Genomic DNA, 71,452 nt, shown 5'->3' with positions numbered 1-71,452 from the left:
TCCTAAAAGATGATGCTGTGAAAGTGCTGCACTCAATATGCCAGCAAATTTGGAAAACTCAGCAGTGGCCACAGGACTGGAAAGGTCAGTTTTCATTCCAATCCCAAAGAAAGGCAATGCCAAAGAATGCTCAAACTACCGCACAAATGCACTCATCTCACATGCTAGCAACGTAAGGCTCAAAATTTTCCAAATCTGGTTTCAACAGAACATGAACCGTGAACTTCCAGATGTTCAAGTTGGATTTAGAAAAGGCAGAGGAATCAGAGATCAAATTGCCAACATCCGCTGGATCGTGGAAAAAGCAAGAGAGCTCCAGAAAAACGTTTATTTCTGCTTTATTGACTATGCCAAAGCCTTTGACTGTGTGGATCACAATAAACTGTGGAAAATTATTCAAGAGATGGGAATACCAGACCATCTGATCTGCCTTCTGAGAAATCTGTGTGCAGGTGAAGAAGCAACAGGTAGAACCAGACATAGAACAACAGACTGGTTCCAATTTGGGAAAGGAGTACATCAAGGCTGTATATTGTCACTCTGCTTATTTGACTTATATGCAGAGTACATTATGGGAAATGCTGGGCTGGATGAAGCACAAGCTGGAATCAAGATTGCTGGGAGAAATATCAATAACCTCAGATATGCAGATGACACCACCCTTAGGGCAGAAAGCGAAGAACTAAAGAGCTTCTTGATGAAATTGAAAGAGGAGAGTGAAAAAGTTGGCTTAAAGCTCAACATTCAGAAAACTAAGATCATGGCATCTGGTCCCATCACTTCATGGCAAATAAGATGGGGAAACAGTGGAAACAGTGACCGACTTTATTTTGGGGGGCTCCAAAATCACTGCAGATGGTAACTGCAGCCATGAAATTAACAGATGCTTGCTTCTTGGAAGAAAAGTTATGACTAACCTAGATATCTTATTAAAAAGCAGAGACATTACTTTGCTAACAAAGGTCCTTCTAGTCAAAGCTATGGTTTTTCCAGTAGTCATGTATGGATGTGAGTTGGATAATAAAGAAAGCTGAGCACCAAAGAATTGATGCTTTTGAACTGTGGTGTTGGAGGAGACTCTTGAGAGTCCCTTGGACTGCAAAGTGATCCAACCAGTCCATCCTAAAGGAAATCAGTCCTGAATATTCATTGGAAGGAGTGATGCTGAAGCTGAAACTCCAGTACTTTGGCCAACTGATGGGAAGAACTGACTCATTTGAAAAGACCCTGATGCTGGGAAAGATTGAAGGCAGGAGGAGAAGGGGATGGCAGAGGATGAAATGGTTGGATGGTGTCACTGACTCAATGGACATGAGTTTGAGAAAATTCCAGGAGTTGGTGATGGACAGGAGGCCTGGTGTACTGCATTCCTTCGGGTCCCAAAGAGTTGGACATGATTGAGCAACTGAACTGAACTGAACTGATACATATACACATACACACACACAGATGTGTATATAGACACACAATGGAATGTACTCAGCCATAAAAATGAATAATGAAAATTTGCCATTTGAAACAACCTGATTCCGCCTGGAGGTTATTATGCTTAGGTGAAGTAAATCAGAGAAGGGCAAATACCATATGTTTTCACTTATATGTGGAATCTAAAAAATAAATAAATGAATGAATATAACAAAAGTAAAAGAGAGAGAGAAATGAACAAGATGTTGCTTCTGATCCTGCTGGGGTTTATTTGGCTAAAGGAGAGTTTAGGCCCTATACCCATTTTACTCAACTCAAAGGAGGCTTGGAAAACGAGGCTTAAAAACGCAGGAATGCGCTGGTCATCGTGTAAAGACTCATCATAAAAATGCCAGGCAGGTTGAGGAGTGGTAGAAAGTATTGCTAAAAGTCACTGTATTCATTTCCTAATGTTGCCATCAAAAAGTACCAAAAGCTGGGTGGTAGAAAACATCAGGCTCTCCATCTTTTATAGCTCTGGAGGCCCAAAGTCCCAAATCACGGCGTCGGTAGGAGGCTCCTTCTCGGGGTCCGGAGGCTGTACCTGCTCCTGTTCCTCTCCCAGCTCCCAGGGTTGCCCACATCCCTTGGCATGCCCGGGACTGCAGCTGCATGACTCTAATCTCTGCCTCCGCGGGCACACGTCTACGCTCCCTCTGTGCGTGTCCATCTCTGGGCACAGTGCTATTTTAGTCTTTAATCTCAAAAATGTGTGCCGTTAATTTTGAGGAGAAATGGAAAAAGATGAACTGGTCAACGAGATCCACTCTTACTCATGGGAAAAAACAACTGGGGCGCATGTATTTTGGGTGAAGCATCGGGAGTCATCATGAAGGTCAGCCATACCAGTGGGTTAGCTCCTCTCCCTGTGGGAAGCTAGCAGTTTTTGTTATTCTTGTATTACTGTGGGCAAAATTATAGGGCTTCCCTGGAGACTCAGTGGTAAAGAGCCTGCCTGCAATGCGGGAGTCACAGGTTCCATCCGTGGATCAGGAAGGTCCCCTGTGGAGGGATGGCAACCCACTCCAGTGCTCTTGCCTGGGAGATCCCACGGACAGAGGAGCCTGGTGGCCTACAGTCCATGGGGTCAGAAAGAGTCCGACACGACCGAGCGACTAAACAACAATAATAACTCCAAAATCTCAGTGACTCAACACTGTGAAATTCGGTGTGTCTGTCCTGTGACAGCTCTCACTGCATCTCAGCTACAGGCCAGCAGGAGGACATGACTTAACAGGGTCCCTCAGAGCGAGGCAGACAGAGGCGCCATCGCAGCACAGAGTTCAGAGGTGACCGCAGCGGAGACTGGAAACCAGTGAAACCTCGGCCGCTGGCCTCCCGTTCGTGTCTCCTTAGCTCAGTGCAGTCACGGGGCCAGAAAGAACCAGAACCTGGGGGAGAAGTTCAGGCCCGGGCGCCTGGACGGAGGGTGGTTGGACTATTTGTCATCCGCCCCAGGGTCGACCACACTGAGATGTGGATTTCTTCAGCCTCAGTTACTACCCACTGGTATTACCGTTCTTCTCAGTTTGGGAGAGGGAGAGTTCTCCTCTGCAGGGTGGAACTTGGGCCAAACCGCTGAATACAGTGCTGAGCAAATCGTCAGAACATGACCATTTATAATTGATTATTCGATAATTTTCTACAACATGTATTTATCACTCTATGATATATAATCTATGTATATGACCTGTATATTATAGGGTAATGCTGTTTATGCACAAAGACTTAGAACAGGAAGATAAAGGATGTGTGGTCACCCTTTGAATAGTCTTATGATCGGTATTCAGTAATTTAGACGCCCAAGTGTGCTAGCTAATACAGAGTTTATAAAAATCATCTGTTTACATAAGCTTGCTATTTATCTAGCTTACCTATCTAGGCTTTATTAGAAACTTGGCCAAGGGTGGCCGAGTAACACAGTTAACATGAACGTCACTTAAGATGATCACATTTCTCCCATGCGGGCATTTTTGAGTCTAGTTCTAACTTTGGCTAGAGAGACCCTATAGAAGAGACTTGTCTATGCTATAAATTCCTATTTCTGCAGCTTCTGGTCTCTTTTTGCTTTTTTTCTCTGAGAGAAAACAGGAGGGTTCCAACATTTTCCTTTCCTTCAGAGGAAGGTGTTCGGTCAATTAGGATGATGCTAAAGCTTGATCTCTAATCAAGTTATGTTTTAATGGCGCCTCAGGGTTTACTGATGAACTCAAAACAGTGAGGATGGCACTGAAATGGAATAAAAGAAAAACAGGCTCTAGCCTTCCATTTCAATAAGTCAAGCAATGGTGCCTTTTTTTTTTTCAAAATAAAAGGATTGCACTGGAGCAATTTCCACTCTTGCTCTCCTACCTCTGCAACAAAAGAACCGGTCTGAGTCATGAGCAGCCCACCTTCACAGTGGGGAGCTAAGCTGCGAGAGGCTCTGGCTAATCACACATGGAATAATGAGAAACAGGAGCGGGAGCTGACCTCCCAGTCGGATGTATTATTACTCACCTCACCTGCTCCCTGGCACAGTGGGCGCCGTCACGGAGGCGGTGACTAGAAACCCCGATCAAGACGTCTCTGCCAAGCCCCATAAACAATCTGTTCGCCCATCGTGCCTGAGGAGTCATGGCATATGCTTAGGTCCGGGTGGGAGTGTGGGTGCGGTAAGTGGCTTGGAGTTGACAGAGAATCTGTGCCTGCCTTGTAGGGAAGCGACACACTGTAAGCGTGGCAGGGTCCGTGTCCTCTGGAAACAGCCTCCTGCTCCTTTGAGGGGAGTTCACTGAGCTGTGCGAGGTCTCTGATAATGAAGAGTCCTCGCCAGAGACATTCACTTATAAACTCTTCATGTCACAGTGAAACACACACTTTTGGTGCTTTCCAGGTGGCTCAGTGGTAAGGAATCGCCCGCCAAGCAGGAGACTTGGGTTCGATCTCTAGGTTGGGAAGATCCCCTGGAGGAGGAAATGACAACCCACTCGAGTATTCTTGCCTGGGAAATCCCATCGACAGAGGAGCCTGACAGGCTACAGTCTACAGGATCGCAAGAGTCAGGCACAGCTCAGTGACTTAACGGCGCTCAGACTTCCGGGACAGAGCGTAGGACTGAACGTAACGGCCGAGGACTCCCTTTCTCAGGTGGCTCTCGTCAGCTGTCCTCAGCTGGTTTTACTGCCCACCGTGAAGGCCAGCCTTCAGCTCTCCAGGGCTTCAGGTAGACGGGACGTGAACAATCAACGGTGAAGGACACGTGGTGTGCAGAGCTCCTCACATGTCATAGCTCCCAAGGGGGCCAATGGCATCGACACGTGGGGTGAAAGTTTTGCACATGGCTCTGTGTCCTTTTCTGGTTTTAGATTCCTGCTTTGCTGATGTTTTCCATGTGATAATTTGCAAGAAAGCACCAGGCACTGCCTGCATACAGTAGGTGCTCGATAATTGGCTGTTTCCTTCCCCCTCCCTTTGATTTGGCTCAGAAGCAGTGTCGTCCCTGGGAGCGTGCTGACAAGGCCCTGAGTCCCCTCTTGGGTGTAATTAATATTCAACCTCAGGTAATGCCCTGCACTTAAGAATCTCATCTCACACCGACCATCATATAGTCCAATAGCTGAAGTCCCAGTCATGGGCAAATGTAAAAATTTGAGGCTGATGAGGCCAGTCCTGGAGGTAGGCCCTGGGCCAGACAGACACTGCCCCCCAGGAGGCTAGTGAAGACTGGCGCTTAGGATGAGTGAATGTCACCGCATATGGGCCTGGCAGGGAACCACAGAGGACTGCATCCGTTTCCTGGGGCAGCAGGGGGATGTCAAGTACAGGAGACAGAAGGAAACCCCGCAGCCTGCTCTTTGAAGGTTAATTCTTTCACTTTGCACTGCAGCTCTTCACCTGCCGCCACCCCAAGGGGGCATTCGCTGGCACGGTCCGTGTGCTCCACGTTGCAGCCTCGTGTGGGGCCCCTCTTTGGACGCTGGCTTTTGGCCCACGCTGCCCGAGGGCCAATGGGCACTGAGTGCCGTTGTCAGCAGCCCCAGCCTCTCCCCTTTGTCTGTAATCTCTCTGCACCGCCCACATGCATGGGGTCACCTGAATGGAGGAGGCTCTTCTCAACCATCTGGTGATTCCGCCCCCGTGCCTGGAACCCTGAGCGCTGCCCGAAGGTCGCCAAGTCGGCGAGGGGGCCTGCTGCCGCCTGCGACCTGCCAGACAGCGGGGCGTCTCCAGAGCCCGCTCCACATGCTCGAGCATGTGCAAAGGCTGAGTGGATATGAAACCAAATCCCACAAGATGAGCACACTACTCATTAATTAGTACATTACCTGTGTGTGGATGTGTTTCCAGCCAAAGTGACAGGGACACGTAAGGGGTCATGCTGAGTTATTTTTTGTGTTAAAATAGATCTTTGAGAAAACATAGTTGTCCCTGGTGGTCCAGCGGTTAAGACTGTGCCTCCAACGCAGGGGGCCCGAGTTCCATCCTGGTCGAGGAACTAAGATGCCGCATGCTGCAGCACGGCCAAAAAATAAGTGAAATAGGAATAATAAGGTGATTTAAAAATGTATTTATATAAGGTCTGTATTAGCTTCCTAGGGCAGCCAAGGCAAATGATCACAAATTGGGTGGTTTAAAACAACAGAAAAAACATATTCTTCCACGGCTCTGGAGCTACAAGTCTGAAACGAGGGTGTGGGCAGGCTTGGCGCCCTCTGGAGGGAGATGTGTCCCGGCCTCTCTCCTAGCTGTCGGTGGGCGCTGGCGATGCTTAACCCTCTGTGGCTTGTAGATGAACCTCTTACCTCGTCTGTCTCTACGCCACAGAGTAGATGATGCGCTGTTTCCCTCTCTGCGCTGTTTCTGCGTCCAGATTTCTCTCTTCTTATAAAGACACCGACCCTTGGACGAGGATTCACCCTAATCCAGTGTGACCTCATCTCCGCTTGATATCTGTAAACAAAGACTCTATTTCCAAAATAGGCCACTTTCACAGGGACTGGGAGTTAGGACCTGAACATCTCTGTGGCAGACACAATTCAACTCACAACAAAGACGCTGCAGCGGGACTTTCCTGGTGGTCTAGCGGTGAGACTCTGCCTTGCAGTGCAGAGGACACAGATTTGATACGTGGTCGGAGAACTACGATCCCACGTGCCCCGGAGCAACTAAGCCCACGTGGTGCACCTCCTGAGCCCTCCAGTCACAGTGAAGATCTCCCGTGGTGCAACGAAGATCCTGAACGCTGCAGCTAGACCCAACACAGCCAGATAAACAAATAAAAAGATGATGTGGTAAAAAATGGATAGCCTTTTTCAATAAATGGTACTGGAACAACTGGACATCCACGTGCCGAAAAAAAGAGAGTGTCAGCTCATATCTAGGATCTACAAAGATAAAAACCAAATGAATTATAGACCTAGTGTAAAACCCAGAACCACAAAATTTCCAGAAAAAAAAATTAGAGAAAATATCTGTGACCTTGGGAAGACAAAATATTTTTTTAGAAATGATACCAAAAGCACAATCTGTAAGAGAATGAATTGATGAATTGGATTTCATGGGGAAAAGAAAAAAAACAACTCCCACCCTTCAGAAGGCATTGTTAAGAGAATAAAAAGGCCGCAGACTGAGAGAAAAATCTTTGCAAAGTGTATGCCCGATAAAGGACTCATAAGCAGGAAATAAAAAGAAATCTCAAGTCAACAACATGGGGACAAATAACTCAGTTAAAATGGGGAAAATACCTCTGGGTACTCCACCAAAGAAGACAAGTGGATAGCAAATAAGCACATGAAAAGATGCTCAACATTACTAGTCATTAGGGTATTGCAAACTAAAACCACAGTGAGATACTACTGTACAACCTTCCTATTAAAATGACTAAAATGAAAAACTGACCACACCAAGTGTTGATGAAGATGAGGAGGAAATGGAACCCTCACAGACTGCTGGTAGGAATGGGAAATGGTAAAAAGACTTCGGAAAATAGTTCAGCAGTTTAGAAAAAGCAAAACTAGAACTGAAAACATAATACTTATCATATGGTTCCAGCCATTGCACTCCTAATCATTCACTCAAGAGAAAACAAAAATAAATGGCTATACAAAGATTCACATGCAAACGCTCTTAGCAGCTTTTAACTTGTAACACCCAAAAACTGCAAATAATCAAAATGTCCATCAACGTACGAATTGTTATGGACTGAATTGTGTCCCCTCCACGGAGGCTTCCCTGGGGGCTCAGATGGTAAAGAATCTGCCTGCAATGTGGGAGACCTGGGTTCGATCCCTGGGTTGGGAAGACCCCCTGAAGGGAATGGCAACCCACTCCAGCATTCTTGCCTGGAGAATCCCATGGACAGAGGAGCCTGGTGGGCTACAGTTCATGAGGTCACAGAGTTGGGACACGACAGAGCAGCTAATACTTTCACTTTCTGTGCCCCAAATTCATACATTGAGGCCCTAAACTCTTTAATGTGACTGTATGTGGAGGAAGGAGGTAAATAAGGTTAAATGAGGATACATGGTTGGGGCCCTAATCTGATGTGATTAGTGCAGTTATAGGAAGAGACACCAGAGGCACTTGTCCCTGCCACCACGTGAGTGCCCAACTAGAAGGTGGACATTTGAGAGCCAGGAAGAGTCCTCACTGGAATCCAACCATGCTGGCACCTTGGTTTTGGACCTCAAGCTTCCAGAAATAACAGAAAATAAATTTGTTATTTAAGCCACCCAATTTATGGCCTTTTATTTTGGCAGCGTGAGGAGACTAACACGTGAATGAACAAAGTGTGTTGTATCTACACAACGGTATGCTGCTTATCATCAAAAAGCAATGAACTATTGGTGCACGGTAACATTAATGAATCTCAAAATAATAATACTGAGTGAAAGAAGCCTGCCCCCCTGCCCCCATCTTCTACATGAAAAAAGGAGCACACAGTGTATGATGACATTTATATACAACTCTAGAAGATATAAGCAAATCCATGGTGACAGGCAGCATAGCAGTGTTGGCTTGCATTTGGGGAGGGGTAGGTGGCAGGGATGGGAAAGAGGTATTACAATCGGGTATGAGGGATCTTTGAGGGTAACATATACTTACTGTCTTGTTCAAGGTGATGGCTTCATGGGTATGTACATATTTTAAAACTTGTTAAATTGTATACCTTACCTGTAGTTGACTGTATATGAATTATACCTCGATAAAAATATACTGTATGCCTGCTATAATCAGATATTTTGCTAAGCATTTTCATGAAATATTTATTTCTGACAGTACTGTATGGTAGGGATAAAACTGAATTTCGGAGAGTGTTATCCCTATATAACAAAAATTTTTTTTATAGAGAGGAGAGGGATGGAAGAGAGAGAAGACATGGTGACATGAAATCCAAAGTGATTCTTGGAATAGAGGAAAGAGGCAAAGTGGAACAAGGGGTGAGACAATATGACTGACTGCATGTTCCAGTTAACGGGCACATTGCTTTTTCTTACAATGTATCTTGACCCTTTTTCCATTGAGGGGTGCAGTCTATGTTCCCTCTTCCTCATTATGGAGAAGCTTGTGATCACTCTAGAAGCGGTGTTATGTGACTTCTGAAATTATAAAAAGGGATTCAGCTTCTGCCTAGTTTTCTTGTGATGCTCACTCTTGGAACCTACCCCCATGATGTGAGGACGCCCAAGCAGCTCGAAGGAAGTCTTGCTGACAGCTCCACCTGAGGTCTTCATTGATAGCCACACCAACCACCAGACATGGAGGGCAGTGAGCGTTTAGATGAGTTGAGTCCTAGCTATGGAGTCGCCTCAGCTAAGGTCCTGATGTGCAGAAGAGGTGTCACTAATATAGCCTTCCAGAATTCCCAACTGACCCACACAATCTGCGGGCACAGTAATTGCTGTTTTATGCCACCTAGTGTCTTCTCATGCAGCAATGGCAGCAAAACAGGTGCATGAAGAAGAGAAGTGGGAATAATGAAAGCTAGGACCCGATCCTCCTGAGAAGCAAGAGAAGACTCACAGGTAGTTTCAACAGCGTTGCAAAGTGGGGCCTTTCAGTGAAGTGCCCTAAAGTTTTTTGGAATGGAAAGTAGCCCTTATCATCGTAGGTACCAGGAAGGTGACCACAGCAATTAAAAGCCTGGAGTGTAAGAAACAGCCTCATCATCAGTTATCTGGCAGTCCTTACAAATATAGAGTATGGACCAAACACATAGGGTAGGATTTGCAAGCTTCCTTTCCCAGGAGGAAAGATTTAAGAAAAATTGTGGTTTTCGTTGATGTTGTACTAGGCACAAGTGACAGATACATCTCATTAGTAGATCATTTTACAAAGAAGATTCCTTGATTTAATTTTGTTCACTCCCTATACCAGAACCTTGACCCTTAGGGTCAAGAAGAAGTCTCCCAAATCAAGGTATTTACACATAAAAGTATCTTGAAAGTTATTTAATTGTTATGAAGATGACAAATGGATTTGAGAGTGAGTCCATCTGCAAAAAGAACTACCTGTAAAGTGTATCCAAGGCTCATGTAGTTCAGGCACTAGAGAGGAAATGCTGAAGACTCTGACAGCAAGCTCCAGTTCTGGCTCTCCAGCAGACTAGTAACCCCTTAGTCAGTGTGCCTATTCCGATTTCGGCTTGTCTGAGTTTTGTTTTCAGGGTTTATAGATTCTTTTCTGTGTAAACTACTCCCTTCTTTGTCTTTGTTATCTGCCGTGTTGGGATATTCTGCTTTTTCTTTCTATTTTGTATTGGGCTACAGCCGATAAACAATGTTGTGAGTTTCACCTGAACAGCAAAGGGACTCAGCATTACATATACAGGTATCTATTCTTCCCTAGACTCCCCTCCCATCCAGGTTTCCATATAATATTGAGCAGAGTTCCATGAGCTATATAGAGGGTCCTTGTCGTTCTGCTTTTTAGAAATATCTTTTCATTTCCGTATTTATTCCTTTGGCCGCACGAGGTCTCAGCTGCAGCCTATGGGATCTTTTGTTCTGGTGCACAGACTCTCTGGTGGCGGCACGCAGGCTTAGTTGCTCTGTGACATGTGGGATCTTAGTTCTCCAACCAGGGATCCACCTGGCATCCCCTGCATTGCAAGGTGGATTCTTAACCAATGGACCACCAGGGAAATCCCTATTCTGCTTTTCTGATTCAGAAAATTCATTGCTAAATTTGATCTTTGCTGTGTGCTTGTTCAGAATACAGTTCCAGACAGAGTCTTATCAACTGATTTCCATAGGTGCTCCTTTTCCCTCTAGCATGTAAATTAAAGGCCAGCTGCTTTACCTGTTAACAGAGAACTGGCTGGATCACTTTCCAGCTCTCCTGCTTAAGCCGATGACACGGCATGCTGCCGGTTGTGATGGTGTTTTGAGAGGAGCCAGCATTTGTGGTAAACTGCGGCAGTGGAAAGGGAACTCCAAAACTCATTTGGAGGGAAGAGTCTCTTTCAGCTTAGAGTGTGAGCTGAAACGGATCTCCTATCCTGTGCTCCTCTAACACTTCCTGTGCTGCTGCTGCTGCTGAGTCGCTTCAGTCGTGTCCGACTCTGTGCGACCCCATAGACGGCAGCCCACCAGGCTCCCCTGTCCCTGGGATTCTCCAGGCAAGAACACTGGAGTGGGTTGCCATTTCCTTCTCCAATGCATGAAAGTGAAAGTGAAAGTGAATTTGCTCAGTCGTGTCCGACTCCTAGCGACTCCATGGACTGCAGCCCACCAGGCTCCCCCGTCCATGGGATTCTCCAGGCAAGAGTACTGGAGTGGGGTGGCATTGCCTTCTCCGAGACACTTCCTATATCATACCATTAAACATCCTCCCAGGAACCAGAAGCTCCAGGAGCTTCTGCTGAATCACTTCGTGCCCAGTATCATGGTGGACCACATTTGCAGGATGTGGGGCATGAAAACCCCCTGTGGTTAGACAGCTGTTCTCAGTTTTTAAAACACTTGTGAGATGGTCAAAAAATTATCCTCAGGGCTAGCAATAGAAAAGAATGTTATAGGGGTTAATTTGCCCATATTCACATAACTGGTATGTTGCAAAGCCTCGTTTGGACTCAAGGTCTTGCTTTTTCTTTGCTAAGTTTGTTTATTTTTACATCACACTTTACCCTCAGAGAGGACGTGTAAGACCTGCCCTTCAGGGAGGAAAGGGCCAGTACGCTGAAGGCTGGCATGAGGATGTGCCTTGGTGGTGGTGTGCAGGTGCCAAGGCAGGTCTACCTCTTCGTGGCCCCGTGGACTGTGGCATGTCAGGATCCTCTGTCCTCCACCAGCGCCCATAGTTTGCTCAGACTCACGTCTACTGAGTCGGTGATGCCAACACTGTCTTAGTGCACCACATAGCAAAGAGCGAAGCACAGCCTGGACCACACGGCTCTACTGACGGTGTGGGCCCCGGTACAAGTGGACTGACAATCTGATCTTCATCATATATTTGAGAAAGAGAGACCATGCACCAGATGCTCTCAAAGTGGGGTCCCTGCCTGGACCAGCAGCACCAGTGTGACTTGGGGAGCTTATGACAAAAGCAAATTGCGGGGCTTCCCTGGCGGGCCAGTGGTGAAGACTCAGTGCTTCTATTGCAGGGGACACCGGTTCAATCCCCGGTAGGGGAACTAAGATCCTGCATGCCATGTGGCCACAAATAGATAGCTTAAAAAACGCAAATTTCCCCAGATCTACTGAAAGAGAAACTCTGTGGGCAAAGACCCAACAAGCTACAGTTTAACAAGTGATTATGTTCCAAATGACCCTGACACACATCAAAAGTTGAGAATGTAGAACCAAGACACTCAGAAAACTATTTTCATTCACAATTTGCTCCCTGTGGTGAGGATAATTGTGTAAAATATCCTTGAATGACAGGACGTCAAAGAAACAGATCCCTTTCATCATGTACCCATTAAGCACTTACTATGTACCCCTTGTTAGGAAACATATATAAATATGGTTCCAGCCGTATTTGAGCCCATCCAGTATCGACAAGATGTACATATTTGTTATGTATTTTTGGTAGATATTTGATTTGCCAACAAAACAGAGATGAAAATAGCATGTCTGGTGGCTACCTGCAGTACCCTCTCAGGAGATGAAAAAATGTGGGCTAAACTCCTTACTGTGCTGTTGCTGTTATCAAACCATCCCTCGGTCTTTTAAGAGATGGGGAAATGAAGACAATTCATGAACATCTTAACAGGGTCACAGTTTAAAGCATACATTCATTTGATCAATGACCAAAACAGAATGCACAGCCTCATACTACGGTGCTTCAGCCTTTGCCTTATGAATCAGCTCCAGCTGCAAGAACCTCAGACTAGGTCAGGATCACAAAACCATCTCTTACCTGCTCAGCAATTAAATGTGCAACAGACTTTCCCTTCTATTTAACTTTTATTAAAAGAAGTGCTAAAGGTACTGAGATACAGTACATCATATTTATTACCAAAATTATTAACAAATATACAAAACTTATACATGTAATTTTCTTACATCCATTTCCTCTCTATAATACTGATTTGTGTTCAAGTAGGTTATCTACAGTATGTAAACATCCCTGTGATTGACCTCACACAGATTAGGAAAGCCCGCTAACCCATGCTTTTATCAGACACTTCTTTTTATTTGGCTTTCATTTCGTAGCATCTAATCGTCACATTTGGCACATGGAAGAGACATCTACGGTGCAAAAGGGGCAGATTTTCTGGTTTCCTTCCCAACAGTTTTTCAGGGGCACAGTTAAAGAGCTGAGGGAACAAGAGCGCTCTAACTCGACGGAGGTGGATTGGCTGTGATGCCAACAACTCTTGGTTCAGCCGTTCAACTTGAGCTTAAAGTCAATGCCTCTTCCTTCTCCCACCCCCCATCCCCCCCATGCAATGCCAGTTAGGCCTTAACCTGGTCTTAAAAGGACGGAAAGAGATTCCATCCAGCCCAGACCAAGCGAGGTTAATCTCACCGAGCAATCATTCCGTGTTCTGTGTGGGTTGGTTTGTGCAGTGCGATGCGCCTGCCAAATCCATACATGGAGAGAATAGAATATAACTTTAAAAAAAAGCCCCCAAACAGGAGATTAGAACAGTTTTCAACGGCCACCTCTGCACTGAAAAGCTCAGCCTCTCTGAGGTGGCAACGAAGACAAACGCCTTCGTGAGTGGCGGAGACAAGCCAAGCCCGCCATGCGTAAGGAACCTCAGACTGCACACCTTGGGATACAGGATCACAAAAATTTAAAAATAAAATAAAATAAAGGTCGTTGGCGGTTCTGCCCCCCTCTGCCTGTGTTTCCTTTTGAGGATGTAGCTTAATCTCACCGAGTAAAGCTGATCCAGGGAGAGCTCCGCGCGCCCCCGGCCGCGCTCGCCCGCTCGCCCGCCCTCGCGCCCGTGGACCGGGCGCCTCTTCCGCGAAGCCCGCCCAGAACGGCCAGTCTTGGCCGCGCGCCCGCCTCCCGGCCTCCGTCACCACAGGGGCGCGGGCCCCTCCGACGCCCCGTAGAGCTCCGCCAGCTTCCGGAAGCGGGGCCCCCAGTCCGTGAGGAAGTCGAAGCTCTGCTCCGAGTCCGACGTGGCCGACTGCAGGGAGCTGAGCGAGCCGGCGAGCGAGCCGTCGCCCTCGAACATGTAGGTCTGCAGGGAGTCGAAGGGCGGGGCCCACAGGTCCATGTCGGCCTCGTAGAGCTTGGCCAGCACGTAGCTGTGCACGGTGCTGCCGACGGCGCACGTCTGGGGCACGTGGCGCGAGAGGCTCTCGATCTCGGGCAGCATGTCCTGCCGCGTCTTGGGTGCGCCGGCCGCCTGCGCCTCGCGGGGGTTCCACATGGCCGCGATGTCGAAGGCCTCGGTGTCCTCCTCGCCGCCGCCCTCGTCGTCGTAGCGCACGATGTTCTCGTGAATGTTCTCCTCGTCGTCGAGGATGTAGGGCTGCTTCCGGTGCCTCCGCAGGGACAGCATGAGCAGCACCAGCACTGCGGGCACAGAGGGGCCGGGTGGGCGCGGGGGCCGCGCGGGCCCTGGGAGCGGGGAGGGCGGGCAGGTGTAGGGGGGAGGCTCGGGGCGGGAGTCGGGGGCCAGGCGGGGTTTGGGCGTCACCTCACGGGCACCCCGGTCTCACTCTGCCTGCCGCGTAAGCGGAGCGCTTGCTGCGCCTTACCTGATGTGTAATTCCTGGTTCTAGTAGTCTCAGTCATGTGCAACCCCTGCTACCCCGTGGACTGAAGCCCCTCAGGCCCCTTTGTCCACGGGATTCTCCAGGCCAAGGATGCTGGAGTGGGGTGCCCTTCCCTTCTCCAGGGGATCTTCTCCACCCAGGGATTGAACCTGCATCTCCTGCGTTGGCAGGTGGGTTCTTTACCACCGGCAGCCCCTGGTCTCTGCCTTACTTTATCGCAGTGAAATGCGTGTGGGTGTCTACACCCAACCACCCAAGTGTAACGTCTCATTAACCAGGCACAAAGCCCAGTGGCCCGCCATGGAGGATATGCTTAAGGATTGGGTGATGTCTTCTGACTAGGTAAGGATGCATGCGTATTGCTCTTATTGCAATGTGAAAACCTTACTCTGTAGGTGAAATCCTGCCTTTTTTTAAATATTGGTGTCTCTATAGGATTCTACTCTAAATATACTGTTGACCCTTGAGCAACATGGATTTGAACTACTGGAGTCCACTTCATTGTGGATTTTTTTTTTTTTTATGGTGAGTACATGGTACAGGACTTGGGCTTGGTTGCCGCAGATGCTGAAAGGTGGATATTGTGGGCCAGCTGTTAAGCTGTACACAGGCAGGGCTGCACCCCTCACCCCACCCCACCGTTGTCCAGGGGCCAGCTGCGATCCTGTAGTGATGCAAATGCATATAGACACATGTGCTAAATATGAGCCAGAGTCTTTGTCTTTTCATGTTTTCTCCAAAAAATAAGAGCGCATGAATGACTGCCATTGTCCAGTTAACTCAGATCCCTCAAGAAAGCCTCCTTTAGAGAGATGGTCGTGGCTTTCTGGATCCAAGGGTGTTCACGGAAGAGAGGGAGTGAGCAGTGGCATTTTATATAATTCATATGTTATCAAAGAAGCGCCACACTGTTAGATGTGCCCTTGCAGGTTTGGATAAAATTTTATCCCAACAAATGTTTCTTTTTTTCCTCCAGGGTATGTGTTCAGTGGGGTTTAAAGGAGAGATAGAGATAAGCGCATTGAACTGTTTATCTCTGTGACTGAAAATGTTTTCCAGGAAGTGTCTTGAGGTTTTGGCTGTAGAACCGCTATTGATTTTTTAAATTTTTTTCTGGTGTGCTTTGTTACAGCTGGTGAACGTGACAGCTTGACAACCCTGCACAGTAAGACCCGGGTTTATCCAAGGAAGGGAAATGGAGTACAGTCATATGCCCGTTAAGATTATGGGCTAACCTAAAGAAATCATAGTAGCGGTTTTTAAAACCTGAATGTGGAATGTGAGTTGCAGTTAATAACGTTAATACATGGTGTTTCCCTGTATAGCTTGGGTGACACCATGCACGCACAGGAAACAGATATAAACTCTTGTGTGTTGTCTCTGTGTTGTAACCCAGCCTACAGAACCGTGGGATTTTGGAGAAGTGGGCTAATCGGACTTAAAGGAAGTGGTGGCTTGAAGTGGGCTGTGGTGGTTGGGGTGTGATTTGGATGGATGGATGCAGGTTTGCAAAATGGGACTGTAGGTGAACTTGCTGTGTTTGTGGGATTCAGGGAACAGTTACTAAACTGCAGTATTTGGAGGAGTTATCTGAAGCAAAGGGGAAACAAAGTTGAATATGACATGATTTCTTTTTTTATAGGCTGGCGATCTAAGGAGATGATAGATGTTAATGATTGATATCAATCAGGCAGTGATAAGGACTATCATAGAGCTATAAGAGCTTCACAGAGATCACAGAAGCAGGACCAGTTCCTTCTTCCTGGCACACTGGGAAGACCTCCCCACCAGTGACGCTGGAGTGATGGGTGTGGGATTTCAGAAAATGCTGGGAAGCAAATTAGAAAAATCTCTTAAGTTTCTACTGGGAAGAATTCTGGTATTGCCAGAATTTTTGCCAGTAGAAATTTCCAGTAGAGAATTAGGGACTTTATAGAGCTCTTAAAAAAATAAAGATTGCTGCATGGCTTATTTTTTAGGTAATCTGGTTTAAATGGCTCAGAAGGTAAAGAATGCACCTGTAATGCAGGAGACCCGGGTTTGATCCCTGGGTCAGGAAAATCCCCTGGAGTCGGGAATGGCAGCCCACTCCAGAATTCTTGCCTGGAGAATCCCTTGGACAGAGAAGCTTGGCAGGCTACACACCATGAGGTCACAGAAAGTCGGACAGGACTGAGTGACTAACACTGTCACTGATTTAAGTAATAAGTATTATATAACCCCCTTAAAAAATCAAATTTTGGGGAAAATGACCCTATTCCACTGAAAGGCTTCCCTGACAGAAGAAAATTGGTTCTAGGGATGCTTATTATTTAGGATCTGTAGGCTCAATGCCTATGAGATAGGGCCTATGAGATTTTCTGGGAGCTAGATACACATTTGAGATGTGAAAAAAATACATAGTTAAAATTAATATGCTTATATACTTGTCCACAAAATATTTTTTTGACAAATCAACTGCAATTCAATCTTACTCAGTTTTCTGAATTATATTTAATGTGAAATGTGCACTTTTAGAAAAAAGCACCTAAGAGTGTAAGGATTTTAGGACAACTTTGCTAAGTTGAGGTACTGAAAACTGTCTGTTCATCACATACAATTCAAAAGACAAGACATAATGGGTTTGGGAGCCACAGGATAAATTGCCCCGTGCACACCACTTCTGGCCTAGGCGCCTCTGTGCCAGTCTCTCAGTCAGTCTCTCTGTAATGGTGGTTCCTTCTACTATTTGTGGGATAGAGTGAATCTATCATGTAGACATTTCCTAAAGACAGAAGTAAGGGCAGCCAGACTGGAAATTTCTCCTAGGAGCAAGTTTCTTCAAAGGCCTCTTGCAGGGTATCCTGTTATGCACTCAAGGACCCCCAGTGCCACCTTCTGGACACTCAGGGAACTGCAGGAGGGTTTTATTTGTCAGTGTAGAAAGGGACCAGAAACCTAAGTCCTCTCTGATCCAGGGATTCAAGGACTTAGAAAGGCAACTTCTTTATACTGTTATCTCCCTTCCCTTAGCACTGAGCTGAGACAACAATAGTGATCCACGTGGTGTACTTGAAAATGGTTTTTGAGAAGCATATTCAGCAGGCCTACTAGAATTGCAGTCAAGCACTGACATTCTGCAGTCGGGCCTTTCTTTGGTGTGACTCAGTCTCTTGGTGTGGAGGTAAACTTCAGATCAGGGCTTAAATTCTGATTGTCCCCACTGCTTTACTCTTTCCCCTTGTAGAATTCTAGGGTTTCTTCCATGTTGAGTAATAATACTGTTTACGAAGTCCGCTTTTCTCTAAGCAAACTATCTATGCTCTGAATCACCTCAGTCAGCAGAGGTGGGAGCTGTGCACAGACATTTTCTTGGTTTCAGGGATTGGTTTAGGTGTTTCACTGTTTGCTTTTGAGTGTGGATGTTGAGAATGACGGCACGAATGGCCTTAGGTACCAGGGGGGCTGGGTGGCTGCCTGGCAGGCAGTGTGGCTCTAGACGAGCAAGACCCCCTGTCCCAGCAGCGCCCTCCCACTGGCCTGTCCTCACGCCTCTCTGCTTCACCAGCGGAGGCCCCCGGCCCTGGCAGGAGGCCCACGGCCCTGGGCCGTGTGCTTAGGCCCCACACAGCCTACCCTCCCAGCTCCCCATGTGGCTCAGTCTGAAACTTCTTTCAGCTCTCTGCTCAGAGATGCTCTTACCAGTGAGGTCTTCCCTGACTGCCCACTTAAATGACGCCCAGCTCTGTCTCCTCTGCTCTCGGGACTCCATGTCCCTCCTTCCTTCTCTGTAACACTTACCACCTCCGGGAGCTGGGGGTGAACATTCGGGAGCAGGGCCGCACTGCTCAGATGCAGGGATGTGCAGAGTGGGGCCTGCCTGCCTTTCAGTCCTGGCTCTGCTCCTGAGGTTTTGCTTGGGCCTGTCGCTGCCTGTTTGTGATTTGTAATAGCTGTTCCATATCTGAGAGGGGGGCGTTAGGAAAGGGGATCATCACATCCTGTCCAAAATTACCATGTAGGTTCTGTGATGTCAGAATGACTTGCTTTGTTTCAAAGTAAGCTCTGTGAAGGCTGGGACATTTCTCTCTTACTAATCCCAGGATCTATTAATCCCAGCCTGGCTCTAATAAATGCTTGATAAACGTGTGCTTTGATCTGGCCTTGAAGGAAGGGACAGTCTTCCCTCTCTTTCCTTTTTCCCAGCATTGCTCCGCCACCCTTGCAGTCAGCCCGGTGTGGAAAACCAGTCCTGGCCGGCTGAGTTAGGACGCCGACAGGATGCTGTCTAGGGCAGCATGTGCAGGGCCCCCCAGTGTGGGGAGGAGCCGGTCACTCACCTAGGAGGCCCCCCCAGCATGGGGAGGAGCCGCTCACTCACCCAGCAGGACGAAGACGCAGGCCAGGATGGCAATGAGCGCGCCGCGGCTGAGGCTCACCGGGAGCATGTAGGCCTCGGGGCTGCAGGACAGCACGTGGCCCTCGTCGTCACAGCCGCACACCTGGATGGTCAGCGTGCCCGTGCTGCTGAGCGCCGGCGGCCCGCCGTCCGAGATCAGGATGGGCAGGTAGAAGACACTCTGTTCCTGCTGCCGGAAGCCGGACCTCCTGGTCAGAATGCGGGCGGTGTTGTCTGGAGCGGACAGGGATTCCAGGATTGGAAAGGGAAGAGGGAAAAAGGGAAGGGAGTGGAAAGGAAGAAGCACGGAGAGAGTTAATTTCGGGGATCGGGGAAAGCAAGGGGCAGGAACTCGGTGGGGAAGGCGGGAGAAGGGACAGCATTCCCTGGAGGGGGTTGGCTGCTGCCGCTCAGATTTGTCAGGATCAGCAGTTGGGTTCAGAAAAAAAGATTTTTGCTTGCTTCTAGGCAAAACCCTGAGGCCCAGGAGAGAAACCCTTTTTGAGAGCCTGTTTTCGCCTTTGTGACATAAAGTGCCCAGGGCGAACTGTCAGGCTTCAGATCTAACTGAATTGTCCCTGGGAACGCTTGGCGGAAGTGAACAATCACTGGTGGCTTGTGGCCCCTGTTTGTTCTCACTCAGCAGCTTTCCAAGGCCCCACTGCTGCTTTTGTGCCTCCAGGAAGAGAATGCGGAGGAGCCCGTGTGGCTCTGGCAGACTGCTGCTTTTTGCCACTGTGGCTGGATTCCTGTCTTTGGCTATTTTCTTTTATGCCTTTGAAATGCAGTCACCAGTTCCTGGGCTTTCTGATGAACTTGCTCATTTAGCAGAAGCTTATTTGAAATCCCCTAATCATATGACACACCCTGTTATTTCCCACTACTTGGTGGTCTGAATTTAAGCAGTTCATAGGAATTTGGTGAAAATTCACTACTGGTTTCCCCCCTAGTTTTAAAGAGGATTAGCCAGCTTGTTTGGTATGTTTTTACAAAGCTGGTGTGTGTGTATATTTACATTTGCTTAATGTAATGTTTTGGGATCTTTTATTTTTCAATCTGTTCTCAAGTTTTCTTGAGGGGGTTTTTGCAAAGCTGGTGTCTTTTTCAGCAGAGGAAAAGTTTGAGATCTGGAAGGACATATAAGCAGTGACTCTCAAAGCCAGCATTAGCAATATGGAAGGTTCTCTGGATGCATTTCATGTTTTACAGGGAGGAGTCTAGAACGTCATAAAAAATTCTGAGAGCCTAATCAAAGGAAACGTTACTAATATCAGTATCAGTATTTCTTACATAATAAAGGATTATACTTTTCCACACTCTTGACTTTGGATATTTGTATACGGTTTGCTTTTGATGATGTAAATGAGCAAAGGGGATCCGCGTCACTTCCGGGCAGCAGCGTGTAGCAGCCGGTGTGATTCTGGCGCTCTTGCCTCGGTGTAGTGTGTGCGAGCGCGCCAGATGGAGAGCCCGGCAGCCTGGGCCACCTGCACACGGACACCTGTCCTGCATCGCCAGACCCGTGGTCGGCTTGCGTGAGCAAGAAGTTAACTTTAGTTGAGTTAAGCCTCTGAGACTTTGGCGCCTTTTGTTTCCAGAGCCTAGACAGCCTATTCTAACATGTTCTTCCTTATTAATTTCCCACCTCTTCCTCCCGCCGTGTTTTCACGAGAGTAGTTGATTCTTGAGTGCTTATATGCACGGTGTTTAGACTTCGCATGCAGCAGCTCGCTTTCTCTTTAGCACCACTTGGGGAAATAATGGTGGTCTCACCCTGTCACACGGGAGAGTTAAGCCCTGGAGAGGTCATGTAATGGGGTCCAGGTCACTGGTTTACTAACAGAGCTGGGATTTGAACTCTGGTCTCTGACTCCAAACACATACCCCTTCCATTGAGTTATGTAACCAGTTAGTTTTGTAACAATGTTGAAAATTATTTAGCTAATTGAAATCTCTATCTGCTTTTTACAGGCCTTCTTTCTTTCCTTTTCTTCTCAGTGGAAAAATATAGTTGGTTGCCAGCCTGAAGATTATATTTGTATTTTCACCTGCCACGCAGTCTACCTAATCTCTGTTTTGTAAATTTAATAGCTAAGAACTATTAATTTTGCTTCACAGTTTTAATTTTTTTTCCAGAAATCATATTTTTCTCAAACAGAAATCTTTTTCATTTTCATCAAGGACAGCTCATCAGAGTTTTAGAAAGCTGGAGAGGAGCTTGCATCATATATTTCTTGATCTCAGAATTATTTAAGATTAAAGAAAAAAAGATCAGTATCACATTCCTGAGACTGGTCCTAGAAAGGGGCTGGCATATAGTAGCAGATTTTTTGTTGAATATTATAATTGGAACTTGAATAACCCATTTGGAAATATTATTGTTTCCACAGTAACACAAAACTGTGTGTGTGGGTGTGTGTGTGTGTGTGTCTAAAACAGGAGGTCCCAACTTCCAGTCCCAGTCTTAATGTTTACTCACTCTTGATCTTGGGCTGTTTACTTTCTTCCCTCATCTATCAAATGAGACATGCCCATCAGAGGTGTTAGTAACTTCCTTAAGACCTTATAGGATTATTGTGAATATCAAATAAAGCAAAGTATGGGAAAATGTAGGTAAAACTATGAAGTATGCACTCGGTCCTTTTCACAGTGCTGTGGGGATTTAAAAAAGTAAGAAGCTTTACTTGAGACATTGCAGTGTTGTGTTCATACGTGAAAATAGTGTTTCAGGCCGCGAGTTGGAGGGCTTGACAGGAGATCCTCCATGTCAGATGTTTGACAGTTTTGTAATGAGCCTCAGTAAAGGATACTGGAGGGATGAATTGTCACGAGGAGGTTAAGAGTCATTCTCTCTGCTGCAGATGCAGGTTTCCGCTTTGGAAAACCTTCCAAGAGAGGACGCGTTCATGTTCATAGTCACCAGGCTCCAGTGGCCCGTCTGTTTATGGTATTGACTCCGTGAGTTGGTGTCCAGAGTCCTCGTTAAGAAACCTGCAGCATTTGCAGCTGGTGTGTATTGTCTGTGTACTGATCTTACACCAGTGAAGGAACCGTGACACTTAGGAAAATGGAGAAACAGCATCATGTGCTGTTTTCCCTCCCAGGGTTTCTACTATAAATCCTATCCTGAAGGGGCTAAACGACCTTTTACGGGTTTCCAAAGGAAGGAAGTTTCCCTAGTGGCTCAGATGGCAAAGAGTCTGCCTGCATTGTAGGAGATGGGTTCGATCCCTGGGTCAGGAAGATTCCTCTGGAGAAGGAGCTGGCAACCCACTCCAGTATTCTTGCCTGGGAAATCCCATGACAGAGGAGCCTGGTGGGCTCCTGGGGTCACAAAGAGTCGGACACAACTGAGCAACTAACACAAAAGAAGTAGATAAATGAATAATTCAGAGTTTGACCCAGCGAAAATATCAGGACATTTAATTATAGTATTTCTGTTGTTGTAATTTATACTACTATTCCTTTCAGAATTATCACAATGTTTTGATAATTTTTTTTATGTAGAAGCTTAAAAGGATGACTTGGAAAAGTGCTTTCCATTTAGAATAAAACAGGTTTGATATCCTCAGGATTTAGTAGCAAAACATCGTGTGGGATGGAATTAATATTTTGACAGTTGAGGCCAAGACTGCTGCTGCTGCTGCTGCTAAGTTGCTTCAGTCGTGTCCGACTCTGTGCGACCCCATAGACGGCAGCCCAGTCTCCCCCTTCCCTGGGATTCCCCAGGCAAGAACACTGGAGTGGGTTGCCATTTCCTTCTCCAATGCATGAAAGTGAAAAGTGAAAGTGAAGTCGCTCAGTCGTGTCTGACTCTTTGCGACCCCATGGACTGCAGCCTACCAGGCTCCTCCGCCCGTGGGATTTTCCAGGCAAGAGTAGGTGTGCCTAAATCACGGTCTTTGTTACCCTTCATTTAGATTGTTAGAATTGACAACACTTTAGATTGGAATAAAAATGAGGCCACACAGCCCAGAGAAGTGATGCCCTTCCTCCCCAAGGTCAGACTAGTTGGTAGCAGACCTAGCAACAGAAGGGGTTCACTCGACAGATTTAAGTTACTTTTTCACTTGCTCTGACCTTTCCCTGAAAATCCTCTGGCCACAGTACAAAAGCCGCTCCTCTGCCCATCTGTGCCCAGTGAAGAGTGTGCTTGGTCTTATCAACTCCGTAGCTGATCTGAATGCTTTTTGGAGCAGAGGGGTGTAGAATGCTATTCTGGCAGAGCTGTAGTGGGAAGCACTTTCTGCCATAGGAAACCCCACCTGACTGTTGTTTCTGAATCACTCCAAAGTACTCAAGAGGTTTTGGCGCCAGAGCTGCTCACTGTGTTTCTGAATCTGCCCTTTGTTCTCTGTTACTCAGCCTCCGTCTCCCTTTTGTTCTGGGAGCTTTTCTCTGTTTCCCCCTTTGATCCTTGCTTAGAAGCGTCCCCTCAGGTTTCTCTGTCTAGGCTGCTTCTGCCTCCTTGCTCAAATCCTTCTCATAGTTAAAGAGCGCACAAACAAGGCTGCTCGGTGGAGATGAAGGAGGCCCTTAGCCTGTGAGCCTCCATCGTGTCTGGCCCAGAGCCAGCGTGCACATGTGTGTGAACTGACTGAGTAAACATTTCAGAATAAACAGAGGACGTTTTTTGTCTTTGATGTTCTGAAACAAAACTTTAAGAGGATCATACAGATGAGCATGCCTTCCAGGCTACTGACATTACGGAGCCAGTGACCTCCGACACTGTGTGCATGGTATAGCAACCCACGGTGTCCAGCCCACGCTGTGGAGATGCACCAGCAGCCAGCGGATTACCTTGGTTGTCCCTTACGGTGAAATTGGGGTTGTTCGCAGCCTCAGGAGCCAGGCTGTAGTAGAAGTGCTGGCCGTTGCGTGGGTCGTCTTGGTCCACGGCGCTCACGGTCTGGATCAGCTGAGGGGGGAACGTGAAACCGGGTGAGTTAGTCAAAAGCTTCCAGGGAAGATGACCCCCCAGGTTGCGTTACCTAAGGAGGACATCCTGAAGCTCCCCTCGCAGGCCCTGTGCCATCTCACAGCCCAGACTGAAGCGGTTTATTGCTGGGGCTTCCCAGGTAGCTCAGCGGTAAACAATCCTCCTGCCAACAGGGACGACTCAGGAGAGGCAGGTTTGATCCCTGGGTTGAGAAGATCCCCTGGAGAAGGAAACAGCAACCCACTCCAGTATTCCTGCCTGGGAAATCCCATGGACAGAGGAGCCTGGCGGGCTGCAGTACGTGGAGTTGCAGAGTCAGACACGACTGAGCTACTGGGCATGCGCGCATGCGTCAGCAGGCCCAGGGCCGATGTCAGCTAAATGCTTTGGACGTTAGATGTCGAAATAACACTGTTCTCACTCCTCCTCTGGCCCTTCTTAGGCAGTCAAAGCTGAAGGCTGAGTGGAAGGACTCGGGGGCGCCACAGGGTCCTGCTTGTTCCCTGGTGTTCTGTCCTCTCACCTCACCTTCGGGTTCATAGTTCACGGTCAGATTGCTGTCTTTGAGAGTGAAAGTGTTAGTCGCTCAGTCGTGTCCGATTCTTTGCAACCCCATGGACTGTATGACTTGCCAAGCTCCTCTGTCCATGGAATTCTCCAGGCAAGAATGCTGGAGTGGCTAGCCATTCCCTTCCCAGCTCAGGGATCGAACCTGCGTCTCCTGCATTGGCAGGTGGATTCTTTACCATCTGAGCCACAAGGGAAGCTTTGAGAGGCCTCTGTTTAAAAATGACCAATACCTAGTGGGCAGTAAACAGACATTTCATTAATTAATGGAAAACAGATGTGAGAGAATGGGTCGCAGAGCAGTCACTGTTGGCAGGAAGGGGAGCTAGATAGAGTGAAGAGCACAAGGACCCCCAGGGGTAGGGTTACAGAACAGACAGGAACCGGAAGCAGAGCTTGGGGCGGAGGCGAGCAGGAGGTGGGGCCGAGGCGGGCAGGAGGTGGGGCGGAGGCGAGCAGGAGGTGGGGCGGAGGAGAGCAGGAGGTGGGGCGGAGGCGGGCAGGAGGTGGGGCGGAGGGGAGCAGGAGGCGGGCAGGAGGTGGGGCGGAGGCGAGCAGGAGGTGGGGCCGAGGCGGGCAGGAGGTGGGGCGGAGGCGGGCAGGAGGTGGGGCGGAGGCGGGCAGGAGGTGGGGCCGAGGGGAGCAGGAGGTGGGGCGGAGGCGGGCAGGAGGTGGGGCGGAGGGGAGCAGGAGGTGGGGCCGAGGCGGGCAGGAGGTGGGGCCGAGGGGAGCAGGAGGTGGGGCCGAGGCGGGCAGGAGGTGGGGCGGAGGCGGGCAGGAGGTGGGGCGGAGGCGGGCAGGAGGTGGGGCGGAGGGGAGCAGGAGGTGGGGCCGAGGCGAGCAGGAGGTGGGGCCGAGGCGGGCAGGAGGTGGGGCCGAGGGGAGCAGGAGGTGGGGCCGAGGGGAGCAGGAGGTGGGGAGGTGGCTTCTTGAGCGCTCTGGCCAAAGTTGTGCCGTTCCCACCTGCTCTCAGAGCACTGAGTTTCTATGAAGGTTTGATGACCAGGATGGAAAAGTGGGTAGGAAAGCAATGTGGAGTACACAGCTGAGACACTGGCTGGCAGACGGGGCGGTGGGGGGGGCAGGGGTTGTAGAGACAAGGTGCTGAGGGGTGGGCCCCCTGTGTGTGTGCTCTCCCACCAGCCAGCAGCACAGACCGCCCACCCCTCGGGCCTGGCTCCAGATGCCCACTCCTGATGTCAGAAGCTGGCTGTTAACAGCATAGAAGATGGAACGTTAGAGGTCAGCAGGTTGCTGAGGTGGGCTTGCTGAGTCTCTCTCCATCTGTAAATGAAGGAGGGTACCGCTACCATCACAGCATCCCAAAGAGTGAGTAACCCGAGGGGAAGCTTCCAGCAAGGGGCTCGCTGTAAACACAGTGTTGCTCAGACCCCCTTTGGGGGAGGGCTTGATGCCTTCACCTGTCAGTCTCTCTGGGGATGGCCTCAGCTGGTGACACCCACCTCCCCACAGTCTCCACATCCTTCCAGAACAATCTGTGTCCAGCGACTGATAGAATGGTATAAAGGCCTGGCCATCCCATCTCAACTCAGGAAAGCCCTAGTTCTTGGCGTCGGTGGGGTCATCCACGGCTGGGTGTGTGCACCACTGCTGGACGTCTCTTGTCCAGCCGTGCAGAAGCTCTTCCCTTGCACAGGAGTTGGTCCCAAGGGCATTCCTGATTCATTACTAAACATCCTAGACCAGAACTCCAGCTCAGCTCATGCCTCCTGCTGAACCCAAACTGGCACTGGGTCCTTCAGTCTAAAGGTTGGGAGGATGGAACTGAGTACTGGAGAGGGATCAGGAGAGCCCTGAAGAGGACTGTGGCCCAGCCGCCCAGCCCAGGGTCCCTGCTGCTCCCACTCAAGGGTCACCCCAGTGCCCCATCCCCTCCCAGACAGATCCTGTACCCTCCGTCTGGTCAGACACGTGAAGACACGTTTCTTTGTGAATGTTATAAACATGTGAGTATGTGTGACTTGGCAGATAGTCGTTTCAGAGTATCTGACCCGTGGAGTATATATGTATGGTGGAGACCTGGGGCATCTGACTGGTTGGTTACAGGGCTCTCAGAAACGTGAGTGAAGACATGGCTTCAGAGCACCTGGGCCTGCTCTGTTGGGCCTCCCCTTTGCCAGGCCTCCCTTCTCCCGGGCCTCCCCTCTCCCAGGCCTCCTCTCTCCTAGGCCTGCTCCCCAGGGCCTCCCCTCTCCCGGGCCTCCTCTGCTGGGCCTCCCCTCTCCTGGCAGGTCTGAGTCCATCCCTGGCCTCACTCGCCATTCCAGAGCCTGCTCGGCAGGCCTCATGCCACCCTCAGCCTGCACCTCAGACGTCCTCAGATTTCCCTCTGGGCTTGCTTCGCTGAGGAAAGCACACGTCCCAGCTCGGCCGATGCAGAGCTGACGACCGTGGCTGACAAATCTCACACGAGGAGGCCTGAGTCTTCATAAGCCAGACGTACCTACTGAGCTGTGTGCTTTTGAAAATCTTCAGAACATGTCCCAGAGCCAAAACCAAAGGGTTGGATTTAAATCTCTTGGGCTGAAGATGACGCGTATGACAGACTGCGATAGACCTGTGGCTCTCAACCCGAACCTTCAGTTGGACGTGAAAGTTCATGTGCGTCAAAGGGCTGTATGAGAGCCCAGTAGAAGATGGACGCGGAGACACAGACATGGGGAGGCGCTCGTGTGCCGCAGAGGCAGGTGCAGCGGGGCCGTGCTGCTATCCTGCCATTCATTCCCAGCAGGAGGGAGAGGCTTCTCTAGGGGCCTGAGGGGGTTCCATGTACTGCGTTCCTGTTACTCTGTGTTACAGAATAAAAATGGCTTCTCGTCATATTGAATATTAAGTGTGTTTGTCATGGTAATAATCCTGTATAAAACAAAAGTTTTTATGTTGCATTTCTACAATATATATGTAATGTTACAATATAAAAATTATTAAAATGAAGGCCCAAGTCTCCTCACTCAACTCTCAGCTGCCTTGGGGTGGTGGCTGTTGCTGTTCTCTCCGGCCTTCCGGTTTCTGCTCACATGCAGATACAGCTTGATATGCCTTCAGGCCTGCACCTGTAGCCTCTGTGCCTCCTCTCCTTACACACATAATAACACGGGTCATTCCTTATGCTGGAAAGTGTTAATTGTAACTTTTATTAGCTGCATAATATTTCAAGTTTCTCTAGACTAGAAATGCAATAGATACGGAAGTAGATTTATCTTCAACTTGTTGAAAAAAGTGTAGGCGTGCTATAGACCATGGCTCTGGGTTTCAGGAAGGAGTGGATGAGGTAACTTAGATGCGAATGACTACAGGACACATTTCCCCGCTCCCCCACCTGGGACAAGGGAGTCACTTTTCCTTTGGGAGGAAAGAACGGTAAAGATGCATTGAGGCAATCTTTGCGGAGTTCAGTTTCTGGTTGTATAGACAGAGTCTGTGCGCGAGATGTTGCAGGAGAGGGAGAGAGCAGTGGAAGCAGAAGCTGCTTTACAGTCAAAACGCCTGCGTTACCAAACCACGAGTGCTTGCCATCTGCACCCAGCCCCTGGACCAGAGTCCTCAGGGTCGCAAAATAAGCTTGGAGGAAGCAAGGGAGTCTGATGGGACAAAGGTAGAGAGGACAGAGTCTTCAAAAGTAGGACAGAAGCGAGAGGGCATGTGATCTGAGGTGTGGCGGGTTGGGTATGGTGTGGGCACCAGCCTGACACATGCGTTAATCACGTGGCCGTTCCAGGCACAGTTCAGATGCTTTTCAGCTGCACCTCTGGGATTTAGTCAAACAGACATTCACTTAGGTTTTAAGCAGACTTAAACAGGCAGATGTATATGAAGATGATGGCGCTAAAGCTCTTTCGAATAAGTAGACATTTGTTCCTTAAGATGCCTTTCCTCTCAAAACTTGATGTGACATGAGGGTACTGAGAAAATGGGTGTTTCGGCTGAGGGAGGAGAGAGTGTAGAAATAGGGCATATGGCCCCTCAGGAGGATGCTTGCTGTCAGAAGAAAGGGAGGGAGGAAGATACAGAAAATGAACCTTTCTTACTGCGGATGTTTTCAAGGATTAGTGCTAAGCGGAGAAAAAGACTCTCCTTTCTTTTCCCCCTTGATCTTCATGGTCCCTCTTTTCCAGGATCCAAGGCACGTGTTACTACAATTGGTTCTGTACAGTTCAGTTACAAGGTGGGTAACTACCTTGCTTCACAGCCTTGTTTCGATCATAAAATGTAACAGAGGTTCTGAATAGTTGTCTTAGCAAATAAGTGGTTGCAACATGATAAACAGAAGCCGGGGACTCTTTTACAAACTGTCAGCTTCTGGAGTCTAAATTCCTCTGATGGCCAGTCTGGTTCTCTGTAACCCGTTTCCCCGTGTTGGAAGGCTAACCACGGTGCTGAGGCTGCTTACCTGCCCTGCCTTGGCGTTCTCACAGACGAAAGCTTCATAGAATCTGGGGAACTCCGGAGCATTGTCGTTGACATCTAAGACTTTGATTGTGACAGGAACACTTCCGACCTGGGACGGATTGTCTAAAGGAGGCACAGACAAACACCAAGGGTGAGGAGGGTCCAGAGAGGCAGGAAAGCAGCTCTTTGTTGGAGCAGGCATTGTCTCCTCACTCTGGTTTTTGAAGGAGTGGATAAAGACCATGGAACTCTTAACGCCAGGTTGCGGGGGGTGCCTGTTAAGAGTGTGGCTGGAGCATGAGTGTGGGCAGGACAAGGTGTGTGCTGGGCCTCGCGTGTGACGTCAGGAGGATGCGGGGCCGGGTGGGACTCCTGGGGTAGCAGACATCACGAATGAATCTCAAAAAGAGTTTTTGAGATTCTCACTTGGCTTAGACTTCAGGTTCTGGAATTGAAGGCAGGCTGCAGCAGTGAGAGTGTCAGCAACAAGCTCTTTGCCTGGGAAACAGCGCCCGGCAGCTCCGCATCGAGCTGCCACATCCTTGAACGACGTGAGCATCTGTGCTTTTCATTTTGTGCATCTGCTAGCAAGATGTGTCCTAATGTAACTGCATCTTCACTTTACACCGCTTTGGCCTACAAAAGGTTTCATAGGAACCCGATACTTTCAGATAGTGGGGAAAACCTGTAATCAGTTCTTTGAATTACTGTTTCAGAAGATTTTACATTATTCATGGGATTACAGGCAACACCGTACATTTTTTTCTGCTTTTGGACTTAGGAGATATTACAGGATCAAACACACACCAAATCCACATTTTTGGCTGAGACTGAAGCTGCTCACAGTCACTCATGGGGAAAAGTACCCTTTTGGTCTGTCTTCTGCTTGACACTGCCACACAAGGTAATTTCACAACCCCACTGCCGACCCTCCTGTCTTTTTCTGTTTTGGCCACCATCCCAGGAAGACAAAACAGAAATTATAAGACATAGGAAGTATGCTTAGTAAATAATTTTATTAAATCTCAAAATGCCCTGTTCTTTTGGTTCATTTTTTCCCTCAAGAATATTTATACCTTGTTTTTCTCCTAAATATTTATATTGCTTGGTTAGCAAGAGTGCTGATGTGTTTAAATTTTTCCGTTGTAACTTGTGCTGGTGCTTCTTTATACAGGCAATGATGAAAATTTCAGAAAAATGAGAATAAATGTGATCCGTAGTCCTACCACCAGAGATATCCATTATATATTGTGTATAATGTTACATGTGTCCAAACTCTCCCTCTCTCTCACACACACACATACACACTGAAATTAAGAAAAAAGTTTGATTTAGAACTTTAATATTTTAGGGAAAGATTTTCCTGAAAGTCATTGAAATGTACTTTGAAATTAATTAATTGGCACACTAACTGGTATTAATGTAAACAGGATGTTCTCATTTCACTGTATGACTGTACCATCGTTTGCTTAGTCAAGCCGCTGTTATCAGACATTTAGGTGTTTCCCCTCTTTTAAAATGACAATGCAGTGGACATTTTGGTTCATAAAATCTTTGTCAATATTATGACTGTTTCCTTAAGATAATTAGTAGAAGTAGAATTCTTGAGAAAAGGTGTATGGACTCTGAATAAAGATTTCTTACCAAATTGCCCTCATGACTGACCGTACATACTTGTGTCAATACGTTTGGATGTACCATTTCCCTTAACATTTCTCATAACTTCAGTTCAGTCTCTCAGTCGTGTCTGACTCTGCGACCCCATGAACCGCAGCATGCCAGGCCTCCCTGTCCATCACCAACTCCCGGAGTCCACCCAAACCCATGGGTGTTGTGAAAGAAAAAAATGGAACGTAGTAGCATATAATTTGTGTTGAGATTATACTCTGTTAATTTAGTTTATTAATTTTCAATTTTATTTTCAGGTTTATGTTAATAGTCTGTTGTAAGATGTTTCAAATTCTTACATGCATGTACATGTATATGTATGTGCCTGATAAGGGTGATATGTTATAAATGCTTCCTTTCATCCAATAATAATGCACTAGTTGCATTCCAGTCTTATTCAAGGTTGGAAGCCTCTCAGCTGTCTCAGGAGTGGCCCCTGTTCTTCATGCAGAAGCAGCTCCATAGTTTAAAGACGCTGCTTCTTGTGCTGCTTCTGCGTGATACTCTTGGTTTTCTCTCTAGCAGGACTAGGTATACAGAGATCCTCAGTAAGTATTTGAGCTAGATACATTCATTCAATTGCGTAAACCAGAGTTTCCATTTTTTTCCATAAAGAATACAATTTTTGTTCCAACAGGCTCTGGAAACCTCCACTTTCTACAGTGCTTATGTTTTGTCACTAATGGAGGCCATGGTATTGTTTTACTCACTCATTTCCATAGCAAGGACAGTGATATTATGCCAAGAAAACTCTTCCCGGTCAAGAGGCCTTGCAGTCATTAGGGCGCCTGTCGTAATGTCCACATAGAAGAATCTTCCAGGATCACTGCTTCTGTCAATGGAGTATCTGTAGAAATGGAGATTAAATGCGTTGTCTTATTGGATAAGCATATTCATTCATACTTAGAGCATATTACATGAGAGAACTGAGTGCATACTATGTGAAACAGGACTAGTTCTGGATTATAGGCCCTTGGAAGACTGCATCCCTGTTTTATCACGTCCAAAACCACTGCCTGCCCCCTAAAAAAAATCCCCAAATGCAAGACAACAACAAATTGTTACTGCTTCGATTTCCTCATTCAGAAAATGAAATAAAATGGAGTGTCAAAGTCTTAGGGCAGTTTTATGCTTTCTAAAGATCAGTCTCAGCTATTTTTAAAGCTTAAAACTGTTCTAAGACTTTAGGGACACTCTGAATATCAACCCCTGTCTTTGTTCAAAACAACTTTTATTCAAATAAGTCCAGAAATGCTGCTGAATTGGAACTGGAAAAGACCAAGTTGTGTGGTCCCGGTTCCCACAAGTAGTATCACCTATTGAGAAGGAAAAATTTGAATCAGGTCCTTTGTAAGCATACTAATGACTGACTTGTTGGCAGATACAGTTATGTTATCTGCTAGATGGGTGTCCTTGTCTAGGGAATGTTTTTAGCAGGATGGACCGGGGTCTGTCTAGGTTGTTTATTGTAAATAGCCTGGAATTTATGGGGCACAGCTTGCTTGAAAATGTCATGTGAGTAGTGTAGTTAATGGAGTATAAAAAGCAGATGTTACATAACTAAGACAGCTTTCAGTCAATGCCCTTCGTTCCTTGCTCATACCTTTCATATTCCGTGTGGACCAACATGCATCCTTATACAGAAAATAGAAGGATATTTACAGGCACCTACACCTAACGGTTCTAGACCTCTCTAAAGTGAAGTTGCTCAGTCGTGTCCGACTCTTCGCGACCCCACGGACTATATCCTACCAGGCTCCTCTGTCCATGGAATTTTCCAGGCAAGAGTACTGGAGTGGCTTGCCATTTCCTTCTCCAGGGGATCTTCCCGACACAGGGATTGAACCCAGGTCTCCTGCACTGCAGGCAGACGCATTACCCTCTGAGCCACCAGGGAAGCCAGACCTCTCTAAGGAAAGAACAATTGAAAGTGTTAGTGATGGTCGTGTCTGATTTTTTGCGACCCCATGGACTGTAGCCCGCCAGGCTCTTCTGCCCATGGGATTTCCCAGGCAAGAATACTGGAACGGGTTGCCGTTTCCTCCTCCAGGGCATCTTCCTGACCCAGGGATAGAACCCGGTTCTGTCCTTGCAAGCAGATTATTTACCACTGAGACAGCAGGGAAGCCTGAGGAAAGAGTGCGTAGCTCCTGTTTTGCTGTTGTTTGTATCCTTTGAGTCCTTATTCACCTTGACACTGGGTAAGATCTGTAATTCCTGTTGAAGCTGAGTTGGATACCGGACCCTTTGTGTTTTCTTACCTAAGTTGTCTTACTTGGTGCCCATCTTGGGAGATTCAGTAGGTGTGGAGGGAAGCGTAGGCATCTGTATGTTCAAAAGCCTTCTAAGGGATTTTGATGTGCAGCCATGATTGAGAACCATTCTTTAGAATCTTATGTAGTCCTTGGTAATGGGCAGTAGTTATGATTGCTGCCATCTGCTGAATACCAGGCATTTTATAGCTTCTTTTTAAATTCTACAGCATCTCTAAGATATATTTATATATAAATTTGTATATAAGTATATTTATATATAAATATATCAACCAAGAGAAAAGGAAACGAAGACTAAGAGAAGTTAAGTCACTTTCCCACAGTTAGACAGCTAATAATTTTCAGGTAATAGTAAGATCTGAAATATACATGTTTATATATAAACTATTATATATATTATAGATTGTAAATTATGATTAAACACTGGAGCAGGGAATGGCAACCCACTCCAGTATTCTTGCTTGGAGAATTCCATGGACAGAGGAGCGTGGTGGGCTACAGCCCCTGGGGCCACCAAGAGTCAGACACGACTGAGTGTCTGACACCACACAACACACATATATGTGGATATAAGCTGTTGTAATATATTGGGTTCAAAATTCCACTTAAAGTTGCCAGCGGGTACAAACGAACCTGTTTACCAAACAGATAGTCACAAACGCAGAAAACAAACTATGGTTACCAAGGGGGAAGGTGGGGAGAGATAAGTTGGGAGACTGAGACTGACGTGTGCACATGCTATATATAAAATAGCTAACTAATAGGGACCTGTGTGTAGCACAGGGGACTCTGCTCAGTATTCTGCAATGACCCATATGAAAACAGAATCTAAGACAGTGAATATGTGTATAACTGATTCAGTTTGCTGTACCACAGAAAGTAATATAACATTGTGGATCAACTATCATCCAATAAAAATTAATTTTAAAAGTTGCCAGCAGAATTCCCTAGCAGTCCAGTGGTTAAGGACTGCAGGCTCTCACTGCTGAGAGCCTGAGTTCAATCACAAGCCAATGCACAGCCCCCCAGAAATGTTGCCAGCCATTGCAATCTGTATCTTAAAGTTGTTGAAACTGGGAAATACCACCCTTTTGATGGCAGTAAGCAATGTCTTTAGTGCATTGTTTTTCAAACTGAAATCAGTATGCTGGGTTATGATTACTGTAGAAAGAAAATGAAATGGGTATAGGTATGCCAGACTATCACTTACAGTACGGGTAAATACTGATGGTAAAATGTTTGTTTCAGTATATATAAATACATACATATAGATTATCCCTGTGTATATGGGGCTTCCCAGGTGGCACTCGTGGTAAAGAATCTGCCTGCCAGCGCAGGAGACGTAGGAGACATGAGTTGATCCCTGGGTCGGGAAGATCCCCTGGAGGAGGGCATGGCAACCCACTCCAGGATTCTTGACTGGAGAAGCCCATGGACGGAGGAGCCTGGTGTGGTAGTCCATGGGGTCGCAAATAGTTGGACGCGACTGAAGTGACTTAGCATGCACGTACCTCTATATATTATTTGGTCAAGCATTTTGTTTCAAGTGTGCATTTTTTCCTGTTGAGATTCAGGATGACTGTTCAGGGAATTAAAAGGTGAGGTGACCACTAAAGGCTGGAGAAGCTGGAATCATTTCCAGTTGAAACTCTAAGCGTTGGGAAATTTGAATTCATAACGCTTTTCTTTGCTTCTGACCCTGTTGCTGTAGCCTGGCCCTGCTCTAAACATCTTACATGTGTTGGCTCATGTAATCTCCTCGAAAATCTTGTGAGGCAGGTATTATCATCCCTGTTTCACAGGTGAGAAGCTGAAGCATGGAAAGATTAAGACGTTTGTCCAAGGTTGCACAGTTGAGAATCAAACCTAGGCATATGAAAGGTGTGGGATGGCTTAAGGAAACAAAGCCTTCTCTCTTTCTGAAGATAGATGGAGCCGCCACGGCCAACAATTGACTATTTAATAAAGAATAAACACATGCCTACCATTGGAGCCTTTTTTTTCTTTTTCTGGGTGTAGTTAGTGATTTAAAGTCTCCTGGCTCTTTGAAGATTTGAATTTATCTTAGAAAAAAAAGCACTAGTTGGCTCCTGACGGTCTTTTCTTTCAGCTCCCCCAACATGAGAAAAGCCAGCCATTTGGCCACGGAGCCGGAGGGCCTGATGGCAGCTCGCCCCGCGGCCGGCGGAGCACGGAGCGGGGAGGCAGCCTGCGAGGAACCCGCTGTCCGCACGCACACCTACGATGCCGCAGCGAGCGTCGCAGACGGCCGGGGAGACGCAGCGAGCGTCACAGAGACGCAGCGAGCGTCACAGACGGCAGGCGAGACGCAGCGAGTGTCACAGAGACGCAGCGAGCGTCACAGACGGCAGGGGAGACGCAGCGAGCGTCACAGAGACGCAGCGAGCCTCACAGACGGCCGGGGAGACGCAGCGAGCGTCACAGAGACGCAGCGAGCGTCACAGACGGCCGGGGAGACGCAGCGAGCGTCACAGAGACGCAGCGTGCGTCACGGACGGCCGGGGAGACGCAGCGAGCGTCACAGAGACGCAGGGAGCGTCACGGACGGCCGGGGAGACGCAGCGAGCGTCACAGAGACGCAGGGAGCGTCACGGACGGCCGGGGAGACGCAGCGAGCGTCACAGACGGCAGGCGAGACGCAGCGAGTGTCACAGAGACGCAGCGAGCGTCACAGACGGCAGGGGAGACGCAGCGAGCGTCACAGAGACGCAGCGAGCCTCACAGAGATGCAGCGAGCCTCACAGACGGCCGGGGAGACGCAGCGAGCGTCACAGAGACGCAGCGAGCGTCACAGACGGCCGGGGAGACGCAGCGAGCGTCACAGAGACGCAGGGAGCGTCACGGACGGCCGGGGAGACGCAGCGAGCGTCACAGAGACGCAGGGAGCGTCACGGACGGCCGGGGAGACGCAGCGAGCGTCACAGACGGCCGGCGAGACGCAGCGAGCGTCACAGACGGCCGGCGAGATGCAGTGAGCGTCACAGACGGCCGGGGAGACGCAGCGAGCGTCACAGACTGCAGGCGAGACGCAGCGAGCGTCACAGACGGCCGGGGAGACGCAGCGAGCGTCACAGAGACGCAGCGAGCGTCACAGACGGCCGGGGAGACGGAGGGATGCAATCAACCACCCGACAGGACGCCCGGCGGGGCCGCCTGCTGACGCTTGCGGAGCCGCGGCGGGCTCCCGGAGGGGCCGCCCTCGGCAGGCGGAGCCCGGCCTGCACTGAGGCGGTGAGAGCATTCATTACTCCGAGTGGGACACTGGGCCAATTTTCAGGAGCCAGGAGAACAAATGTAACGGTGTAGATGCAGATGGAAAATGAGGAAACTGGGAGACGCTGGCGACTTATGTAGGCGGCTTTCCTTTCTCTAACTAGAATACTCTCACCTGCTGTGGGCCGAACAGGCGTGACATATTCACACAGAACTTCCTCATTTCCGCGAACAATGCTGGTGTTCATTGAGCTCCCTGCTTGTTTACTTGGCTGAAGACATTCTCTGAATTTAGGAACGATTTGAAAGTAGGGTTTCATGGACAGGATCCCAAAATCCACACACACACTCCAGGAAAGCACAGAGGGCCGGCTGTTTCCATACCAGCAGAAGCCTGTTTCAGTTGCTGACTGGTTCCTGCTTGCTAGAGATTCCTCAAGCATTTATTAAAAATTTAGGTGATCCAGACATATCTTTCATGTATATATAACTAAATCTGGAGACTTGATTTTAGGTTTAATTAGTAAATGATGACCAGCTTATACGCCTGAACATACCATAAACTTTCTAGAAATGAGATTATAAAAGTCCTGATAATGTCATATATATGCCTATGGCTGATTGATGTTGAAGTTTGGCAGAAACCAACAAAATTCTGTAAAGCAATTATCTTTCAATTAAAAATAAATTTTAGAAAAGTCCTGATAATCTTTTTAAAAAGTTCAATGACCTTTTATCCATAGCATTTTTAACCTGGGTGATGTGTTAATTTTTGGATGATTTAATATGTATTTTATTTTTAGGAATATGAACCTCATTTATTGGTAATTAAAATGCAGAAGATACATTTGATAGCCAAGCAGCATATAACACATTCAAAGTATTTTAAAAGAAAATAACTTTTATAGGAAAAAAGGAGAAAGTGAGCAATTTGAGGACAGATAGCAGGAGAGTAATCTGCAGATGGGTTCATTGAGTGATAGCCAGAGATCCGGCCTCCAGGGGCTTCTCTCTGAGAATCCGGGAGCCCCAGGGTCCTGCTTGGGCCCGGGGACCCCGGGGACCATACCTTGTCCCTGTGGGACAGCACAGAGCCCGAGTCTGGCCACGTGCATTCTGATCCTTCTTTCCAACCAAAATGCGGAGAGACGATTGTCTCCAGTTCTGATGCGTGGAATTCTGTTTTGCCTCTGTTCTGGGACGTTAGTCTTCAGCAAACCTGTGGCTGTTGCCTCGTTCCTGCCAGTCTCTCTCTCAAGGCCTAAAGTCAGGACTTCCTTGGCGATCCAGTGTTAACACTCCCACACAGGAAGCACAGGTTCGATCCCTGGTCGGGGAAGCTAAGACTCCCGCAGGCCACATGGCGAGGCCCGAAAGAATAAAGACCTGGAGCCTTGCCCTAGAATTAGCCCCGTGGTCCCTGCTCCAGGCCTCCCGCCCGTTCACTCCTGGATTCCTCCTGACCGGGATCTACTGGACTAGATGGGTGCCCCACTACAGATTATCCCGATGCCAGCTGCCCTGCCTTGCTGGGCAACTGATGGGCTTCAACAGCTTATCACCTGAAGCAGCATTTTCTGTTGGCCAGACAGGATTCCCTCATACTGTGTGCCTCCCTCTGCTCCAGGCCTGCAGCGGATCTAGGCCTGCTGGTGTTTCTCTTTCCTTCCTGGATTTGTGTTGAGATAACGACCTTAGTCCTGGATAATGCATGTTCATGCTAGGGGTGTGTGTGTGTGTGTGTGTGTGTGTGTGTGTGTGTGAATTTCCTTCATTCCTGACTGTTTTCTGTCTCTTGTCATTTAGTAGAGTGACTCCTGAAAAAACCAAATTTCTGATGCTTACCACTCAGGAGTCTATAGAGTCAGAATCTAGAAAAAAGATGTGGAATTATCCACTGAATGTTCTCATTGACTCTTTTAGAAACAGGGTCTGAATTTTTCAAATCGTTCTTGTTTTATTTCAAACATTTTCCCTCCATAAAGTTTTGTTCTCTAAACTTTTCCCCACAGTTCTCTGATATGAGTAGATCAATCAGAAGATAGATATGTATTCTTGGCTTTTGATATAAATGTAATGTTTGTATTATAAATATAAATTTATAATAGAATTGGTTTATTTACTTACGTTGTTTTTTGGGGGACAATATGATTTAACTAATTTCTTCCCATCTTATACACTTAAAAAGCTTAAGATTGAACTGTCACTTGTATAAAATTGTCATAACTTATAAAGATTCATTGCCTACTAAAAATCAAGTATCAGAATTGAAACAACAATTTTAGCCATTGTAATGCCTGAAAATGTAAAATGTTTGCTGCTTGGTTAGAGGAAGCAGATTTCCCCTACTAAGACTAATCTAGGAGAGAACCGTCTTTATTAAACGGCAAAAGTACATTTTCCTTCAAAATGGCAGCTGGTGAGAGAAGTAGCAGCTGACAGAAAAGGCCTCTGACAAATTGGGGTGTGTTTAAACTGTGCGCTCTGTGCTGACGCCTGAGATTCATTTGTGTGGCCTTTGACAGTTACTGTGACAGATGGCCTCAAACAGCCCTGGAGCCCTGATCTTTTGTGTCGAGCTTCAGAGGCTGGGCAGTTGCTCAGGAAGGTTGAAGTGTCAGCCTGTCCACCAGCTGTTTGCTGTTTGGTTCCAGGGTCGATGGGCAGTGCCCATGGCTATAGGAGCAGCTCTCCGCCTGCTCTTGAGGGGGAAGCGTCTAGGCTGGAATCTTGATGTTCAAAACATACTTTGGAGAGGCTGGTTTGTAGGTTTACCATAGAAAGTCAGTCTACATGGATTCAAAGCTGTTGACAACAGTGGGAGTTTTCTATGTCTGTTCTTTCTATAGTATATGGAAACGTGTTTATATATGTTATTTTTTTCCATTTTTAAAGTAAAAATGTCAGAGGTTCACAAAAATTGAGAGTGTACAATAATCACCATTATATTCACCACTAAGATTCAACAATTTTTAATGCTTTGATGTCCATGTGTCTATTTGGCAACATCTGGGGTCTTTTTGGGGGCCTCCCCGATGGCTCAGTGGGTAAAGAATCTGCTTGCAGTGCAGGAGATACAGGAGATGTAGGTTTGATCCCTAAGTTGGGAAGATTCCCTGGAGCCTAAGGGAATGGCAGTCCACTCCAGTATTCTTGCCTGGAGAATCCCATGGACAGAGGAGCCTGGCGGGCTACAGTCTATGGGGTGTGCAAAGAGTCAGACTTTATAGATTATTACAACTCAGAGGATGCTACGTTTTTTTTTTTAGCAGGTAGAGGCAAGAGATGCTGCTAAACATTGTAAAATGTATATGATACCCCCCCCAACAAAAGATTATCTACCCCTAAATGTCAATAAGGCCACGACTGAGCACTGAGGGGTGTGTGTATGTGTGTTGCTGAAGCCATTGACAGGGAATTGTAGTCATAATGATATTTCACTTCTAAATAATATGAAAAGGAAAAAAAAGCATTTAAAGAAAGAGTTTCCAGAGATGGAAAAAGCAAAAAGAAAAAGTGAATTAGATACAAGGGCAGATTCTCGGATATAAGGCAAAGGTGAAATGTGTGGAAAAACCTGATTGAGTTGTTGGTCACATCCGGGTCCTTGGCAGAAATGATCTGTATGGTTGTCCCAATCGCCACATCTTCAGGTACCTCCACAAAATAAAAGCCAGGGTCAAACACAGGGGGCTCATCCACATCTTCCACACTGATGTGCACCGTGGTTGTGTCTTGAAATGGGCCCAGGTTCAGAAACCGCATCTCGAGGTGAGGGTTGGCTCCCTCCACTTTTAAGGTGTAGCTTTTCTTTCTTTCAAAACTCAGGGGCTGAAAAGTTAGGACAGGAAGAATGCTTAGTTAGGAGCATATATGTCAAGGTTCTAAAGGATGGATGATACTGATGGCTGGCAGGTAGTTTCCCAAATGCATTAACATGGTGGGAAAGAGGCAAGAGGAAAAATAAATAGAAATTTTTCTTTTGTTCCATGGTTCTTGCAGTTTCAAAAATTTGGGTAAAGAAAGTAAAGAGGATGGTAGATGCTTCAGAGATAGTAAGGAAAGCCAGCCTGCTGATGAAGAAAACCCCTGCACCCTGGGCAAGGCCGACTGGCCTGTCTCCTGTGTGACCTGCATGGTCATCGTTAGGAAGGCTTGTTCATTGGAAAAGGTGTCATGATAATCGAGAGCGAGTTTGAGTTCTGCTTCAGTATATCCAAGCAACTGAGGCCTGGGCTTTTCTGTTTTTTTTTCCCTTAAAAAAAAATTCTTAAGTACAGAGGCAATAGTGATCTTTGCTAAGAACTATCAATAAAACCTCGTGAAGGTTCTTAGTGCATTGTGTCAGGTCAATATTTGTGTGTTTAGTTTATCATAGACAATCTCTTTTAAAAACCTGATCCTGTGCCTCATTTTACAGTTAAAGAAACAGGCTCAGAGAGCTGGAAGACTGGCCAAAGCTGATGTGGTCCGTGTCAGGGTGGGAAAGCTGCTCAGGACTTTTAGCTTTCTCATTCAGAGCTCATCCACAGAAGTTTAACTTTGTCTAATAAAATCCCGTGTCATGAAATATAACTTTTTTGGCGTTTCCTTTTTTGGATCTCTCTCTCTACCTCCAGGATATTTTATGCGAAATACAGCACTTCAAGGCAGAAAGCAGACTTGAATGCTGTCTCTTTAAGCATAATCCATTTACAGTTTTTTAAACTGACAAAAATGTATAAAAGTTTTAACCAACACCTCAAAATATCATTAATAATTTTAAGAATCAGGGAAACTCAATTCTATGCAATAATTGCAGAGGATAGGAAAGCAGTTCCTAAAGCTTAAAAGTCACATGCCAGCTTAAGTGGTGACTTAGCCATTTTTTTTTTCATAAAATATGCTGCATGTCAGCACATTTCATGTTAGAAAGAGGCAAGTGTCTATTAAAGCAACTAATTTGCTTTTGAGAAACCAACAGCAGGAGAAATTGCTTTAACTAAATTTATTATTTTCAAATTCTAACCAAGATTTTTGTTTACTGTGTTGCGTTGTTGATTTACCACTTGTTCCGTATTTACTTAGCACCGCAGGTTGTACCTTTGTTTCTTAGAGTCTACTGTTCTCATCTGAACCAAGGAGCCATTCCTGCCAGCCTCCTTAGCTCCAAAACTCCTAGTCAGAAGACAGGGTTTTCATAAACAGGGAAGTCTGCCACCCAGGTTTCAATAAATCTGACGGAATAGATTTACCAATTTATTTTCTTTACGCTACTCTTTTAAGTCTAAACATCTGTATTGCCTGGTAATTTATTAATACATTGAATTCTTTCAGAATTCTATTCCTATGTAGAAGTAACCCAGAGTGGACACTGATTGTTTATGTTAGGTTTGAGCTGGGCAAGATATGTTGTTTCTGTAATTTTAAGTCATTTTTCTAATTTGGCATGAATTTCGTAAAAATTGATGTAATTTATATACCTTAAAATTCGTCTTTTTTAGTGTAAAGTTTTGCAAGTTTTGAGAAATGTATATCCTTCACCCTGTTACCTCCTGACCAATGCTTCTTTGTGGTCAAATCCCACCCCTGGCACCTACTATCTATTTTGTGTCCCCATTACAAGATTGTCATATATATGCAGTCATTCAGTATGTAGTCTTTTGAATCTTGTTTCTTTGACTTAACATATGCATTTGAGATTCATCCCTGTCTTTGTGAATGTGGAGTTTGTCCCTTTTATTGCCAAGTAGTATTCCATTATGTGGATTTCTCAGGGGGTGCTAGCGGTAAAGAGCCCGCCTACCAATGTAGGAGACACAGAGTCCTGGGTTTGATCCCCGGGTTGGGAAGATCCATTATATGGATATACCACAGTTTATCCATCTTCCAATGGAGGATGTTGTTCCCAATTTCTGACAGCTGTGAATGAAGCCACTATGAACATTTGTAGACAGGTTTTTGTGGAAGCATAGGTTTTCATTTCACTTGGGTAAATACCTTTGAGTGGGATTGCAGGAGTGTATGGTAAGTATATTTCTAACTTTTTAAGAAACTTCCAAACCAGTTTTCAAAGTGGTTGTACCATTTCAAATTCCCACCAGGAATGTATGAGAGTTCTGGTTGCTGCACATCCTTGCCGTCATTTGGTTTTGTCAGGTTTCCTGCTGCTAGCATCCTAGCGGATGTGAGGCAGTATCTCATGGTGGTTTTGATTGCATTTCCCTAATGCCTAATGATGTTGAGCATCTTTATATCTTCTTGAAGAGTTCTTTATGTATTTTATATTACAGTCCTTTATCAGACAGATTTGCAAATATTTTTTCTCGGTCTGTGTATTTTTTCACTCTTTTATCAGTGATGAGAAGACACTCTTAATTTTGATAAAAATCTCATTTATCACTTTTCATTTTGTAGATTGGGGTTTTGGTGTCATATCTAAGAAATCACCTAACCAGGGTCACAAAATTTTCTCCTGTATTTTCTTTTAGAAATTTTATAGTTTTAGTTTTTTATATTTAGGTAGATCATCTAAATTTCTTTTTATAGGTATGAATCAAGGTTCTCTCTCTCTCTCGTTTTTTTTTTTTTTTGGATACAGATGTCCAAATTTTCTAGTAGTCTGTTGAAAGACTACAGTGAGTTTTTAATTATTATTAAAATTTCTTTTTAAATAACTTACTTGAAGTGAAGTGAATTGAAGTGAAAGGTGCTCAGTCCTGTCTAACTCTTTGTGACCCCATGGACTATACACTCTGTGGAATTCTCCAAGCCAGAATACTGGAGTGGGTAGCTTTTCCCTTCTCCAGGGGATCTTACCATCCCAAGGATCGAACCCAGGTCTCCCCCATTGCAGGCAGATTCTTTACCAGCTGTGCCACAAGGGAAGCCCAAATAAGTTACTTAGTCATTTTTATATTATTTAATGTTATTGTATCCCTTAAGTAATTTTATTGCTTAAGATTTAAAGAAAACGTTGCCTTAATACCTTAAACTTTAAATTCCCCATAATTGATATATGAGTTTGACATTTCTCTCTTGAGAAGTTTTTGTACATGTTTTTACATATTTAAATAATAAATAAAAGAGTAGAAGTGTCTGAGACCCCTAGTTAAATTCAGGAAATTTCCTAGAGTTGGAGCACATAAAAATGAAGTCATCGTATCCTTGAAAACTGAGTAATGAAAATTATGTCAGAAAATAGTAATGCAGTTCCCCTAAGCAGGATTAATCATTCCCTCTTCTCCCACAGCACTTTGCCTTATGTTCTTTCTGTGTTAGCTGCCTTCACGATACTAAAGGGCAAAGAATATGATTTAGTCAGATTTTTATTCCCCCATGCCTAGGGAGGGCTTAAAACCCCCAAATGTTGTTACATTGTGTAGTGCAAAAGTTAGTCAATATATTAACGTGTATTAGTTGAGTGGCGATATATACAGATGTTTTATTGCTATATTTCAGTGATTGAACGATACCAATTTTTTCATACTTTGACATTTTGGAGATCGAGTTGCTTCTGCAATTGACGGCACCCTGGAGCTTCCGTGGGAGGCGGGATGCAGATGCCAGTGTCTAGGCTGGCTAAACCTGGGCAAAGTCATCAGGGCTGCACTTCCTGTGAGTTCTGCGTGTGTTGGTAATACATGTGCTGAATTTTGCTGCCTTCCAAAATGTCTTTAAAAAGATTGTATTATGATTCAACATTGAAACAAAAGTTGCTGTGTAGGCAGAATGGCATGGAAGCAACAGCACTGATATCAGTGAAGCAGATACGTCTGGGTTTGCAGGAGCTTTTCCAGTGACTACAGACCGAGGAATAAGAAAGCACTGCACCATTAAAATGAGCAGAGTGTTTTTGTTTTTAATGTGATATATAAAACAATGATGAGAATTCATGGCACCTTAGGTTTGATAAAATACAAAAGCTTTCTGCTTTGTGGTCTAAGAGGGGAGTGGACTGGAAACAATTGTTTACTGAATGCTGGAAGATGGCAGACACACTGAAGACATAAGATCAAGCTGATACATAGAATACAGAATATTCTGAAAATTCTATATTTCAAATTATCTTTGAAGCATTTAAATTAAGAGTGAAAGTGAAGTCGCTCAGTTGTGTCCGACTCTTTGTGACCCCATGGACTATATCCTACCAGGCTCCTCTGTCCATGGAATTTTCCAGGCAAGAGTACTGGAGTGGCTTGCCATTTCCTTCTCCAGGGGATCTTCCCGACACAGGGATTGAACCCAGGTCTCCCACACTGCAGGCAGACGCTTTACCCTCTGAGCCACCAGGGAAGCCACTTAAATTAAGAGACTGAAAGTCAATTGATGGATTACTTGAAAGGCAAAAAGACCCAAGGTGCTGAGTAGTGATCAGCGTGGCTTTATGAGGATCCAATTCTATCAATTCAACTTAGTTTCTCTTTTCGAAAAAGTATGTGCTATTTTAGACAAATAATAGGCCCGAGAGAAATAAAAGCAGAACTTTTGTTTCAGTTTTACATGACATTACTAATGAAAGATGGGTGTGGATTGAGCATCTGAGTGACTGTTGTTCCAAAAGTATAGATTGATTAGTCAATAGCCTGTAAAATATTTGTTACATTTGACTTGTCCATCTACTCAACTTACTGACCTCTCTCTTAATTCCATTTTCTGACACCTCATAAGGTCAGAAGACAAATCCAAGTGACCTTGCTGCCACTGCTGCTGCTGAGTCGCCTCAGTCGTGTCCGACTCTGTGCGACCCCATAGACGGCAGCCCACCAGGCTTCCCCGGCCCTGGGATGCTCCAAGCAAGAACACTGGAGTGGGTTGCCATTTCCTTCTCCAGTGCATGAAAGGGAAAAGAGAAGGGGAAGTCGCTCAGTTGTGTGTGACTCTTAGCGACTCCAGGGACTGCAGCCCACCAGGCTCCTCCGTCCATGGGATTTTCCAGGCAAGAGTACTGGAGTGGGGTGCCATTGCCTTCTCTGAGTGACCTTGGCGAAACAGATAAATATTTTGATTAAACATGGATCTAGTTTTAGCAATGACAGTGAAAGACAGTGTTCTGTCTTATGAAATTTAATCTTTTCTCCAGGTGAGGGAGCTGAGATTTTTGAGATTCCTTTCAGATACAGCCATAACACTGTGACCAATCTCATTATATACAAAACTGTAATAGTTAATATTTTTTAAATTAATGGCTTACAGTAAGGTCTAAGATATATTCTAGTAATTTGATATAAACTAATAGTATTGTGTTATTGTTAAGGGGGCTCTCCTGGTGGCCCTGCCTGTAATGCAGAAGATGATAAAGAATGTGCCTGCAGTTTAGTAGCCGTGGCTTCTATCCCTCGGTCAGGAAGATCCCCTGGAGTAGGAAATTGCAACCCACTCCAATATTCTTGCCTAGGAAATCCATGGACAGAGGAACCTGGTGGGCTACAGTCTATGGGATTTCAAAGAGTTGATTAAATATTATTTTAAGATATAAAATAAAATTTAAAATATACTGAAACCTCAAAATTTCTTTTTTGATTGCTTAATTTTTTTAAAGATAATTTTTGCCTTAAAGAGACAATAATTATCCAAAACTTTGAACTTTTACCTTGTTAATAGTTACCAGTCATGGTAAGCAATGTATTATTAATTTATAACTTGAGGCATGCCACATAGAGGGAACCAGAGATCACACTGTCAACATCCACTGGATCATTGAAGAAGTGAGAGAGTTCCAGAAAAACATCTACTTCTGCTTTATTGAGTATGTCAAAGCCTTTGACTGTGCAGATCACAACAAACTGTGTAAAATTCTTTAAGAGCTGGGAATACCAGACCACCTGACCTGCCTCCTGAGAAATCTGGATGCAGGTCAAGAAGCAACAGTTAGAACTGAACATGGAACAAAAGACTGTTTCCAAATTGGGAAAGGAGTACCTCAAGGCTGTATATTGTCACCCTGCTTATTTAACTTATATGCGAAATGTTGGGCTGGATGAAGCCCAAGCTGGAATCAAGATTGCCAGGAGAAATATCAATAACCTCAGATACACAGATGATACTATCCTATGGCAGAAAGTGAAGAAGAACTAAAGAGCCTCTTGATGAAAGTGAAAGAGGAGCGTGAAAAAGCTGGCTTAAAACTCAACATTCAAAAACTAAGATCATGGCCTCCAATGTCATCACTTCATGGCAAATAGATGGGGAAAAAATGGAAACAGTGAGAGACTATTTTGGGGAAGGGCTTCAAAATCACTGCACTCAGATGGTGACTGAAGCCATGAAATTAGACACTTGCTCCTTGGAAGAAAAGCTATGACAAACCTAGACAGCATATTCAAAAGCAGAGACATTACTTTGCTAACAAAGGTCCGTGTAGTCAAACCTATGGTTTTTCCAATAGTCCTGTATAGATATGAGAGTTGGACTATAAAGAAAGCTGAGCACCAAATAACTGATGTGTTTGAACTGTGGTGTTGGAGAAGACTCTTGAGAGTCCCTTGGACTGCAAGGAGATCCAACCAGTCCATCCTAAAGGAGATAAGTCCTGGGTGTTCACTGGAAGGACTGATATTGAAGCTGAAATTCCAATATTTTGGCCACCTGATGAAGAACTGACTCATTTGAAAAGACCCTGATGCTGGGAAAGATTGAGGGCAGGAGGAGAAGGGGACAATGGAGGATGAGATGGTTGGATGACATCACCGACTCGATGGACATGAGTCTGAGTAAGCTCCGGGAGTGGGTGATGAACAGGGAGGCCTGGCGTACTGCAGTCCATGGGGTCGCAAAGAGCCAGACACGACTGAGCGACTGAACTGAAGGGTCCCCTTCCTGTAAAATGACGACAAGCCAGTGTTCACATGTGAACAAAAGGAGTAAGGGGTTTTCTTAGCTGTTTTGTCTGTGTTTTTGGCCTCGATGTGCAGCACATAGGATCTTAGTCCCCTGAACAGGGATTGAACCTTGCCCTGGGGCTTCCTAGGTGGCGCTAGTGGTAAAGAACCTGCCTGCCAATGCAGGAGACACAGGAGATGCGGGTGGATCGATCCCTGAGTTGGGAAGATCCCCTGGAGAAGGAAATGGCATCCCAGGCAAGTATTCTTGCTGGGCTAATCCCATGGATAGAGGAGCCTGGGGGATTACAGTCTGTGGGGGTCGCAAAGAGTTGGACATAACTGAGCAACGTAGCCGGCAGATGCCCTTGCCTTGTAAGCTGGATTCTGAACCATTGGACTGCCAGGAAAGTCCAAGAGGTTTTCCTTTCTTAATGACAGGAAAGTGTTTACCAGCGGATTTAAAGCAATGCTATTAAAAATATAACAGTCCTTACTAATATTGCATACATGCTCAAAGCCTCCCCTGAAATGACTTGGAAGAAGGAGCTCGGTTACCTTCTTGACGGTTATGATGCCCACTTGGAAGTTGGGATCCGTGTTGATGTCGAATGCGTCCGCCCCGTCCCCATCCACGATCGTGTACTTCATCTCCGCGTTGATTCCTTCATCCAGGTCCTTGGCAAACACCCTCCCCACAGTCGAGCTAACTGGAGCTGATTCCAACACACTCATCTGGTAATGTTCTGTGAAGAAGTCAGAACATGCAGTTTTTGTAACCTGTCACTACACAAAAAAGCGCCTCCCCTGTATCACATCACATCCGCCACGCTGTGCAGAACATCTTTTTCATCATCCAAAGTTAAAACTTGAGTTCTACCAATGAAAAAACTGAGATCCAAAGGGCTAAGCAGACGTTACTGGGTTATAGCCTGCACTGGATGTCGGATGAGGAGGGGCCAAGATCCCTTGATCATAATCCTAGGAGGACAGGAGGAAAGCAAAGACACTGCTTACCTCAGTAGCTGTGACTCCAGGGTGGTAGGGAGCGCCCTGCTTTCCAGCCTTCAGCCCTTCCTGATGCACTGGCCCCCAGGGTTAATTCTGCTGTGGTCACACAGTGCCTGCGTATTCGGTTTGTGTTTCAGAGGCACGTGTCTTCCTCTGTGGCCCGGCCGGCACGCCGAGCACCCGTCTGTGACCGGCTGCCCACGTTCGGTGCTGACCGGCGCCCTACAGAGGCGGCCCGGCCCCGGAGCCCCGCTCTGCAGGTGTCTGTGCGGGCCGTCCCTCGGGGTGTCTGCACTGGGGCCTGCGCCCTGATGGCTTCTCTACGGACACATCTCGGTGCTGCTCGTTGTCTCTTCTGGAAGACGATACCCACAGAGTTCTCACCTGCGTGGGGAGCTCAGAGCCGGTGGTGTTCTTTTCAACCTGATAGCCTGAATCCAGTCGTCCGGTTCATGTGCATCTCCGCGGAGCAGCGTTTTCATTAACTTGCCTCCTCTGGGGCTCAGCCCTTTGCCGCTCCTCACTCTTCTTTCGGTCGTGGTGTGGATGGCTACAGACTCAAACAACCGCCTTCTGTGCGCACACGGCGCCTCTGGTTCTCGCTCGCATTGCGGGCTTTGGGGCGTCACCCTGGGACGTCGGGGTGTGAGCGCTGCCTTCTCACAGTGACCTGGGGGCTGACGGCACCCAGCCAGCGGTCGGCAGCCTCCCTCCTACGGGAGGAGAAACCTTGGCTGTTCTTCGCCGACGCGAGCCAGGAAGTGGCTAATGTCTGCGCTAAACTGCAGGCGCTTGGATTTCATCTTTTTGCATTCTCTTCCAAAGTTGTTGACGGAGCAGACTTTGCTACTGCAGAACATGTTTGGGAAAAACAATTTTCTCCAGGAAAGTTAGGCGTTCTGTGTCAAAACAAACATCTTGTCCATACAATTTCTACACATAATGCATTATGTTAGAAATAAGTAGCCTGAGGTCTTGATATTCCATTATCTTTGGTTAAATTAAAGGTGACTGCACTTCTTCAGTATAAAACAGGAGGTGTGTCATTGTGTCAACAACCCTAATCAGTTATGATAATATTTGTGAAAAAGAAGGAAAGCAGGATTCAATGTAACTTTCCTACAGTAGGTCCAAATCTATATGAACTGTGTGATAACTTTGCCCTTCTTCTCTTTCTGCCTTCTCGGAGATCTGTCTGGTGTCAGATTACAAAGCCAGAGGACAGTCCAGGGATGTTCAAGAGTCTGTAGTCTCGTGTGCACAGCGTGAGCCATTCATGAAATGGTAAAGATGGGTCAGCAGAGCACGTAAGAAACCAGTCCATATGTCATTTCATAAACTGTTTCATCATGCTCTAGTCTTCTGAACTGTAGAAGCAATCAACTCAGGAACCTCCTTGTTCATATCACTTGTAGAACACTCATCTGGTATCTTGTCTTCTGGTTTCATGAAACCTCATGGGGACGTTATGGATTCCAGTTGTATGTAAGTGTTTGAATGTTACTCCTGCTTTTACATAGGTGAGTGGTTTACCCACAGTGTGGCGCTTCAGCAGGTGGGCTGGTTCGGCTCTGTCTCAGTTTAGTGGCTGTTGATCCTGGTTGAGTCTTTCACCTGGGATTGCGTCGGCTACTCTCTCTTCTCCAGTTGCTCCCTTTTAGAATCTGCTTCTCAGATTCATGTCTTCATTCCTGGTCTCCTTTCCACAGTCATAGCTCTGTATTCCGCCTTCCTTAATCCAGCCTGAGCGTCCTGCTGTCATTCATGTTCAAGGCAGAGTCTGTCTTCCTCCTCGCCTGCCTGCCACCAGTCCCGCCAGGTATCTCTGTTTCTCCCATTAGGACAGTCTCTCCCTGTCGCCCAGACCTACAACACCCTTGTTGTCTTTGACTCCACCTTCCCTTAGCCAAGAAATCAGACAGAAATCCAAGTTTTCTAATTTGTCCCGTCCCACTTCTTCTGTTTCCCTGCGTTCTTATCAGTTCAAGTCTGGACCATGCTAAAAGCCTCCTGCCACACTCTCCTGCTTCTAGTCTCCATTCCTGCCAACCAGTGCTCTGGGTGGCTATCAGCTTAGCCTTTCTTTATGTCTCTCACTTGCTCAAAAACTTTGCAGTGACTTCCATTAGAAACAGAACGTTTGAATCAATAAAAGAGCAGGTCTTCATTTTCGGGATCTTTGAACATAAAATTACATTTGCAGCTTTATTTCCAGGGCTTTATATCTCATACCTAGAATGTTGCTTGAAACACAATTTTTTAAGTGAATGAACAGCTTCCCCTTTCTGGAGTGTTTTCTTTTTTCTCTTGTTTGACTCTGTTATATTATTTAATACCTGGTTGAAGTCTCACCTCTTATTAAGTCTTTACTCATCTTGGCTTATTGTGGAGGCGTCATTCTGCGCTAACCAGTTGGCACATTGCTGCTTCCTGCTTACATTTTGATGAATACCAAGTATATGTTCTCCCAAGTGGACTTTAAGCTTCACAAGGTCACGGACTTCGCTTCAAGAATCTTGTGCCTTGCGTGCCCAGGGCCCTTACAAAGCAAGCACTCAGTACCTGCTGTGAATCGAGGGGTTAAGTGATCTGACAGGTCACTACGTTCACCTCAAGCTTTGGCTTAGTCTCCCTGCGTGCATTCTCTTCTCAACGGGTACAAAAAATCGATTCTTGTTGGAGAGAGGTGAAAAAAACGTAGATGTTACAAATCTAAAGTTCGTCCCTACCCAACAGAATCTTCTTGCTTAATATTTAGTTCTATGAGGGGAGCGGTCAGGGCATGACACTCAAGGAAGAAAAGGGTCTTCTTAAAGGGCTCCGGAGGGAGGTGATAGTGAGAAATAGAGAAACACTGGTTTAGTGCTCTGGGAAGTTGGACCTAGGAGGGAAATGGTGATGAGAGGATTGCATGATAAATGTCCGGAAGGAACCCAGGAATAATTGAACTCAAGAGGGGCTCAGAGCGGCCTTTCTCTTTCGCCTCCGTCGCCGCTGCCCTGCCTTGACAGCGGCACTCTCGCCGGTTGGGTACTCACTCTGGGGGAAGCGGGGCGGGTTATCGTTGACATCCGAGAGGGTGATGTTGACGGTCGTGGTCCCCGCCAGCCCTCCGAGCTGCCCTCCCATGTCCTTGGCTTGGATGATCACCTCATAGTACTGCTTGGCCTCTCGATCCATGTTCGTGAGCGCGGTCCTAATCACACCTGCAGGAGAGAAACGGGCTTTGTTTTTAAAAGCAGAACCACCCGTCCTGTTTTAAAGACGGGGTTCTAGGCTCCTCCCTGTGCCTTGTCAGAGATGCAAGGCACCTGTTTCATTACACTTGAGGTCAGAATGCCGTTTTAGCTCAGTCGTGTCCAACTTTCTGCGACCCCATGGTCTGTACCCGGCCAGTTTCCTGTGTCCATGGGATTTCCCTGGCAATAATACTGGAGTGGGCTGCCATTTCCCTGTCCAAGGGATATTCCCAACCCAGGGATCGAACCCGCGCCTCCTGCATTGCACACAGATTCTTTATCAGTGAGCCATCAGGGAATCCCCAGCTTTAAAAAATAAATGCTGTGCTTAAACAGAGGGTGAATGAGTAAAGATTGTTCCAGCCGGAAGGGCTTCAGTTCAGTTCAGTTGCTCAGTCGTGTCCGACTCTTCACGACCCCATGGACCAGAGCACGCCAGGCCTCCGTGTCCACCAGCAACTCCTCGAGCTCGCTGAGACCCCTCTCCATGGAGTCGGGCCTGGCGGGCTGGTTCCTACCACGCATTCCCGGGAAGGACCAGGAGGTGGCAGCAGAGGCCCTCTGGCAGACCTGGGACCTGTTGGTCTGCAGCGACTTCACGGCTGCTCGGTCTCACCAGACAAACGGCTTCAGGTGGGAAAACAAAGCCTCATCGTCCGCAAGTCTGCGAGTTTCGATCCTTCTCCTTTAGCTCTCTCTCCAGTCGCTGGAGCCCTACTAGTGTGAGGTTCTCTTTTTCCAGCAGCCTCATTCCCAGGCTGCTTTCTCCTGCCTCCCCAGCGCCTGGGAGCAGGGGCGGAGCTCAGATTCGCTCTTCTTTCTGTTGTCTGTTCAGCCTGGTCTGTTAGGCTCTGCCCGCCTCCGTGCTTCACTGCATTCTGTGACTTAAGACATAGAAGCTGCTCTGAGATGTTTATTGTTAACATCCATATGAGATGAACTTGCCCAGATGGTGTGTATCGTCAGGGTATGATAATGAGCTTCCATTTAGGGAGAGGGGTCTAAGTCAGAATCCTGTGAAATGTGCCGTTTCGATCCTGCCAAGGATGTGTGGGCATGTTTGATCTTCCTTGTAATGCCTCCACTTAGAAAAGTTGACTTCTGTGCTCTCTAGGCAAAGATTAAAGGCTTGTTTACTGCACGTTGACTACATGACCCTTGGCTCGGCAGACCTTTGCATGCCAGGGGAGAAATGGGGAGCCACAAGCCTGTCCTCCCTTCACTCCTATAATGTACGTGTCGCGTCACAGCAGCAACAGTCTAAAGTGAAATGTGCAGTGTTTTCTTGTTATAAATGCCCCCGGGGCACGGCAGTAACTATCTTTTTATGTATTTTTTTACCCTAACACTATAGATGCCCCTTGGGAGCTGTCAAAATAATGTAAGTTTCCTCTTAACGATGTAAAGGACATATTACCCTCTTCCTGTCTGTATTTTCCCTCCCTGTGGGCACCCCCTCATGGTCCCTCCCTCCATTTGTAGAATGGTTAAAATTACTATTTTATAGAAATCCCTAACTGGAACCTTTTTTTCTTTCCTCCTACTAATTTATACTCTCTACTTTTATGACATAATTTTCTGAATGCCTGGTTCCCCTGAGGACTTCTGGAAAAAATTCTATCAGGTTGCTAATAAAATGTGTTTTATCTATTTCATGTAAAAAGATGACTTTGAGTTTTGGCCTTGACTTTGTCTCTGTGGCTGTAAGTTTCTTTACTCAAGTTTTTTTGTTAATTACTCTTAGGTCCATATGTTTATTTTCCCATATGTAAAATGAAGTAATAATGCTTCCATATATTTTACAAGTTTACAAGATTGTTGGGACTCTCAAATAAGGTGAGATCTATGAATGTATTTTAAAAGGGAGAGAGTCTGGCACAAGTGCAAGATAACAATATGGAATGATATTATATATTGATAGCAATAATATCTGAGTTGCTCTGCCCAATTCAAAACGGTTAAAGGGAATTCTTCATAGATAAACCATACATTCTGTTGTCAAAGTTCTTGAATAAAACTGAAAACAAAACAGAACACCCAAAGCCAATTGACTTGTTGGCTGTTGCCTTGTCCTTTTCTAGACGTGGCCCGTGCCCGCCCAGCTCCCTAGGTGGCCCCCTGTTAGAGCATCCCACTGAGCACCTCCTTTCTCGGGGCCACAACCCATGCTCTGAGCTCCCTTCACTCCAGCCTTGCTCTCGGCTTAGTACGGGGTGGACTGGTGGGAAGAAGGCTGGGTTGCAGGTCAGGGGAGACATCTACAACCAGGAGCACTTTCTTGGGTCTCCATCCACGATTTCCTTATCCACTAAGCGAGTGGTGATAGACTGGAAGATTTGCCTAAGGCTCTCCCTAGTTTCAAAACCAATTATCCTGGTTCTGTAGTGAGCCCCGGAGAAGGCAATGGCACCCCACTCCAGTACTCTTGCCTGGAAAATCCCATGGACAGAGGAGCCTGGTGGTCTGCAGTCCCTGGGGTCACTAAGAGTCGGACACGACTGAGCGACTTGACTTTCACTTTTCACTTTCATGCCTTGGAGAAGGGAATGGCAACCCACTCCAGTGTTCTTGCCTGGAGAGTCCCAGGGCCGGGGGAGCCTGGTGGGCTGCCGTCTATGGGGTCGCACAGAGTCGGACACGACTGAGCGACTCAGCAGCAGCAGCAGCAACGTGAGCCCAGGTCACTCTGCCAGGCCTCCTGGGTCCTCTTGGGGTTCTGAAAGCCCTTACTCCTGGGGAGTGAATACAGCCATAGGATTATTGATATTATTTTTTTTGAAGGCTAGCGAGGAGGTCCTTTTGCGGAGGCAGTTCTTTGGGCGTCTCTAAGCAGTCCCAGCACACTGTGCACCGTGCTTCTCTTAACCCCTGGGCGGCGCTAGCTTGCTCTCTTCGCCCTGGCGCTTATAGCCATCTTAGCTAGTGCGCTGTCCGGAGAGTTCTTGAAACGGAGAGTTGGTCTGTCCTAAATTGCAGTTACAGATTATTGGAGAATAAACAAATGCCTCTGGCTGAGCTGCCCCATCACGTACCTGTTTTGGAGTCCACAGAGAAATACGGCTGGCCCTGCAGGACGCTGTACACCACCCGGGCGCTGTTGCCATAGGTCGGGTCATCTGCGTCGGTGGCCGTCACCTGGATGACAGAAGTCCCTGAGAAAGAGAGACAGTGGACACCTGTTGAAGCTGAGCTGCTCGAGACTGGATGCAAGCCTGAATGGGCAGTTTTAAAGCATTTGCAAATGTTACGTCTGCTTCCTTGGGAGGGCCTGTTTCTCGGTCAAGCTTCTATAACCGCTTAGTGCGAAAGTACCTCTTTAGTGGGGATGGGAGTTATTTGTGTCTTAAATTCTTAATAACTTGTAAGGCCAACACAGGCTTTGGGCTCCTCATTCCTCTTTTGGTAATACCAAAATGCTTCTCCCTTATGAATCAAATATTATCTGCCTACAGATCTATCATCTATCTTTTGTTTTGCTTTTTAAGAACCGGAACTGGGGATTGCCCTGGTAGGTCAGTGGCTAAGACTCCACGCTCCCAATGCAGGGGACCCAGGTTCAGTCCCTGGTTGGAGAACTAGATCCCACATGCTGCAACTAAAGATCTCACGTGGCGCAAAAAAGATTGAAGATCCCAGATCCCAGGCGCCACAACCAAGACCTGGTGCAGTCAGATAAATACGTGAATAAAAATCGATGCAGGAGACCCGGAGCTGAGCGACAGTGCTGGGCGTAGTACTGCCGCTGTCTGTACTGTGGCTGACTTCATGTCTGAGTAGCTCGGTGCAGCTTTGTGTTTTGGGGACTGGACTGTCGCGCTTTCTCTCCCTCTCTCCCTCGAGGTGGGAGGGCCTTCTAGAGGGGGACTGCTGTTTGTGGGGATCAGTGGACCCCCGCCTTACCCACTGGTGACATTTCCGGCACAGTGGCGACGTAAGGCCCGTCCAGGAACTTGGGCTCGTTGTCGTTGATATCTTGGATTTTGATGATGAACTCGGACTCCGGCTCCATCGGCCTGCCTGTGCGCCTGTCCAGGGCCTGAGCCCTGAGAGTGTACTGGGCCCTCTCCTCTCGGTCGAGCCTCTGAATGGCGTGGATGTCTCCAGTGGTGTCGTCGATGGTAAACACGACGCCTGCGCCTTCTCCCGAGAGGATGTATTTGATGGAGCCATCTCCCCGGTCCATGTCTGAATGAAGCTGAGGGGGAAAAGCACCGACCGACCTCTCAACAGGTGTCGAAAATAAACAGATTTTTAGTATGGTACAAGTGTATGATTTCCTTTCAAACAGGAAGACTTTTTCCCACTCAAATGTTTTAAGTGTCTACAAAGAACTAACCTGCTTTGAACATGGCTGTATCAAAGAGCTAATATAAGTTGATGAATAAGCAAAATTTCTCCGCTTCACATTCAGTATCCTCAGTACTATTTTTAAAGGTCCTCTCCCTGAGAAGTACAGAAGACAGGCGTTCTGGGTGTAGGACCCATATTGTATTGTACTGTGTCCCCTATTGTATCGTCACAAGAGGAGCAAGTCTAATAAGGAGGAATCCAGCCTTTCCATTTAATCCTTTTTAAAGGATAAGTGTAAACATTTAAAAATGTAAAAGTGTTGATGTAAATTATTTTGGAATTTAAAAAACTTCAGGACAGCCCAAGGTGGCTGAGAAGCTGATGAAGCAGCTAATTAAAACAGTCTGCGGCCCCTGTACCGTAAATACTGAACGACTTCTGGGGGCCCTTGAAATTCTCTCAGTTCCCTGGCTGTCCTCAGCAGGACGTTGCTTGCTGCTGTTGCCGGTGTCAGAATGGAGTTTTACAGCTGGTTATTATTCTGTGTCAGGGTATCTATCATTTTGATGGGGCCCGTTTCTGGCCTTGTAATTGACTCACTCAAATCTGTATGTAGAAGGTTGTGGTAGGCACATGCTTTTATCTGCCCATCCAACTATATTTCCTCCCAAATTACTCTGTGATGACTCTCAAAATAAGCCCAGGGGCACAGCGCTCATTTTAAGCCTAGAAATAAACTCTTGCAGCTCTAATTATAAACAATGTATATAAGTGGCAAGAACCCTAGAGTTTTGTGCTGTCTTAAAACAGTCCTTCTCTAAGAGAGCAACGAAAAGTTAGTTACGTGTAGTCAGTCACCACTTACTCTTGTTGCTGGGCTTGCATAGTTCAGTGATAAAGCCTGTGAGATTCAGTTAATAAAATAGACCAGTTTAGTCCAGAGAGGCAAATATATCTGGCCTGAACACTATCTGTATCAGTTATAAATTGAGTGCCCTTGACAAATTATTTAATGCTTATAACTCTCAAGTTTCTCGTATTATAAATGTAGAGAACAGTGTTAATTCTTCCTTTGAAGGTTTGTTGGGATCATTAGAAATTAATGTACGTAAAGCACCTGCTGCTGCTGCTAAGTCGCTTCAGTCGTGTCCAACTCTGTGTGACCCCATAGACGGCAGCCCACCAGGCTCCCCCATCCCTGGGACTCTCCAGGCAAGAACACTGGAGTGGGCTGCCATTTCCTTCCCCAATGCATGAAAGTAAAAAGTGAAAGTGAGGTCGCTCAGTCATGTCTGACTCTTCTCAACCCCTTGGACTGCAGCCCACCAGGCTCCTCCGTCCATGGGATTTTCCAGGCGAGAGTGCCTAGCTTTCCCATAATAGGAGAGCTATCAGTGGCGGCAGTTATGACGACGACGTTCATGCAGAGGGAGGAGGCTGTGAACACGCCAGCTCGTCCGTCCTCCCTTCGAACCCCCAGGAGTGCAGCAGAGACGACAAAAACGGCCTCCAGGCCATTGTGTTATGCGCAGCCCAGCGGGAAAGCTGGGAAAGGCTGCCTGAAGCACTGCTGGGACAGCGTTAGTCTGAGTCTTAAATGGCACGGACACCAAGAAAAGCATATTCACAGCATCTTGAGACCAGGATGGGCTTGGAGGTTGTGGCTGGCTTTGAGCTGATCTCAGACTGACTCATGGCCAAATCACACAAGCAGTGATTTTGCTGCCTAGAGGAATTCAGCTGTGTCTTATCCAGAGAAGGAAATAAGAGAACAAAATTGACTGGAAAAATAGCTGTGATTTTTTTCCTACTTAAAGAATTCTATTTAGAATATAAAGTCCTCACATTTCCTCGTTCCTTATACAGTATTATTATTATTTTTTCACATTCTACATCTTCTGTTTATTTCGTTTAAGACAAGCAAGGTGCCTAGCTCTTATTGTGTAGAATAGAAAGTCATTTTATTTGGACCTGGCCACAAAGAAGTGAAAATCCATTCCATCTGGAACTGTGTTCCCAGGCAGAAGAATGGAATTGGGAGGAGGAAGATAAAGATCTAAGGATTAAAAATATCCTTATATATTTCTGCATGTTTACATACATATGTACATACATATGGAAATATGAACGTGTAATTTTAAGGCATATAGCATAGGACTTTTACTTAGAGTGAACCAGGGCATGGCAGATTATCCAGGGGAGAAAGAAAGAATTGAAGCTGACATTAGAGCAAACGCCCAGGGTTGTTTGGAGATATTCTAGCTGTCATCTAAAAAGGTTTGTCCTACGAACCTTAAGAAGGCGAAGCATCGCTGTGATTATCTTTGGCCGAGTATGACTGCTCTGCCTATGGAGAGTGCTTAGTAAGTAACAGGAGGCTAGAGAGCTTTGCTGCTCAGGGGATGGTCCTGGTTCCTCGGGAGTCACTTGGCTGGCTGACGTCAATGGAGTCCGGGCTGAAACTGGATCTGTGATCTTTGGTTTTGTCTGTATTGAGAGAAGAATCTGAGGCCTTTTCTAGACTGAGTTCCTCGAAGTCAGGAGCCGTGTGGTTTTCATCTTCATGTGAGTCTCCCGTGCAGCAGACGCTCGGTAAGCTTTTGTGAACAAGTGGGGTGTGGTACTGGAGTTAAAGCTTTTAGTGAACGCAGGTTGTCTTTGTCTTAAAGGAGCTGGCAAGCATCTCTCAGGCAGCTTCTGTGCGTCTTTGTGCACAGGAAAGGTGGGGGGAGCCTCCCAGAGAAGCAGGGCCACCTCCTAGGAACAGGAAGACCTGCTGTTGCTGTTGTTCAGCCCTGTCCAACTCTTCTCGACCCCGTGGACTGTAGGCCGCCAGGCTCCTCTGTCCATAGGCTTCCCCAGGCAAGAACACTGGAGTGGGTTGCCATCTCCTTCTCCAGGGGATTTTCCCGACACGGGGATTGAACCCATGTCTCCAGCGGCAGCTGGATCCTCTACCTCTGAGCCGCCCGAGGAGTCCAGCAGGAAGAGTACCGGCTGTGAAAAGTGCCTGGTCTACTTCCACGCAACTCATTTCTAGGGAATAGACATCTGACCCTTGACCTACGTGGATGTGAGCTTTGAGGGTGCACACATCCGTGGGTTTTTTTCAATTATAAATACTGCAAACAGTCCTACGCGTGCATCTGTGGAGCAGAACCACGGATTCAGAGAACCGTGAGTACAGAGGGGCCGTGGTTATGGACTGAAGGCCAACTCTGGAGCTGCGCCTGGATTTTCCCACTGTGTGGAGGGTTGGTCCCCCTAACCCCCACGTGACTCAACAGTCAACTAAAATTCTATCAGTTCAGGATCTAGTCAGGGAGTAAAACCCACACCGGTCATTTTAGTGGAGAGAATTTAACATGAGGGACTGAAAAGGAAAAATGTTGAGATATCACTGGAGATGATAACCAGTAACTCGAGGAAACAGCTTGTGCCCCTCTGGCTGGGGGAGCAAAGGACAGGAGTTGGGGGCTCTTGGAACCTAGACGTTTGGAGGAGGCTGGGCTGGAGCCCTCTGAGAAGGGAATGTTATCCCCTTGGGCTGGGCTCCAGGAGTTTAGAGGCGGGCACCCCCCAGCGCCCACCTCCCATGGAGCTGAGACTCCAACCTCTGAGAAGGGGCTGTTATCATAACCCCTGGAGCCCAGTCCAAGGGTTTAGAGGTGAGCCACCCCCCTAGTGCCCACCTCGCATGGAGGTGAGACTCCGACCTCTGAAAAGGGGGTGTTATCTCCCTGGGTTGGGCTCCAGGCATTTAGAGTTGCTGAGAAGGGGGCGCCCTCCAGTGGATGTGTGAGGCTGGGGTGTGAAAATGGTTCCAGAAACCAGAAGCAGCTCCCACAGATAAATGGAGCGAGTCCCTCTCCTCCCGCCTCTGGTTCTCCCCCTAGAACATTCCTCTCTCAGGACCCGGGAGCTGCTTGGAAACGGAGGAGCTGTGATGTGCAGAGTCCCAGCCCCGTGGAGTATGGGAAGGAGAATATAGAGCTCAGAGACGAGCCTAGTAGCCAGCACAGTGATGTGGACTGAACATTAGGCTCTCCAGCCACAGAATGCACATTTGGTTGCAAAAACTGCAAAGAAGAGATATTAACAGCTTTTCTCTCAGTCACTGAGCAAATTGGTACTGCGATAAAAATGTGCTTTATGTGTATCCATATGTAATTCAGCTCACGCTGACCGAGCACCAGCTCTCCCGAGGAAGGTGCGGAGCTTCGGGGATGGGGTTGGCAGCACACAGTTGCCCCATCCTGGGAAAACAGCTTTGTTATCCTAGACAGAATAAGACAGCTGGATACCCTGCTTAGCCTAACCTTGCTTTCGTCTCTAAGATCTTGAGCCAGAGGAGTAGCAAGTGACGGGAAGTACATGAAGCTCGACACGGGGGTGATGGCGCTCCTTTTCGCCGTCTTTCGCGGTGCCTCGTATGGTTCCAGGAAGGCAGTGAGTGCTCACATTTGTGGTTAGACAGCTTCCGCGCCCTTGTTAACCTCAGCGTGACTCAGGACCACAGATTCGTGCAGAGCACGAGCTCGCTGCCTCCACCTCTTTGCATATGTCAATATAATCTCGCTTTGACTCGACACTGCCTTGTCCCTGGGAAGCCCAGTGTGGATTTTGTAAGGCCATACCAATTACAGCTGATAATTGTTGCCATACTCCTTTCTGAAAAAAGCAAATACTCAGGCAGGCCCTCTAAATAGATGTCTTCTAGAGCTCACGGTGACGAGCTGAAATGCCCCTGGGAGAGAGGGATGGGTTTTCTTTCAGAAGAAAGTAAGCGGGAAGGTGCCTGGGTGAGTGAGTGCACACCTCCCTTCCGTGCAGGCGACAGGCCCACTCCAGGGCGCACACTTGCATTGAGAGCTGGTCGGCCAGGATGACTGTGGAGGTGGGGGGGACGGCCTGTGTCCCGGGGTGGTGGATTAGGACAGGGTGAGCCCCGATCTCAGGCTTCCCGGGGGCACTGGTGGCAAAGATCCTGCCTGCCGATGCAGCTAGATGGAAGAGACACAGGTTCGATCCCCAGGTCGGGAAGATCCCCTGGAGGAGGGAGGGCATGGCAGCCCACTCCAGTATTCTTGCCTGGAGAGTCCCATGGAGAGGGGAGCCTGGAGGGCTCCGGCCCACGGGATCACACTGATCATGAGCACCAGAGCGTGCTACACGGCTGAGAGCTCCCACCTTCAGGGAACAGGCTTGGTTACGTTTCTGGTCTCACTGACACCGTGGAATCTTCTGTGTGTCTCTCAGGGCGAGGTCTAAAGTCATGGCCACATACAGGCCAAAGAAAAAGAAAGCCCATGGCTTCGGTGTCAGATTTCCTATTAACCTTCTGTGTAACTTTGGGCAAGGACCGTAACCTCTCAGAACCTTCCCTCATTTAAATTATCCGGGAGAGGTGACTTACACTTACTTCCTAGCACTGTTGTGATGGCTGAACCACCTGCCCTATGCGCATGGGGCTGACACACAGCACTGCGGTGCCCCAGGAGGGCGTCGGGTCCCCTAGTCTTTCTGCATTTCCACGTGTCCAGTTCTGTGCTAGGTGTGGAGTGTCAGGGAAATGTAGGCAAGGCCAGGAGGAGGTCTCAGTTTTACCCTTGGGAGAAGGAAGGAGGGCTCGAAATTGTACAACCACACAAAGCAATTACTGAACACAAAAGCCTTTTCCAAAACTTATTTTAGCAGGAGCTATGAAGGAGATCAGCCCTGGGATGTCTTTGGAGGGAGTGAAGCTGAAGCTGAAACTCCAGTACTCTGGCCACCTCACGGGGAGAGTTGACTCACTGGAAAAGACTCTGATGCTGGCAGGGATTGGGGGCAGGAGGAGAAGGGGACGACTGAGGATGAGATGGCTGGATGGCATCACTGACTCGATGGACGTGAGTCTGAGTGAACTCCGGAAGTTGGTGATGGACAGGGAGGCCTGGCGTGCTGAGATTCATGGGGTCGCAAAGAGTCGGACACGACTGAGCGACTGAACTGAACTGAATGTGTCTAGTTGGAAGAAGTGTTTTACAAATACCGAGTTGCTAGAAATCTTTGAAACTCTGAATGGAAGATGTATTCATGATGAAAAATGCTTTTAAGCTGGGACCCTGAGAAACTCGAACATGGCTGAGCGGAGAGGAGGGGACGTGTGTCCCGGGCACGACAGCAGCAAGCGCACGCCTCTGGGGCAGGGACCAACGGGGATGTGTTGTGTCGGGCGGGTGAGGAGGCCAGCCTGACTGAGATCAGGGTGAGACTGGAGCTGTCCCAGCGGGGGCTCATTCTCTGGCAGTGCTTGCCCTGTGTGCTGCGAGCTCTGATGAGCCCTGCAGAGCCGTAGTGGGCGAGGGACCTGATGGGAGGGCGCTTGAAGGAGATAAACGGCCCGAGTCCTGGGTTTAATCTAATCATGGAGACCTGGAGGACCACAGGGAGGACAGCTCTGGAGAGGATGAGTGACTCAGAGAAAGTGGCAAGGAGATACTGAGAGGACGTGCTGACGGGAATGAAGGAAGAGGAGGAGAGGGAGAAGTCAAAGAAAAGTCACAGGTTCCGAGGCTCGGGGGTTTGCAGGTACATTGGGTCTGCGTTCCTGAGCTGCTTAATCCCCGTAATGAACTCACTGTACTATCGCGGTGGCTACTGTTCCTGGTCCTCCCCTACTCCTACTACAGGGTAACGATCATTAAGATCTTAGTCTGGGCCAGGCACGCTGCTACGGCACTTCCCTGTGTCAGTCAGTTTACTTGATCCTTATTACTGTACCAGGTAGTTGTGTCTGTGTGACAGGTACCGTGTTAGATCTTGTGGAGGAAATGGAAGTGATGCCCTTGTCCTCACAGAGCTTATAGCCCGGTCTAAGGCTTCCCAGGCGGCTCCAGTGGTGAAGAATCTGCCTGTCAGTGCAGACACGAGCGGTGCCGGTTCCATCCTTGGGTCAGGAAGATCCCCTGGCGGAGCCTACGGCAGCCCACTGCAGTACTCCTGTCTGAGAAGCCCCACGGACAGAGGAGCCTGGCGGGGTGCAGCCTGTGGGTCCGCACAGACTCGGATGCGCCTGCGTGCACACACACAGCACTGCCGCAGCACAGACACAGACAAACGAGTAACGTAGATACTGTAGGTTGTGATTAGAATGGGGAAAGCCTAACGGTAGTGAGAGGGTCCACCTGGGGTGTGCCTTAGAGAGCAGTCAAGGCAGAGCTAGGTGTGAAATGAATCCTCGAGGATGAAGGGGAGCCGACCCCTAGGGGAGCCCGGACGAGCGCGTCTCACGATGCGGGGAGGAAGGCAGAGCCGGCCAGTCTGCAAGCTGCCGGAGGCTGAGTCCCCAGGTCTGGGCGGAGAGAGGGCGGCGGTCAGAGCCCCGGCTGAGAGGGCGGGAAGGGCAGCGTGCCCGTGGTGGGGCCCGGCGGGGGGCGCGCCAGTGGTGACCAGGGGCCGGCGGGGGGCGTGCCCGTGGCAGGGGCCGGCCGGGGGCGAGACACGTGGCAGGGGCCGGTGGGCGGCATGCCTGTGGTGGGGGCCGGTGGGCGGCGTGCCTGTGGTGACCAGGGGCCGGTGGGCGGCACGCCACGTGGTGGGTGCCGGCGGGGGGCCTGCCCAGTGGTGACCAGGGGCCGGCGGGGGGCGTGCCCGTGGCGGGGGCCGGCCGGGGGCGAGACACGTGGCGGGGGCCGGTGGGCAGCATGCCTGTGGCGGGGCCGGTGGGCGGCGCGCCACGTGGTGGGTGCCGGCGGGGGGCCTGCCCAGTGGTGACCAGGGGCTGGCGGGGGGCATGTCCGTGGCGGGGGCAGGCCAGGAGCGAGACACGTGGCAGGGGCCGCTGGGCAGCATGCCTGTGGCGGGGCCGGTGGGCGGCGCGCCACGTGGTGGGGGCCGGCGGGCGCCCTGCCCAGTGGTGACCAGGGGCCGGCGGGGGGGCTGCGGGAGGAGACCTCGTGAGAAGAGGGTGGGTCCGGGTGGCTCAGAGCGCAGCGGGAAGGCCCTGATGGCCGGCAGCAGGGTGATGGGGTCTGTGTCGGTCGTGTCCGCCTCCGTGGCCCCGTGAACTATAGCCCCTTGGGCTCCTCTGTCCATGGGATTCCCCAGGCCAGAGCCCTGTAGGGGGGTGCCATGCCCTCCTCCAGGAGATCTTCCTGACCCGGGGATTGAACCTGGGTCTCCTGAATCGCAGGCAGATTCTTTACTGTCTGACTCACATTTCAAAAGGTCACGTATGGGGAGTGGCCTGGAAGGAAGTGCGGGCAGAAGTAAGGATGCTGCCGGGGGGACAGGTGTTTGCGCAGGTTGAGATGACGGTGGGCGCGGGGCTGAGACGGAGGAGGGTTTGTTTGGTTCCGGACTAACAGGATCTGCAGGCGCAGAGACCGAGGGAAGGGGCCGCCTGACCAGCAGGGCCCAGGCTTAGGAACTGGGAGGTGGCAATGCCACCACTGGGACGACCGAGGGCAGACGCGGTTCGGGAGGGAGATCGGGGACGCTTCAGGGGATGGAGGCCGAGGAATCCTAAATGCGGTGCGGGAGGGTTTTCCGTCTGAAGCTCGGACGAGTGCTCTGAGCCAGAGACGGAGGCTTTGAATTCACTGCTTTAGGGGTTTAAAGCCATAGGGGTGAGTTTAACCCCCCACCCCCGCGGGGGCGGGTGTGATGGGGAAGACGCCACAGGTGGGCTGGAGGACTGGTGAGGGGCTGAGAAGCAAGGAGGACGAACGAGGCTGTGAACGCCGTGAAGCTGAGGGAAGAACGTGAGTCAGGGAAGGGCTGGGCAGCGGCGTCCAGGGCCCCAGTGGGGCGGCTCCGTAAACTGGACCGTCAGCTCTGGGGGTGGGGAGGTCCCGAGGAGCCCCGAAAACATGGCATCTGTGCAGAGACAGGGCGGAGGGCAGCTACCTGGGCTCGGTGGTTTAGGCACTAAGTTGTATCCGACCCTTGTGGCCCGGTGGACTGTAGCCCTCCAGGCTCCTCTGTCCATAGTGTTCTCCAGGCAAGAATGCTGGAGCGGGTGGCCATTCCCTTCTCCAGGGGATCTTCCTGACCCAGGGATCGAACCCGGGTCTCCTGCACTGCAGGCAGATTCTTTACCGGCTGAGCCACCAGGGAAGCCCACCTGGGTTGAGAAGTGGGTGGAAGTGGAGGAAAGAGCTTATGTAGACAACTCTTGAGAAGTTCTCTTATCCTTCTTCAACATTTGAGGAAACAGGTTAACGGGACTTAGTGACCCGCCCAGAGTCATTCTGGAAGCAATTGGCAGAGCTGGGTTTTGCACCCACATGTGTTTGACTCTGAAACCTGCACTCTTAGCCTGTGTGCTAAGCAAGTGTTTAAGTTATTTGAATGAATTATTTATTTTCTAATTAGTTCCTTGTTTCCCGTGTTCTCTCACTTAGTTGCTTTTGCAAAATGGCCTCTGATTAACATCCAAATAAAGTAAACACAGGAGAAAGCCCCGATTAAAAATGAAATGATGCTGGATAAATCAAGGGATTTCGAGTGTAAAGTTTATAAATATATTCATTGATTGTCTCCAGCAATCCTAAAGCACAAGCTAGGATCTTCTGAAAATGAAGAATGTTTTATTCTTTTTTTTTTTTCCATTAAATTTTGGCCTCAGGCAATACCTTTGGAAATGCTTTGAAAAAGACAAACCCTAAGCTTCTCCCCTTGCATCTCTCAGTTTACTTCTTCCTTATTCTGTTACTCCTGAGGCTGCTGCTGCCTGTGTGAGGACTTGAACAGTTCTTGCAGGACCCAAGTCTTTTCCTCCAAAAACCCAATTCCTAGCCTTTCCCACTCAGAACAGAGGCAAGAACAAGGAGAGAAGTCTTTCCTTTCTGACCGGTATCTGACAAAGCAAAAACTAGATCTCATCCCTATGGGGTTGCACAGAGTTGGACACGACTGAAGCAACTTAGCAGCAGCAGAGCAGCAGCAGCAGCTGTCAATTAACATACCTCTAGTTTAAAATTGTTCTCAGGCCTCAGACTATGTGAGCTTTCATAGTTCATATTCTTATTTAATTTCAATATCCGGTATTCAGATAACTTATCGTTCTCTTTGGCAGTTCTTACCTTGCCGACATACAAAGGGTCAGTCCCAGTGTATTCTTCCAGAACAAAAAACTGGTTCCAAACCCAGCTCCTCTTTGTCCGCGGGTGTGGCTGTGGCTTGTCTGACAGGAATGCTTCTAGTCTGCCTGGTGGTGTCGGTGTGCCCGAGAGAACAGGGGTTGTAAGGTCCATCAATCCCCAGAAGTACAAGGACATGCCAAGTCCAAGCCAGCTCTTTGCATTGCTCATTCTACCAGAGGTCCACATGGGATGGCCAGGTTTTCAGAAAGTAAAGTCCAGGATGACAAAGCCACTCACTTCAGTATTTTCCAGATAAAAAAATAATGCAGTTTATTGAACACTTAGGCTTCCCCAGTGAGGTCCTGATTCAAGTCAGTCTGCTTGAAGTTGACTTCCTGTCAAGTGAAGGAAAACAGAGGCTGATGATGTCAGATTCTTTCCTGTGGGCTTATAGCAAGTTTTCAAGAAATGTCAGTAAATATTTGGCTTTTCTAGTCAACAAATGAAGGAGTCATAACATGTTACTGCTTTAGAAGTGTTTAAGTAGTAAATAATATTTTGATAAAAAGAAGACAACTTATCTTGATATAATCAGTCCCAAACCTTCAAAAATGGATTTCAGCAGCAATAAAACTAGTGAATATATTTTTCACATTGGTAACTAGAGGGATATGCTGTATTATTGATTGGCTCTCTGAAATTATGATAAGACAACCTCCTACATTCTTAAAAATTGCATTCATTTCCAAAATTGACAACTAATAGTGGACATTTTCATTAGCCCAACTGCTTTTCTTGGTTCCTTAGAAAACCAAAAGCAAAATTTAACTATCTTTTTTGCCACCGACAATTATATTTTGCTTGCTCCACGTTATTGATAATATTAAGAGTCAGACTTCATTCGTAAACAGCCATGGATCACTTCTGGTTTCAATCATTCTCTGAGCTCATGATGGAATTTGAGTTTCGCACTCTACTGCTTCAGCTCTGAAGCACTGATAGGGCTGCTAATGTAACCTTTCTAGGATCCGAAAGGTCAGTTAATCACTGTATCATTCACAGTAGACTTTAAGGTGCTATCAGTCACATGCTTCCCTGGGCACAGGAGAGAGTTCTCGCCAACATTATTTTTCCCCTGAGCTGAAAGACTCATTTAGGCAAAGGGATGTTGACTTCTACCCTGGGGACACCATTTCATCAGTCAAACTTCTTTTGTTGCTATGAGGTCAGATTGGCTGGTGACCTCACTCCTGGGCTATGACCTCATCAACCTTTTCTTCCTTTCCTTGGGCTGGATTTAATGAGCTGGCCTAGCACTCCAGTCATTCTGTCAGAACAGTCAGAATGTCTTCTGTGGGCTTAATATTTTCACTGTTAATGTGGAGAACTGCTGTCATCTTAGAACAAATGTGTTTATTTGGCCATTTCAGACCCATGCAACTAGATAATGCTCCGTTTCTACAAGTGGCAAAATCCATGCACTGATGCTAACTCAGTTACGACCTCCCACCTGTCATCATCAGAACTCATGTTAGCTTTTTTTCACATACTCACTATTGAAATGAACAAGAGAATTTATAAAAGAGATCCTGTAATCATTCCATGTAATATGCCATTTCACTGCTGTAGAAGAAATCGCTTGAACGAGAGCAGATAAAGAGGAATAAGGTGGGGGAGACTATAGCATCTCTACGACAGAATGGAGGCCGTGCCCCGTATCGGTTCTAGCTCCAGAGGCAGCTTGACTGTCAGGTGAAAGCAAGCCAGCTGTGTCTTCTTCTGAGTGACATGTTGGTTACTATTAAGAACAGTGGTGTGCTAGAAAGGGGGTCGGCAAGCATGGGTTGTTCCTTTTCTCTTTAGATTGGTCCATGGAAACCCAGCTCACTGACTGATCCTTGTCTAAGGGGAGACCTTCTGGAAGAAGGAACCTTAACCCCAGACATGAATTAAAGAAGAAGATTGGTGAGAATTAGCTATGCTGTTGTAGGGAGCTAGAAGATGGACTAAAGGGCATTACCAAAAAAAAAAAAAAGGCTAGAATGAATCCTGGGATTGGCAGTCATAGTGGGAATATTCCATACCTTGGGAGACACAGACCTAGCTGTACGTTTGCGGATGTTTGCTAGACCAAGGGTCAGTTTGACCCCTGGTTCTGCTTTCATTACCTCTGGCTTGTTGACGTCTACGAATTTTTATTCCTTTATTGAGCAGGGAATGCTATTAATAGTTCTCCCATCTACTTCACAGGATGTGTGTGTCTGGAGTTGCTCAGTCATGTCCGACTCTTTGCGACCCCATGGACTGCAGCCTACCAGGCTCCTCTGTCCATGGGATTTTCCAAGCAATGGTACTGGAGTGGATTGCCATTTCCTTCTCCAGGGGATCTTCCCAACCCAGGGATCAAACCCAGGTTTCCCGCATTGTAGACAGATGCTTTACCATCTAAGCCACCAGGGAAGTCCACTTCACAAGATACCCGTGAGGATTTGCTGGGACAGTGTAGGTGAACATGTTCTGTAAAGGACTAAGGTGCCAACTGACATTTGAACAGCCACACAGGGAAAAATTACTGAGTCATGTGTAGAAGTGATGAAGCTGAGCCTGAAACATATCTCTTGCGCACTTTTGGGGCCAAAATTTATATATATCTGAAAGGGCCCTATATATATATATTATTATATATTATATATTATTTTACAGATCTCTGTGTCTGTGATAAGCATTATTGGGGAGTAAATTCTGGCCCAGACCAATTCTGTAATAGCCAAACTTTTTTTTTTTCTTTTTGATATGAGGAAACATTGAAGATTATTTGAAAACTTTGTAGATTAGAGAGAATTTTCTTTCGGGGTCACACTTATCAAAGATAGAGCTCAGAATGTATATTAATGCATTTCCTCTAATGCCTGTGTCTCATACGTGTACATTTTGAGCATTACTTTCAGTGGTTTTGATGACTTTTTCTAGCTACTCTAACCATGTCGCTTTTGGGCTCTGAGTGAGCAGGTGCTTGTGCGTTGGGTGAGGGGGTGGGCCATGCAGATGTCCCATCTCCTGCTCCCACTGCTAAATATTCTGAATGGAATGAGTTTTGAGGAAATTTCGAGAGGAATGTTAGGGAATTTTAAGTAGATTTTGAGGAATTTTAAGACTATCCCTTCTATTCTCCCATCTCTAACAGACTAGATATGCATTCTTGCCAATTAAAACCTCCTATCTTTACCTATAAGCATGATCTGAAGAGCTCAGGAAAAAAAAGGAGGTATTCTGTGGAATCTTTGTGATGAATATTTTGTAGGCTGTTCAGTTGCTTCTGCTTTCATCTCTCTCTCCTGCCCACTTTGGCCTCCTACACACCAGTGCAACGCCTTCATGTTCTTCCCTTTCACGAGAAACGCCCAGAAGTGGCTTTTGGATGTTTGGGGCCTGTGGAGCCCTTGGTGACCCCGTGAAAGGGCTGGTGGCCCACATGTCCCACTCGTGTCCCCTGTGATGCACCTAAAATTCCAGAGCCGGCAGTACCTGGGAACTCTTTCTGTGTTAAATAACTTGATGGCTACAGCTGATTGGCAAGCACTTTCTTCCTGCTTTCTTAGAATGGAATGCATGAAAAATACACCCTGCCTAACTTTTCAGAAAGCAAAATCTGGGTTATCCAATAGTTAAAGAAGAGTTATTCTTTTCACAATTAGAGTTGTTTATGCAAGTGAGGAGAAAATCGGTTCTGTCAGAAATACTAACGAGTCTGCAATTATTATAAATAAGATGGTTCTCATATTCATGTTTTTTCCTCCAGGGTAAGAATAGCAATGATGTGTCTGATGGTAGGCTAATTGCTGTTGTTCTTACAAAGGAGGAGACTACTATATGTAGATACAGGTCTGTTTTGAAAGACCATGTATGCCACATGAAGGAAGACAGCATTAGTGGAAATTGACTTCTGTGTTAAATGAGTCTTTCAAAAGTTTTTTTTTTTTTCCCCTCCCATCCTGCCTGAAGAAAGTAAACAGCTTGGTAATGAACCCAGTAGGAAGAAATTAAAGTTGTACATAAAAGTGTGCTCTCAGTGAATTGTTTATTTCGTTACTTAAATTTGCTGTGATATTTAAAATGTAGGGGAAAGGAATGGTTACTGCTTTCTCCTTGAAATGAACTGGGCTTTTATGGTCTCCCTCTGATTTCTCTCTTCATTATTCCAGTTTTCCCAAGCTTTTCGTGGTTAATGGAAATACTACTCAGTAAAGCTCAAACGACATCTTGACGGAAGCAGAAGAGTCAGCCACCTCTGTTGCTGACTTCCTCTAAGGATGGGGGTGGGGTTGTTTTAATCTTCTGTTCTGACCTCATGCTTTATAGTGGTAAATGGAGGCTGTGTTGCTGTGGTTTCCAACAGCTAAACTTCTTAAGCCATCACTTTTACTTATAATAAGAGCCTCAATAATGTACTTCAAAAGAAAGGCAGAACTTTGCGAGGATCCTGGATATTAGAGTGAAATATGACGGTGCGCCACGAGGAGCGTCAGCATGAAACCAGACGCATCTCCGCGCGCAGAGTCACCTCACCTCCCAGTCAAGAGTCTCTCCTGAGAAACACGGACGTTTCACTGCGGAGTCAACCCCTCAGTGTGGAGGACGGGTGGTCCCGGGTGTAAACTGGAGTGAAAAATTCCTACGAAGAGGGTGTCTGTGAATATGTACAGTGCACAAACAGTAAGGCTCCCGTTGGGGAAGCCCATAAAGAAAATATTTCCCGCGCTTCTGTAAGCGAGCTTTCAGCCTCCCTGGATCTGTGTGTGCTTGTCTGCGCTCCTGACCAAATGGAAGTGGTGAATGCTGGAAGGTGACATCGCTCCCTGACCTGAAGTCTTTTTCTTTTCCTACAGATGTTCCATTTTGCTTTTCAACTGGGCAGTCATTAAGTGAGTAGAGGCTCCGATCCTCTTCTGTGACCACCGACTCACCAGCCTCCCCAAAGCTGCCCGTCTGTGGAGGTGACCGAGTCTCAGCAGAGCAACAGAACCGGAAGAGGTGGTCCAGGCACGAGGCTTTCTGCATCTGGGCCGTGTGCTCGCTTCCGGTCCCCACTCCGCGCCTTGCTGCCTAATGGATGACACTGCCCCCAACTCCTCAGTTAACGTGTCTGAAATGGGATATACCTTAAAATCAGTACGTAGATTTAATGTGGTCCTATTTCCTCTCCCATCTTTCAAAGAAGCTATTAATAAATTGATGGTGTGTCTAGAATTGAAGAATTATGCTTTTACCTTTTTATAAAATCAAACGGATTCTTAATTTCCATGGAGAGTTCTTAGGAAAGGTAGTCATCACTCTTGCTTATCTGTTTTCCTTTGAATTCCTGCTCCTCCAAGTCCCTCAAAACCTATGGAAAAGTTGAGCCTAAAGGCTGAGCTCTTACAGTTGTCACTCAAGCCGTGATCAGCCCCAGAAATCTTCCCTTTCTCACCACTTGCTCTCTTTGCTCTCCTCTCCTTCCCACAGCCAGATTAGTCTGGCCGAGGGAGTGCTGTTTTAAGACGTTCAGAAATGGAACTGTGGGGTTGCTGTGGCAGAGGGGGAGGTACAGGGCGGCTTAGCTGAAGGTTTTAGGAACGAGATGTGGTTTTATGTAAGACAAGGCGTGTGTGAGTTTGAGTGTGCGCGTGTGTGTCTCCCCATGTGGGTGAGAGGAACAGAAGGAAAAAATGGTAGAAAGCTTGAATTATGTAATTAAGAGCTGGCTTTGAAAAACCTGATCAGTCCCATAATAAAACCTGTTTTGTATCTCCCATGTATAGGTTGCCCCTCCGGCTATACATTTCCTAGCTTGGGTCATGAATAAAGGCATTTTCACTTTTGAAGTCCTTTTGGCTGGAGTTCATGCCCAGTTCTTCGGCTTTCATTCTCTTGCAATCAGGTTTTCCCGTTGAGGGTGTCCTGACTT

The 71,452-nt window shown here is 47.4% G+C and overlaps 1 protein-coding gene across 1 annotated transcript; it reads right to left on the bottom strand.

Annotated features, from left to right (window-relative positions):
- Nucleotides 1–13,921: 13,921 nt before the first annotated feature.
- CDH20 (cadherin 20) lies at nt 13,922–65,754 on the bottom strand. The gene is made up of 11 exons (XM_068993611.1): nt 65,509–65,754; nt 55,049–55,343; nt 54,181–54,300; nt 50,948–51,115; nt 47,457–47,644; nt 39,677–39,930; nt 31,303–31,439; nt 28,926–29,047; nt 23,809–23,926; nt 18,991–19,242; nt 13,922–14,427 (listed from the first exon to the last, which is right to left on the bottom strand). The coding sequence occupies exons 1-11, from the start codon at nt 65,752–65,754 to the stop codon at nt 13,922–13,924; spliced, it is 2,406 nt and encodes an 801-aa protein (XP_068849712.1).
- Nucleotides 65,755–71,452: the final 5,698 nt, after the last annotated feature.

Source organism: Capricornis sumatraensis, chromosome 21 (assembly GCF_032405125.1).
Source record: "Capricornis sumatraensis isolate serow.1 chromosome 21, serow.2, whole genome shotgun sequence".
NCBI classification, from domain to species: Eukaryota; Metazoa; Chordata; class Mammalia; order Artiodactyla; family Bovidae; genus Capricornis; species Capricornis sumatraensis.
Note: the sequence above shows the minus strand (reverse complement) of the source record. Positions and strands in the feature narration are given on the sequence as shown.

Coding starts and splice junctions, on each gene's coding strand:
- CDH20 (XM_068993611.1), bottom strand. CDS start 65,754: ATGTGGACCTCTGGTAGAATGAGCAATGCAAAGAGCTGGCTTGGACTT. Junction 39,931..47,456: donor GCATCATAACCGTCAAGAAG/GTAACCGAGCTC, acceptor CTAACTTTTCAG/CCCCTGAGTTTTGAAAGAAA. Junction 14,428..18,990: donor CTGCGTCTTCGTCCTGCTGG/GTGAGTGAGCGG, acceptor CTGTGCCCGCAG/TGCTGGTGCTGCTCATGCTG.